The sequence below is a fragment of the Amborella trichopoda genome, chromosome 12 (assembly GCF_054954075.1).
Source record: "Amborella trichopoda isolate Santa Cruz 75 chromosome 12, AtrichopodaSantaCruz75HAP2 v2.0, whole genome shotgun sequence".
NCBI lineage: Eukaryota > Viridiplantae > Streptophyta > Magnoliopsida > Amborellales > Amborellaceae > Amborella > Amborella trichopoda.
The window spans coordinates 8,115,855-8,187,943 of record NC_142347.1 but is presented as its reverse complement, the minus strand read 5'-3'; the positions used below and the strand labels follow the sequence as shown (position 1 = coordinate 8,187,943).

General features: G+C 37.1%; 1 protein-coding gene across 7 annotated transcripts; it reads left to right on the top strand.

Annotated features, from left to right (window-relative positions):
• Positions 1 to 37,655: 37,655 nt before the first annotated feature.
• Positions 37,656 to 62,881, top strand: CYP77A5P (cytochrome P450, family 77, subfamily A, polypeptide 5). Of its 7 annotated transcripts, none has more exons than XM_088853380.1 (8): positions 37,656 to 38,269; positions 47,954 to 48,064; positions 48,159 to 48,216; positions 48,319 to 48,375; positions 53,874 to 54,207; positions 54,354 to 54,415; positions 54,848 to 54,922; positions 60,416 to 60,830. In XM_088853380.1, the coding sequence occupies exons 1-7, from the start codon at positions 37,790 to 37,792 to the stop codon at positions 54,919 to 54,921; spliced, it is 1,176 nt and encodes a 391-aa protein (XP_088709506.1). In that variant the 5' UTR covers positions 37,656 to 37,789; the 3' UTR covers position 54,922; positions 60,416 to 60,830. The 7 variants fall into 7 exon arrangements, with proteins under 7 accessions (XP_088709506.1, XP_088709507.1, XP_020530058.1 ...); XM_088853381.1 differs by lacking the exon at positions 60,416 to 60,830 and adding an exon at positions 56,436 to 56,788; XM_020674399.2 differs by lacking the exon at positions 60,416 to 60,830 and adding an exon at positions 62,229 to 62,881 and having other exon boundaries at positions 48,159 to 48,375.
• The last annotated feature ends 9,208 nt before the right edge of the window (positions 62,882 to 72,089 follow it).

The window sequence follows — 72,089 nt, the reverse complement described above, 5'->3', positions numbered from 1 at the left end:
CCATCTCAAAAATAAATTTATTAAGAGGCCTGCATTTCTACATATGCGGCCACATCTAAACTGGATCTTTATCTAAAAACAATTGAAACTAACGGTCCAAATATTTTCTTAATAAAATTATATTTTTTTATTTTTAAAATTTATTTATATTTTCATATTCATGATGTCCATGTTAGAAGATTACATATCCTTAAAAAATTAAGTCCAACATCACTTTCACAAATACATTTTTAAGAGGTGGCTCATTTCTACATGGATTTATAGAAACCGTGCCCTATGAAAAAAAAAAAAAAAAAGAGAGAAAAGTTGTCTGGGATGATTTTTCGGGATAAGAGAAGGAGTGCGTTGTGTCTTCTTTGCTTACTGAAGGGCCTCCCTTTTTTAACACTCAAAATACCATTTTAATACAACACAAGGATTTTAAAGTGTTGGGATGGACCCGCAGGGAGATTTGCATATCCATCGATCGCGTTTACTATTTCCAATTCCTAACCTTTCAACTTGCCAGCTTGCCGGCCCCTATTTGGAAAGTTTTAAGCTCCATTATTTAATTAATAAGTTCTATTCATGTTAATACCAACCTCGGCCAGTCCCACTCAAACCTAAACCAGGTTATGGACCATCCGGCTTTTGACTGGTTTTGGTAGTTCAACAAGCATTTAAAAAATATATATAAAAATCTCAAAAATAAGAAATAAAAAATTTAAGATTGAAAAATGCACAAATACTTTTTATTTTTTAAATTATCTATTTTTTTCAAAACAATTCGAAAAACACCTTAGGGCATGAAAGTTTTTTTAAAATCTAATTTTCCACTAATTTTCGACTTTATTTTAATGTGCTCTGCGTAGTCATATGCTTTCCATACGGCTCGCCTTCGAAAATTGGACGTGCTATTCTGCCTTTTCTCTCTCTATAAAGTTCTTCTTTACTGTCTCTCTCTAACCTCCAGTTTCTCTCTCTAAGCTATAACTTGGTGATTGGGTTTAATTGGTCCTGCTATTCTCCTTATCTCTCTCTAGAAAGCTCTTCCTTACTCTCTTTCTCTCTCTCTAACCTCCACTTTCTCTCTCTTAGCTATAACTTGGTGGTTGGGTTTTGAGGTGTTTGGAAAAAGAGTAAGACCCACACTTGGCAGACAAGACTTTCATGCGCCATATAAATGGGAGAAGGGCCCTTTTAAAGCCGGAAAATACGATCGCTATTTGGCCCTTTAACAACTTTACGCTTGAGCACTTTTCCAATGATAAATGTCAGGTTGGAGCTATATACAAATTTGCGCTTGTGGCATTCATCGTTTTTGTTTTGGCATTTTGCGTTGTAGGATAACGACGGGCTCAAGCCCGAATTGTAATCAGAGAAATTAAGGATCAACAAAATCTAGATCAGGGTAGGAAAAATTGAACTGGAATGGTTAATCGAATATGGGGTGGGAATTGGTTCAACCGGCCTAACTGGTCAAGTCCTAATTGGTAAAAAAAAGGGTTAATTTTTTTAAAAAATATAATAAATATATTTAAAGTATGATTAAATAAAAGTTTTTATCAGAAAACACATCCAAATAAAATTAAAAATTAATGAAAAATGGATTTTAAATAATCGATTTGTGCCCAAAGATATTTTTGAAATTTTTCAAAAAGGATGAAAAAATATAAAAATAAATATTAATGGCTCAAACAATTTCAAAATTTTTCCAAAATAATGAAAAAAATTACAAAAATGCATTACAAACAAAATCCCTTTATTTTTTAGATTTTATATAATTTTTTTTAAATTTTTTATAAAATACCTGTCCAGTTCACCAAAACCGGCTGAAACCAAAACCAACCACTAACCGGTTCTGATCTAACCAATCGGGCGGTTAGAATTTGAACAGCCCGATTTTTTCTACACTGATCTAGACATAATAATTACCCATTTAGCAAAAAATAAAAAGATATATTGAAATTAATATATTAAAGAGGTGTATATGTAGTTACCCTATCATAAAAGGAAGAAGCTTATATAAGTTGCAACTTTATGCTATATAACTATGATGCACCTCAAAAATTTAATAGAAAATAGTGTCTTGAAGTTGTAAAACCTTCCAATTACATCTCAACATCCAGAAGCATGGATATAAAAAAACTAAAGAATTTAAAGTCCTAAAAATAGTGCATCTTATAACAAGTTATTTAGACTGTTTATTTTCAAGAATTTCAAGTCCATCAAAATTTGTTGTTGCGACGTTTGAAAAACATCTAATTAATCATCTCGACATCAAGATGTATAGATATGGAAAAGAAAAGAGATTTCAAAAAATGAGTGGTTGGGGTATGATTTAAAGAGAGAATAGAATATTTAAAAGTGAGAGAATGAGGTGAATAGGTCAAGGAATAATGGACCATCCTAAGATGTTGGTCTGGGTTACGTATAAGATAGCTTGGGGTAAGAAAAGGTAAGAAGGGATGAAAGGGAGCCTATGGTACTGGTCAGAGCTACAAAATGAGGATAAGGGAGATAAGAAAAGTCGAGAGGGGGAAGATGGACCCGCCTATGGCCCGGGTCTGTCAACTAATGGGAGAGAGAGGGTGAAAGAAAATGAGATAATAGAGAAGGGAGAGATGGAACCCACCTATCGCGTGGGTCCTTCAACTAATGGAAGACAGAGAGTGAGAAACGGTGAGCAAGTGGGGAGGAAATGGACAGACCCGCCTTAGGTGCGGGTCCGAGACGTTTCGTGAGGGTGAGAGAGGATAGAGAGAACAAGAGAGAAATGGGGACAAAAAGAGTAGTCGGGCCCGTCCTAGGCATGGGTCTGTGTACTCAGGCGTGAGAGAGAGGGAGTTGGAAATAGAGAGAGAAGAAGAGAGGGACTTGGACCTATCTTGGGTACGAGCAAAGAAAGAGGGGCGAGGAGGGAGGCTCGGACCTACCTAGGTCCAAGCAGATAGGAAGAGGAAGAAGAGAGAGAAAGAAAGGGAGAAAAGAGAGAAAGAGAGAAATAAGAGAGCGAAAGGAGGAAAGATGAGAGATGAAGAATTGAGAAAGAAGAGGGAGAAGGAGAAAAAGAAAGAAAGAGAAAGAGAGAAAGAGAGAGAGAAAGAGAGAGAATGGACCTAGAACGAGCTTAAGCCTAGGTGCGCTTCCATCAGTCCCTTTGCATGCACATGAGAGAGAGGCCTTGGTCTTAGTGGGTCAAGGTTAGAATCTAAGATCTAGGTGTGTGGCTTAGGGTATGGTGTATAGGGACTAAGGTGTATAATATAGGCTAAGATATAAGCTAGCTAAAGTGTATAGGATAGCTAAGGTGTATGGTGCACTATGGTATATAGTGTAGTGTAGGGCGTAGACTAGCTAAGGTAGGGTATAGGGAGTATGGAGTAGGATTGGAAGCTATGGGTTCTAAGGTGTATGGAAGGTAGTCCTAGAGAGTATGGGATTGGGAGTTGGGAATCTTAAGGTAGTTGGAACTTTAAGGTTCTAGTGAGTGAGGGGTTCTAGGGGTATTTTCTCTCTAGGAATCTCCTCTCATTTTGAGTCTTGAACTTGAAAGCAAAGTAAAAGAACAAGCTCCAAATGCTCAAGTGTTCAAGAGTTTGATTACAAATGACCAAGAGTCTAAGAGAGACTATTAAAAGGACTTGAGTTCGTTATATAGAGTAACCACAAAACAATGTTGAAATCCTCAAAAACACCCAAAATTGTAAAAAAATAAACATTTTATGAATTAAAATATTAATCATGTTTTTGGACTAAATGACAAAAATACCCTTAGGCACTTTTCAACAACTGATAAAACTATCCCTCCACGAGGGGCCTCTTGCCATTGCAAGGTCTTGAGAACTTTTTTTTATACTTACGGTGGTAATTCGGGCGATCAATCGTTATAGAATCAATGATTAAACTATTGTACATGTTTTGATACCCTTTGATCGTCTTGAAACAAATTTTTAATGAAGAACCCAAAATCAAGCCAAGTCCATAAACTTTGTGATTCTTTGACCACCAATCTAGAACGATCTATGATGTTCCAAGCCTTCATTTTTTTATCACAAATTGAAGAGGACACTATCATGATCATTTTGTCATAAATTTTTTCCATTTTGGTATCTGTTTGAGCATGTTCCAATTTTGGGAAACCACCAGAAAATGGGATTCTAGTGACCAAAAAAGTATGACATTTTTTACCTTAAAATTTTTATCATTCGGCCTTCGATCATTCACAAAAACTATAAGAAATTGTAGCTCTTCAAAGCACGGTCGCAACGGAACCATACTTGCAACGATCCGACATCAAGATCTTGAGCTATGGCCCCTAAAAGAATTGGATGTTCTTCTTTATAAAATCTACATTTTCATGTTTCAAGCCCATCTTCTCTCTAAATTTCTCTCATTTCGAGCCACGCAATAATGCATGACATATGTCAAAACGAGCAGATCGTCGAAATCTAGCTTGTGTCCAAATTTGAACTTAATTGGATTCAAAACAAGCGAGTTATGAGCATTTGAAAATCATCTCGAAATGAGAAAATACAGTTTCTAGAAACTGATTCACCGAGGCTGCATCGTAATAATGTAAAACCCACCCTTTATGGTAAGTTAGACCCATAATGGTCCTGGAGGGTTCGAATTAGCTAAAATTATGGTAAGTTTTTCGACTTCCAAATCCAATGGCAATGGCCTGATACTATTTTGAGACCCTTAAAATTGGGCTATAGTTATAATGTCCATTTCAACATGATAGGAACTGAATTTGAAAATCAAGTTTCTTTCTGATCATATCAAAACTTGTCAGAATGTGACAAAACTTTACGAGTGTCATTAGGGTATCCAAAACTACCATCTCATGCAATTTGAGGCCATTCTGTTACTTCTTTAGAGGTTGCCCAATTTTAGTCTTATTTCCCGTGGTCTGGAGGCGTCTTGGGCACCTGCAGGACAATGTTAGTACCAACTCTCTCCATATTCACCCTGGGAATACAAGTATATCAAAAAGGATGTATCTCATGAATAAGTTTGGAGTTTAAAATTTTCATATGTTTATAAATCTACTTGATCTAAACCATTTTTGAAGTTTAAAATTTTATAATTAGAGATAAAATTGGATTCCCACACCGTCCTAAGAATTGTTGACACCAAAATTGTATCTCATGACAAAGTTTGGAGGTGCACCTTAATTTGATTATTTGAGGTTGAAACTTTATGCAAGCCACACCCATTATTAGGATGGTATAGACTTTATACTATCTTAAAAGATATATCATTATAAGAAATTATTTTAAAAGACATATCAAATCTACATTGTTAAAATAAAATAGATGGTATACAATATCATAATTTGTTCTTATAAATAAAGTTGCCTCATTATGTAGACTACACCCTATAGAACCATTGATAAAACAATCCCAAGGATGGCTCCCTGCTCACTGATCTATGGTATGGAGGCAGTACTTCCAATCGAAGTAGAAATATCATCTCTTAGGATACTTGGTCACAAAGAATTAGACTACAAGAAACAGGCTGAAGCCCGACTAGCTACTCTCGAAATCTTGGATGAAGGTGACTACAAGCAGCTGAAAAAATGATATTCTATCTTTCATAGAATCAAGCAAGCATACTTGAAGAAGATTATTCCCCCAGAATTCAGAGTAGGGGATCTATTTCTAAAGAAAATCTTCCTTTCGACAGTGAATCATTATCCATTAGGGAAATTTAAGAATAATTAAGAAGTATCATGTGTCATAACCCAAACTCATCCAGGCAAGGGCTACAAACTCAGGAACCTTGAAGGATAGGAACTTAATGATCCAATCAATACTATGTACGTCAAGAGATATTATTCTTGAGAAGAAGCAAAAAGAAAATAAAAATATGAATTCATCACAAGTCCTTGAGTGTTCCCTACGCTCACCATTACCTCTCAAAGCCACAGGAGAAGCAAGGATCTATGGTCTCTGTAAGACTATCCTTTGGCCACGAACCATCTGCACCGTATCACCACCAACCTACTCCAATGCTAAACTCACTAGTGTGAACTGACGAATCATCTCGGTGAGCTACGACTGGAAAGGCTCTAACTGTTGCCTGTACACATCCTGAAGAAAATAAAAGCAAAAACACTCATAAACGTGAAAAAAGTATAATAAAAGTGGAAAGAAGTAGAGCATGAAGTAAATACATAGTCGCTCGCCACATACTCTGTTGAGACTCTGACACAGTACGCTTGCATTACAACTTGCAGGATGGATAACTTGAGAAGACCAGCGCTTGAAGATTAGGCCCGACTCTGAGAGATCCACATCAACTCCAACTCAAGTTGTATCAGATCTCTCTCAACCCTCAATAAAGCATGCTTCTGCTCCCTCTCCGCCTCTAATCCCTAAAAAGTCGCAGTCGCAGTTGTAGTCTCAAGCTGGGCCTGCACATCTATACGTTGTGTCACAGCATAGTCCCGAGATCATGACATCTCCTCCAATCGGATCCTCAAATGTGCCACCTCAGCACTAACCTGTTCACCTGGGCCACCAACGACCAACCTCTCCATGATCTCCCGAGCATGAGAGGAGAGATATATGATATTCCTCATAGGAGCCCTAAATCTTTTCTCATACATAGCTAGGGACACTATCGCATCCTCCTCACTCAACACGAATATGAGCACGTGCGTCTACTCCCACTCTGTCCTCCAGGAAGCCATATTCGACAAATACTCATCATCTAAACCCACTCTAATCACAAGTGGCACCTATAGGGGAGTATGAAAGAAAGGACTAGCTGGGAGCCCAAACTGCTTCCATGCACACTCAGGATGATGGGCCTGGACCACATCCATGTAGATCAAGTGAGCGCATGTAAGAAAAACCGGACCACCTCCTCATAAGTGACATCTATATCCTCCATGGGAGTGATCCAAGTAATTTGAAGAAAATAAATGCGCAGTCAAAAGACCTAAAAAGAAAAAGAGAAAATCAAAAGGAGAATTTGATTAACCTCCACCTCGGATAGGGTATTGAAGAACAGGGAGAAGAAAGGATACCGATAAAGTGAGTCGGTCTCTTACAACTCCAATGACCATCTAATGAAATGGGGGAACTACTTGACTATCTCACCTGAGATGGAATACGGAAAACAATATGCTCCCAAACCTCGACCTGGTTCAAATAAAAATATTAATAAGGTAGAAACCCAATCCGAATGATTATGGGAAATACTGACCAAAAGATTGCATTGAACAAAAGAGCTTTCATGTACATGATGGAAGATCGAACATCTCCTACATAGCTCACCTCCCTTGCCTCAATCTTGTGCAGAGACCTAAAAAGCCAGTCTAACATAGCATGTGCCCAAGCAACCCTCACTGGGTACCCATCAGTGAAGAGGAAGTCACCAAATAAGAACATCAGAAAGGCCCTTAGCTCCTGAACCTCCTCTAAAGATATGGGGCTATGCATTGGCTCCATATCCACCAAGGTTATAAAAAAAGTCGGCCTCAGCAGCCAAAAACTTACGCTCGTGCCTTCTCCTGGAATGCAGTATAATCCTCCTCTCCCTCTCAACTTCATCAACCTCCTCCCCATCCTCACATCTTTGCTTAGTATGTCCTCTAAAGAAGGAGGTGCCACCCTCTGTGATCCGCCTCCTTGGCTGCCCCTAAAAGATCTTGCTCTCACCTCCACTCCTCCACGAAAATTGCTCTCTAGCCAGTTGAGGCAGATATGATGATCAACTCCCTCCTCAATACTGATACTCAAGAAGGGCTCTCCATCGCCCCTGACTCTCATAATTCTCACCATGCCCTTAATGGTGGGAATTATCTCCTCAATAGGGAAAGGAATAGAGTTTGTCTCTGATCTCCATCGAAAGTAGAACTTAGTGATTAGAGAATGATCTATGCTAAATTGCCTAATCCTGTAGGTCTCCCATAGACCTATCCTAGCAAGGGCTTGCATTTAGACTGGGGACCAAAGCTCAGCCCATATCCGTAGAGTGTATGTGGCTAGAGGTCTCTATTATATAAGTCTGAAACAAAAATAATCACATGAAGAAGAAAAGAAAAATCAAGACTACAATATTCAATGATTTACCCAAGACTTGATATCTTAGGGTAGATAATAAATGATTTCTGAAAATAAAGAGATAAAAAATAAAGAAAAATGCACTCCTAGGATCACCTATGACGACCCTAAAATTTGTGGAATTAAAATATAATATTAATAGTGTCGATAGAAATAAACAAAAAATAAATAAAATAAAACAAAATGCTTACTGGCTAACTTAGATTACAAGCTCTGGTAGTGTTGTGCTTTAACAAAATATTTCTAACCAATTAGTATTATTTTTGTTTAAATTGGTGCTAGTCTACTTTTATAGTGTAGACCTTATGGTCTATACTTCATTTGCACTATGTTTTACTTTAAAAGAGATGTTTACCACCTTAATTGGCAACCCAACAAACCACGTTCATGTAGTTAAGACACCTTTTATAAAAGGTGTTAACATTTTAAAAGCTCTCTCTCTCCCTCTCATAAAAAGGTATTTTAACTTTAAAAAGTCTCTTTCTTATACCTCTCATCACACTCTTGCTTGCATTGCTGCACCTCACGCTCTGTCTCTCTCTAGACCTCTCACAATCCGTACCCTACCCTGCCCTGCCCTGCCTTTTCTCTTTCATAGCATTAAGTTTTATAGCTTTCCCAGTTTGGAGTGAAAACCTTGTAAATAGTTGGGTCACAGAGAATAATGAAACTAGCCATTGAATACACTACTCATGGTTGCCGTTGGGTTTCAACCATGAGAACAATTTTGTTTTTCTTTTCCAGATTTCAAGAAGATTTGTTATTGGATAGTCAGAGTAGCTTTAAAAGTGAAGGTATCGTTTCTTGCGATTCCATTAATGGCAAATCTATCATCTTGTCTTCTTCCTGGTTATGCATTGTGCCTAGTCCCACTAATGCTAAGGGGCGCAAAGACTCTAAAAATGCATTTTAAGGTCAAATGTACATATTTCAAAGTTGGCCCTGCCAATAGACTCAGGATAGAATCAGATCTGTATGGATCTGCGATGTTTTTGAGCCCATAATTTGACCGATCTCACTCTCTTTACTTATTTACAAATTTAACTCCCTCTGCATAGTATTTGAGTTGATATCACTTTGAGATCGGAACAAATTAAAGCGTAAACAATTTCTTAAATGGTTGTAAGTAATCAACTGTTTTATAATTGTTAATAGTCAAGAAGCATGATTAATCAAAATGGTAGATATAAGTATCGACATTCTAAAACCAAATGACACAGTCACTCTAAATAAATAATTTGAAGCTCTCATTAAAAATAGTAATTTTTGCACCAACGTCTTTCTTCTTTTTCTTGAACATTACCAATAGCCTCTTTCTATTACTTGACTTTCTTTTCTTTTTTTTCTCTCTAGAAAAAAGATAATTCTAGTCCTCTCAGATCTCATTTGCTTTTTCTCGTGCACTTCAACAACCATGAGAAGTTTAAATCTTTTGTTTCGTTGTCTTTTTAGGACAAATTTGCTCAAAAAAATTGGAGTGATTTACAGACATACCCTAAAATTTTTCCTAAAATACGGTTGTCAACAGACATTTTTTTTTTATTTTTTCAAAATTGCCTCTCAGGACATCTTCGAACCAAAGTGTATTTTTTTTTTTTAGTTTTTTTGTTAGTAAGGCACTACCCTTAAGCTTGGGGCACTACCCTACTAACGAGAAAACTAAAAAAAAAAATTTTAAAATTCGAACTGAGGATTCCATCCTCAGGCCAAAGGGCACTTTTGAAAAAGTCAATAAAAGGCAAGTTGACCGACCATCTTTGTAATTTTTGCATATAAACGGAGCTTTCGTATTTTAGAAAGAATTTTAAGATCCGTATATAAATCACACAAAAACCTTATGTATCCTTCTTCATTTTTCATTATTAGTGTTTCAAACTCTTACATCACATATTTAGGCGAACTTGATTTCCTAAGTGCCTTGGACATTAGGAATGAGCTTAAAACTAGGTGGTCAGGATAATAGGGCACTATGACAATATGATCACAATATGACGTCTTAAATTCTATTTTTAGGTAAAAAACCCCTTCTAGATTAAACTACCCTAAAAAAAATGCCTTTGGTCTTAGGCCTCAGTTATATTCGGCAACTTCTCTCTCCCTCCCTCTCCCCACATATACATACCCATTTCTACTAGCAAGTTTCAAACATTTGCTATTTTCATCTCTCATATCCATGTGGTTCTCATGCATCTCCATATGCAAATAATTGGTGACACCTTGTTTAGGGGGTAAAAATAGGAAAAACTCTGGGATAAACATAGAAAACATGTGGACAAGCCTTCTCTTTGAAGAAACAGGTAGGAATGAGGTCCCCACCATGTTAAAACCCACTAAAACTCTTAGAAAATAGCAAAATCTATGGGTCTCCAAATAAGCCCATTTTCAAATGTTATCTTTTGTCATCAAGTAAGAGCTTGTGGCCTTGGAATTTACATCCATTAAAGTTAGGACCAAGATGTAGAATGTGCATTTTTTTCTTATATATTGTGAAACTCGTGATTGACAATGATTTCATAGCTTGTGGACGTTTCGGCTGCCACGTACCCGTGAATGAATGAGAGGTCTGCATTTTAGTGCTCTTATTTTTATTAAATGCATTGAAACTATATGTAACAATCCTAAACTTTTAAAAACAATAAAAAAAAATAAAAATAAATAAACTTTTAATACATGATGATTCGTTTGAACATGATGGTGTCTAGGGACCATCGCAACTTTTCAAAGCTTTTCGTTTAAAAGCTTTGTGTTTCCTTGCTCTTGCCACGTCCACTAAAGGACGTGGGCTTTAGGTGTTTAAAGCGTAAACTAACGCTCACACCTGTAACGTAATAAAAGCTTGAGGCGTTTAAAGCGTAAACTAACGCTCACACCTGTAACGTAATAAAAGAATAAAATAATATTTCAGTAGAATTTAAATTCAGAGAGGTAAAGACTCCTACCTTAGAAAACTTTTGAGATTTTTTCTCTGGTCGAAACACAGTGAACTCCTCTCTCGAGCCGAATTTTTATCGGAAGCTCCCTCTCAAATATTTGTGAGTAAGTGACATCATCTTCTTGAAAAATAATCTGTTTAATAAAAATTGTGATATTTTATCTATGTTAGAAATTTTGAATACTGTAAATTATGAAAAATAAATTTATTTATTTTTCTTGTCTATTGTTAGAAATAAATGTGATATTTCTGCTTTTAGTAAGCTTGTGATATTTCTTTCTACTGTTTTGAATATTTAGACATTGTAAAATTCATGTGCAAATGACTGCCTTATTATTTAAAAATTGACATTTTTGCAATTGATTATAGTATTGTTGTGAAATGTTTATTTGTGGATTGATATCCCATAAATTGTGGTAACTCCGTATTCTTGAATTTCTATAAGAGTTTTTCTATACATATTAAATTGGCAAGTATGCTAGAATGCCTTTACAAACTGCTACCTTTCTAAATTTGAGCTCAAAATATTTGATTGGTTATTTTTGAAATGTTATAGAGAGTGACTGTTATTAATGGTTTAAGTGAAATTCATATTAATGATTTCAGTGATATGTTGAGTACATGATATTGCTGTTTTCGAATGTTTAAAGAGATTTAGAAATAATTTAAGTATGCAAGTGGACTCATCCGGTTCGCCGGTGAGGTATAAGTGGACCTATCTGGGACGTTGATAGGGATTAAATGGACTCATGCGGTACGCCGGTGAGGTATAAGTGGACCTGCAGGGATTAAGTGGACCTATCTGGGACGCCGATAGGGATTAAGTGATCCCATCAAGACCCTGAAGGGGTATATAGGTGACCTATTTGGGACGCCAGTAGGGTATTTTGTGAAATCCTTTGAATTATGCACTGTCGTTAAAAGTGTTATAAGCATTTCAATTACTTGGATTATACTTAATTATGCATTTATTGAAAGTGAAACTGTTGATGCATTTCTGTTAATAGATCTCATTTTGGAAAATATTGATATCTTTCAATCATGATTATTTTTAGGATTATGATAATCACTTACTGAGTAGCCAAACTCATCAAACTATGATAAACATTTTTCAGGATAACTGCGGTTTCATTTGAGTGCTCGTCAGGATCAACTTTGGGAAGATAATGAAGTTGTGCTTAAACTTTCTTTTGTTACTTTTAATAAATTCGCCAATGTAAATTTGTCCTAAAATGAGATGTATATATATGTTTTGACTGCCACATCTCAGGAATATCAGTATTGTAAATTCTTGGGGTGTGACAATTATGGCATCAGAGCAATAGGTTTAAGATTCTTAGGAAATTTAAAAATCTTTTTCAATAATCAGGTACAAAAATTTAGAGGACTAAATTTCTTTAAGGGGGGATAAATGTAACAATCCTAAACTTTCAAAAAAAAAAGAAAAAAAGAAAAAGAAAATAAACTTTTAATACATGATGATTCGTTTGAACATGATGGTGTTTAGGAACCATCGCTAGTTTTCAAATCTTTTCATTTAAAAGCTTTGTGTTTCCTCGCTATTGCCACGTCCACTAAAGGACGTGGGCTTTAGGTGTTTAAAGCGTAAACTAACGCTCATACCTGTAACGTAATAAAAGCTTGAGGCGTTTAAAGCGTAAACTAATGCTCACACCTGTAACGTAATAAAAGAATAAAATAATATGTTAGTAGAATTTAAATTCAGAGAGGTGAAGACTCCTACCTTAGAAAACTTTTGAGATTTTTTCTTTGGTCGAAACACAGTGAACTCTTCTCTCTAGTCGAATTTTTATCGGAAGCTTCCTCTCAAATATTTGTGAGTAAGTGACATCATTTTCCTGAAAAATAATCTGTTTAATAAAAATTGTGATATTTTATCTATGTTAGAAATTTTGAATGCTGTAAATTATGAAAAATAAATTTATTTATTTTTCTTATCTATTGTTAGAAATAAATATGATATTTCTGCTTTTAGTAAAATTGTGATATTTCTTTCTACTGTTTTGAATATTTAGACATTGTAAAATTCATGTGCAAATGACTGCCTTATTATTTAAAAATTGACATTTTTGCAATTGATTATAGTATTGTTGTGAAATGTTTATTTGTGGATTGATATCCCATAAATTGTGATAATTCCGTATTCTTGAATTTCTATAAGAGTTTTTCTAGACATATTAAATTGGCAATTATGCTAGAATGCCTTTACAAACTGCTACCTTTCTAAATTTGAGCCCAAAATATTTGATTGGTTATTTTTGAAATATTATAGAGAGTGACTGTTATTAATGGTTTAAGTGAAATTCATATTAATGATTTCAGTGATATGTTGAGTACATGATATTGCTGCTTTTGAATGTTTAAAGAGATTTAGAAATAATTTAAGTATGCAAGTGGACTCATCCGGTTCACCGGTGAGGTATAAGTGGACCTATCCGGGACGCCGGTAGGGATTAAGTGGACTCATTAGGTACGCCGGTGAGGTATAAGTGGACCTACATGGATTAAGTGGACCTATCTGGGACGCCGATAGGGATTAAGTGGACCCATCAGGACGCTGATGGGGTATATAGGTGACCTACTTGGGACGCCAGTAGGGTATTTTGTGAAATCCTTTGAATTATGCACTGCCGTTAAAAGTGTTATAAGCATTTCAATTACTTGGATTATACTTAATTATGCATTTATTGAAAGTGAAACTGTTGATGCATTTCTGTTAATAGATCTCATTTTGAAAAATATTGATATCTTTCAATCATGATTATTTTTAGGATTATGATGATCACTTACTGAGTAGCCAAACTCATCAAACTATGATAAACATTTTTCAGGATAACTGTGGTTTCATTTGAGTACTCGTCAGGATCAACTTTGGGAAGATATTGAAGTTGTGCTTAAACTTTCTTTTGTTACTTTTTAAAAATTCGCCATTGTAAATTTGTCCTAAAATGAGATGTATATATATGTTTTGACTGCCACATCTCAGGAATATCAGTATTGTAAATTCTTGGGGTGTGACAATTATGGTATCAGAGCAATAGGTTTAAGATTCTTAAGAAATTTAAAAATCTATTTCAATAATCAGGTACACAAATTTAGAAGACTAAATTTCTTTAAGGGGGGACAAATGTAACAATCCTAAACTTTCAAAAAATAAATAAATAAATAAATAAATAAACTTTTAATACATGATGATTCGTTTGAACATGATGGTGTTTAGGGACCATCGCTACTTTTCAAATCTTTTCGTTTAAACGCTTTGTGTTTCCTTGCTCTTGCCACGTCCACTAAAGGACGTGGGCTTTAGGTGTTTAAAGCGTACACTAACGCTCACACCTGTAACGTAATAAAAGCTTGAGGCGTTTAAAGCGTAAGCTAACGCTCACACCTGTAACGTAATAAAAGAATAAAATAATATGTTAGTAGAATTTAAATTCAAAGAGGTGAAGACTCCTACCTTAGAAAACTTTTGAGATTTTTTCTCTGGTTGAAACACAGTGACTCCTCTCTCGAGCCGAATTTTTATCGAAAGCTCCCTCTCAAATATTTGTGAGTAACTGAGATCATCTTCCTGAAAAATAATCTGTTTAATAAAAATTGTGATATTTTATCTATGTTAGAAATTTTGAATGCTGTAAATTATGAAAAATAAATTTATTTATTTTTCTTGTCTATTGTTAGAAATAAATGTGATATTTCTGCTTTTAGTAAAATTGTGATTTTTCTTTCTACTGTTTTGAATATTTAGACATTGTAAAATTCATGTGCAAACGACTGCCTTATTATTTAAAAATTGACATTTTTGCAATTGATTATAGTATTGTTGTGAAATGTTTATTTGTGGATTGATATCCCATAAATTGTGGTAATTCCGTATTCTTGAATTTCTATAAGAGTTTTTCTATACATATTAAATTGGCAATTATGCTAGAATGCCTTTACAAACTGCTACCTTTCTAAATTTGAGCCCAAAATATTTGATTGGTTATTTTTGAAATGTTATAGAGAGTGACTGCTATTAATGGTTTAAGTGAAATTCATATTAATGATTTCAGTGATATGTTGAGTACATGATATTGCTGCTTTCGGATGTTTAAAGAGATTTAGAAATAATTTAAGTATACAAGTGGACTCATCCGGTTCGCCGGTGAGGTATAAGTGGACCTATCTGGGACGCCGGTAGGGATTAAGTGGACTCATGCGGTACGCCGGTGAGGTATAAGTGGACCTGCAGGGATTAAGTGGACCTATCTGGGACGCCGATAGGGATTAAGTGGACCCATCAGGACGCTGATGGGGTATATAGGTGACCTACTTGGGACGTCAGTAGGGTATTTTGTGAAATCCTTTGAATTATGCACTGCCGTTAAAAGTGTTATAAGCATTTCAATTACTTGGATTATACTTAATTATGCATTTATTGAAAGTGAAACTGTTGATGCATTTCTGTTAATAGATCTCATTTTGGAAAATATTGATATCTTGCAATCTTGATTATTTTTAGGATTATGATGATCACTTACTGAGTAGCCAAACTCATCAAACTATGATAAACATTTTTCAGGATAACTGCGGTTTCATTTGAGTGCTCGTCAGGATCAACTTTGGGAAAATATTGAAGTTGTGTTTAAACTTTCTTTTGTTACTTTTTAAAAATTCGCCATTGTAAATTTGTCCTCAAATGAGATGTATATATATGTTTTGACTGCCACATCTCAAGAATATCAGTATTGTAAATTCTTGGGGTGTGACACTATACCATTTAGTAAAGAAAATGTTTGCACAAGTTGTACCTAGTAATGCAAAGTAAGACACCTCAAAACACTGAGGAAAAACTTGTCTTTGAAATGTATGGATGTAAAAGAAAACAATTTAAATTATAATAGTAGTAATATATTATTTGGATAATAAATTTTTAATATTTTCAAATATTTATAAATCTACTCCTTCTGTATCATTATTGAAAGAGTAATGATCCTATGAGACTCTTCCATACCCATGTGTGTAAGACCCCAAATGATCACCCTTAAATTTAGCACAGATATCTAGAAAAATTATCACATGAATGTGGGACTTGACTTTTCTAGAGATCTATGTCAAATTTAATGATGATCTTTTAGGATCCTATACATATTGTTGTGTGAGAGTCTCATACGATCATTACTCTTATTGGAATATAAACACATATAATTCAGGTGAAATTAGAATTTCAGGCCATCAAAGGGATTTTCAATACTAGAATTGCATCTTACAAAAGAGCCTCAAGATACAACTCACTCGATAGTTTTCAGTTAACACTTCATATACGCCACAACCATTTGCTACTACATTTCTGTAAACCAAGAATTTCCATTCTATGTACCATATTTGTTTTTGCTTGATAATTTTAGAGATCTTTTTTAGCTTTTTAAATATGGGATTGTATACAATGAGACCATTTACTTTTGATGTAAGGCAATCACAATTACTTACGATTATCCGATGTGAAATTTGATAGCTTGGGTGTGTCACAACATTCGAAAAACTTTATTTTGAAGTTTGAGCTTGGTCAATAGAATTAATGTAGCCACCCAATTTCACATCTAATGGTCAAGATTAATTGTGACCATCTTGTTTCAAAAGCAAATGTTTTCATTCTATACGTTTCCTTTAAATAGTTTCTCATGGGAAAATTCAGGAAGGATCACGATACCCCTCTTTAGAGCATCACTATATGTCATCCATGTTTTCTTTTGGGAACATTACTTGAGTTTCCCTCTAACGAGTCCTTTCACCACTTTAGAATATAAAAAAAAAAAAAACACAAAACGAAAACGAGGTCCCCCCGCTCCGCCCCCCCGCCCGCCCGCCCGCCCGCCCGCCTGCCTTTTTTTTTATGTGGTTTTTATAAGGTTGAGGCTAGAAGATGTTGTTTTAGTATAAATTTTTTTTTTATAATGGCCTTTTTATCTTGAATTATAAAATTTAAAGATTAAAAAATATGTAGATCAAGCAGATCTATGAATATTTTAAAATTGATAGTCTCGATAATACAATACAAGATGCACTATAACTAAAATTTGAAATCTATTTATTCTCATGTTCATAAGTCTAGAGGTCGAGATGATCAAATTAAAGGTTTTTCAGCATCGAAATAACTTTTTCTAGTGAATTTTTTATGTGCACTTTAATTTCATTATTTCGGGCCTCACCTTATATAAACTTGTTTTTTTTTAAAAAAAAATGTAATCCTTTCACCACTAACCCTATCATTGTTTTTCATTCATATCGACTGCCCACCCGCCCTAGAAAGGTGTATAGTATGAAAGTACGCCCTACCCAGATGCGTAAAAGCCATAGTAAAGTACTTTTTTTATCTCTCTCTTGTTTTGTCTCTCTATACTCTCAACCAAAGAAAATTTTGTATTGATAGCTGCAGCCAAGGTTTAAAAAATTGTTGATTCGTATCGGAGATTTAGAGGAACTTAAGAAAAATATTAGATAATCTTAAAAATTATCATCATCATCACAGTCTTTTCTCAGTTGATTGGGGTCAGCTATTAGATAAATTCTAAAAATAAAGAAAAAAATATATAAAGGGGGCTTTTAAGATGGAATTGAGTCCCATTACTAGTTCGGAGTCCCAAACTTTTCCATCGGAATCGGCAATCAAGATTAGAAATGGGTTTTAAAACACCGAATAAAACAAATATGGCTAGGTAAGTTTTAGATAACATTAAATAAAATGAATATTAAGTTAATTTTTGCTAAAATACTTATATTGTGAATGTTGCAAATTTATTCATAAGAGAAAAAAGAAAAATTTAGTCGATTGTGCCGAAGATCTTCCATGGAACTGCCATACCGTTTCGAGCACTGTCAATAGCATTAGAAGGCCTTTAAGCTGTTCCTAAACTTTAAAAATAAAAAATAACAAAAGTAAATAAATAAATAATAAATCTTTGAATTTTAGCATTGAAGTGCAACGTGATAGCATGTAATGCCTCATGGAGCTGCAAAGATCAGATGACACCTAAGCTATAAAGATGCCACAACCCTCACATCATCTGCTGTGAGGTCTTCACAAGGATGCGTTATTGTTCAATTTTCATGTGTACACCTCTTTTAGGGGGCTTTGACAACTGGAATTGCATCTTTCTCATCAGACCAGCCTCTGACTCCAAATTATTTCTCATCCAAGAAATAACAACACTAATATTGTCTATTGTCTAGATTATCAAAAAGAAAATACAACAGATAGCACAGCTGAAAATGGTAATCACATAAAACTAACCTAGCTAGAAAATGATGGTTTTATACAATGCCAACAGGTATGGTACTTGATATGCCATGTTATGGCACCCTCCAATCCGATCACCACAAGAACACTTAGTGACTAAATATATAATAGATTGGTCGGCCGGCCCTGTCATTGCACCCCTCGCGTGTGCGTGTGTGCATATGTGGGTGACCCTATGTACCTATGTAGTGTGTGTGGATAAATGTGGGTGGTATTACCTACCTTAAAAAGTTGGGATCCAATATGTCCGGGCATCTCACCCTCTTAGATCTCGGGATTGCATTGTAGTAGAAGGCCCTCTAGTGCTGCTCTTGAACTCGGTTTGGTTTCACTCCCTTACGCTCTCTGCCGCCTCAGTTTCCTTTTGAATCGCGCGTCCACTCTCACTAGGTGTGTCCTATGTATCCCTCGGTTTGGCTTGACTTGGTTAAGGTTGGTTCGGGGTTTGGTTTTTCGAATTTGGTTAGGGTTTGATCGAGTGAGGTTCAGGTAGGTGCGAGTTTGGTTCGAGTAGGCTCCAGTATGGTTCGTGTAGGTTCGGGTTTGGTTCAAGTGGGTACGGGTTTGGTTTGGGTAGTTGCGAGCTTGGTTCAAGTTTGATTCGAATGGGTTCAAGCTTGGTTCGAGGAGTGGGGTGCATGTGGGTCTTACATGAGCTAGCATGCCTAGAGTTGGGTGGTGGGTTGGCTAAGTTCAAGGGTAAGCTAGAATAGTGGCTAGAGAGGATTGACCAGAATCCGACAGAATGCCGGTAGCACCTCCCCTAGGGGGGGAATAGACAACGAGTAAATGGTACTTGGCAAGCAGCCAAAGCACCCCAGAGGAATCCTCATGGGGTCCGACGGGTCAAGCCCGCCCATACACCGGTGTTGGAAGAGCCTCCTTAAGATGGCTAACCTAGACTAGATGGATTAGATGGGTGTAGGGAGTAGACTTGGTTAAGGCTCGTTCAGGGTTTGGTTTGGGTTGATTCAGGTAGGTGCGAGTTGGATTTGAGTATGTTTTGTGCAGGTTCAGGTTTGGTTCAAGTGGGTTCAAATTTGGTTTGGGTAGGTGCGAGCTTGGTTCAAGTTTGGTTCGAGTGGGTTCGAGCTTGGTTAAAGGAGTGGGGTGCATGTGCGTCTTAAATAGGTTAACACGGTTAGAGTTGGTTGGTGGGTTGGCTAGATTCAAGGGTAGGCTAGACTAGTGGCTAGAGTGCTGCAATTTGACAGAATTCTGACAGAACTTTCCCTAAGGGGTTGATAGACAATTGGCAAATGGTACTTAGCGAGGAGCCAACGCACTATGGAGGAATCCGCACGGGGTCCAAGGGGTCAAGCTCGCCTAGGTGTCGGTGTTGGAAGAGCCTCCTTAATAGACTGGATGGGTACAAGGAGTATGATGGGAGTGGTGTAAATACGGTGTATGATAAAGGATTGGAGAGACTATAGTCTAAAGAGTACAGTATGGTTAGGGAGTATGGTATGGTGTGGAGTACGGTAAGGTGTAGGATTATATGTGGGGTATGGTGTAGGTATGGAGTAAGATAGGATGTAGGTATGGATGCTTGGGTTAGGGAGGGGTGGTCGGCTTAAGGCTTACGCAACCCTTGAGTGTAGAGGCTTTACCAAAGCGGGTTAAGGCTTGGGTTAGGCTAACTAGATATAGTTAACCCAAGGTTAGGGACATAGGGTAGAACTCTTTTTACAAAATGTATATCTTTCCTCTTTTCAAATCAGTAGAGTCCTAATAACACTCAAGGCGAAAGAGATCTTTACTCCTTTCTCTATTTTCTAAACTATTTCAAAAGCCTTTTTCAAAGTTACGCGAGGCGGGGTTTATATAGAGCTCCCCTTATGAACTAGATTGGATGCTCAAAACCCATAGAAAATGAATAAAAATAAAAATTACAAAAATAAAATGAAAATTCGTATAAAGAAAAAATGTCCAAAAAGGCCATGCATAAATTTCAAAATTACCAAATAGATCCCTCAAAAGGGGTATCTTCCCACTCACATGGTATGGTTTGGTTTCTCCGGCTATGGATCGCTTGATTTAATGCCCGAAAAACATAGATCATGTCGAGGCGATTGTTTTGATATGTGGTTTGCTAAAAAACATGAAGGTTTGATGACGCTCTTGATATTTTTGTACTTCATAATTTTTATGCAAAACTTGCTCTTCTTATTTAATTGATCACTCAAAAAATGCCTAGTTTATTGTCGAAGGGAATGTCGATATGATCATTTTGCACCAAGAATCATGTAAAACAACCTCCGATTGACCAAGCTATGATTCTAAACAGTCATTGAAAAACCACTTTTTTGTCATCTAAAAAATCATGCCCACTTTCAAGCCTTGGATGAGAACCTTCCTGAACCCGATTGTAATTTATTTCATGAAATTGAAGATAATCGAGTCACAATCAAAATGCACCATGTTCGAGCTTAATCTTACTATCGAACGTCGAGTTATGGTCATTGAAGCACGAAGAGGTCATGCAAACTATTTTTTTGCATAAGCTTGAACTTTTGCATACTTCTCTCTAAAATACCTCTTGATCTGGTTGTCAATCATATCCATGGCTTATACCAAAAGATCATGCTTTTTGAGGAGCACAACATGTCCAAAGTTCAGCTCGATCCGACTTGCGGAACATGAGATCAACAGCTCAAAGTTCACCACTTTTTGAAGAAGTGTACCAGGATTTTGCCATTTATAGAAATTGGTTCGAGTGTAAAATTATAAATAGTATAGAAACCGCTAATTTTTTAAAAGTGGGACATATGAAAGTCGGTTTAGATTGAAATTTCAGGATTGGGGGCTTTTCAACCTTATGAAATCATATACGATGGTCCGACGACCATCTGAGGTCGATTTCTATATGGTGTTTCTTCGTACACGTATGGTGCAAAATACTACTTTTATCGTACTTTCCTCATTTTTCCTTATAGCTTTGCCCAATTGTGCTGATACTTGGGGGATATGTTTGATATTAGGGGTCATTCTTGTGCTCTTTCTGGGGCTGAGATGATATCTCACGGGGGGTTCTTCAAGATTTTATATTTATTGCACACATGCTTCCGCAATCTTTCGCATGTACCTGATGCAGTTGCAACCGCCTCCTCTGTTATTCTCTTAGAGGGTCCGTGTGTCAAAAATACGCTCAAACACACTTGGTATTTTGTATGAGATAGGTATTTTTTTCAGGAGCTCACTGGGTACAATATGACGACTAAAAAAACCCACCCAAATAGATACCACCTTGAATGTCACACATGAACTAAAATCGAGTGTGGAGCATTTAGCAACGTTTTGGGATATTTGGTATGGCGCAAAGATGTGGAAGCCATTAGGTTGTATTGATAATGATACCCTTCAAGTTGACCGTATGATGTATGAATACGAGCGAATATTTTGCTTTCCAAGTATTCTCTTAATTCTCCTTAATTGTTGAGATGACAATTGAGTCATAATTTCAAGGAAAAAGCTTATATAAAAGTTTATATAAGGTTATAACCTTAAAATGTAAAATAAAGATGCACCTAAAATATCCATTAGAAAAGGCTGTTTTAATGTTGAAAAACCACCCTCTTATTGATCATCTCAACATCGAGATGTATGAATATGTAAACAAAAAGATTTCAAGTCTGCAAAATAGTGTATCTTGCAATATATTATTTGGACAGCCTTTTCAGGGTTTTCATATGTTTATAGATTTACTTGACTTGAACTATTTTCAAAGTATAAAATTTTATAATTAGAGATAGAAAATAGATTCTCAAGCCATACTAAAAAAAATTTATATCAAAATTACATTTATGATAAAATTTAGAAGTGCACCTGGATTGGATTGTTCAATGTTGCAGCCTTATGCAAACCACACCCCTTTGGGAAATCGTGTTATCAAGGGTTAACTAGCCCTTTTCCCTTTAACAGCTAGTTGTCATTACTCTTCCTTTGATAGTAAGTCTATAGAACGGGTTGTACGTCCCTAGGGATAATCAGGGTATTGCCACAAGGTTTTTGACATCTTTAGTAATGGGTTTAACTGGTGAGATGGTATTAGTCCATTCCATCAACACCTCAGAGCGAAAGGTATCATCTCTAACTCTTCTTCATTCATCAATGGTGTTGAACTGTTGATTGTAGTACTGATATAGCAGTAACAATAAGACTTCCACTTTGTTCTCTAATTCGAAGGGCTACTTCTGAAAATGTAGCCCTCTCTAGATTTTGTTGGAAACTCTATCTAAGAAGTGGAAGTTCTTCGTGCGAGCTCGAGGTGTCTGATCAGGATTTTTTTGGTCCCATGTATTTCATTTTCTTGCTCTTGAGGTTCCCCTCAAGCCTTTCCCCACTCCACATGGGTGATTGGCATTGGTACTAGTCTTCTTCTTTCTTCATCTCAACGTGATAGAACAACTCTATTGAAAGCCTTATACTACTGCATTATTGGTGATCCAAAGCTCAGACTCAAGTTATAGATGATCTAGTCCTCAAACTTTCAATAATTGAATAAGAACATTTTTATTTTTATTGATTCCTTTTGTTTATCCTTGCTGTAAATTCTCATTTACAACAACATTTCTTCATACTTTGATTATTGGATCTTTGATCCTTTGAATGATCATCGATCTCTCTTGACCTATATGTTGGAATTATGTTCTTTCAAGACCTTAAATTTTGATATTTTCAATAGCTCTTAACTGGAGTAGGAGTATAAGAGGAACGTGACTCTAGGATATTTACGTATTGGGATCAAGAATAATGGAACCCCGATTGAATCATGAGGAGGATCTATATACATGGGAGGTACCTTGAGCGTTGAGGGCTACATTTTAGTCAGGATTGATTATTATGTTTGTCTCATTACTGAGTGATGGGCCAATATGAGCTTCATGAAAAAAAGCCATCTACGGGAAGGTTAGGGCCAATAGAGGACATTGGTTTAAATACCTGACTCCTCAAACATTCTCGTAGTATGTCCGTATATAGTCACAATGTATAGAAAGCCACTCGTTCAAGGATCCATTGTTTAGAGCTATGCACATGCGCCAAGGCAGGAGCCCCCGCACCTTGTGTGTGCATGTCCTCTAGGGACGCACCTGAAATCCACTTACACTTGAGGATTCAGAGCAGTGTTCGTAAAATCGAACCAGAATGGTTAACCAGACATAGGGTCGGAAGTGGTTTAAACGACCTAATCGGTAAACCGACCGATTTAACCGTTCCAACCAAGTAAGTCCCGGGTGGTCAAAAAATTATTGAAAAAAAATAAAAAAGATAAAAAATCTACTAAAATATGAAAAAGAATATAAAAATGATTAAAACAAAACACATTTAAATAAATTTGAAAATTAATAAAAAAATTGGATTTTAAAGAATCGATTTGTGCCTAGGGGTATTTTTTATTTTTTTTCAAAAATATGGGAAAATATAAAAGTCAATATTAATGACCAAAACAATTTCTAATATTTATCATAATGTAAAGAATATTAAAAAAATTATTACAAATCAAATTCCTTATTTTTTGGATTTTATAAATATATTTTTTGAATTTTTTTTTTTAAATATCGGCCGATCACCAAAACTGCCCAAAAATCGAAACCGTCCAGTGGCTGGTTCCGATCTAATCGGGAGGTTACCAATTAGATCATATGGTTTTTCTAACATGGATTCAGAGTCGCACATCGGTTTGACTTGATAGATTGAGATCAATAGCCCCTGATTACATATTGTGGGTCATGAGTCTGTTAGGTCATACCGAGAAAGTGACTTTGGATTCCGGGTCTAGCCGAGTGGAGTGCTCCGTTTCGTAATTTGACTCCAACGATCATAATTTCTCTTATAAATGTTTTTAATCAATTCCAAAATAATTTAACTTGATGGTAAATCATTAAAATGGTTTTTATGGATTTATGGAGGTTTTTCTGGATTTTTCTGAGCAAGAAAATCACTTTTTCAAAATTATTTGAAAGAAATGACAAACAAAGACAATCCTCAGGAGCCACACGGGACACCTAAATATGCAATGGGTGTCCACGTGTTGGCTTGGGGGTCCCACCTCCCCCACATGTGGAGATGACATGGGGGTGATATCAACCCCCACTTAGGGACCCCCATGTCTTTTTATTGTTGTTCATTTAAGTGTATTGAATTATAGAATTTTATGAAATATTGTGCGTTTGGAAAATTTATTTTTTGCACATGTGCGGAGGATTTTAGAAGGGGTATAGGGTTTGTAATTACAAGCCTAACCTTAAGGGTACATGATAAATGTGCAATTAACTACATACGTTTATGTGATATGATTTTATTAGACCCACATGCTCTTTTGAAATGGAGGAAACTTTTAAGATTTTCTTTTTGCAAGAGTTTTTTACAAATGACCATAAGGGTATACCCTCCATCTTCATTTTAGTTTTATTAAATAAAAAGAGCATGAATATTTTAATAACAAGGGAAATTATAGTGAATTAAAGGCGGATAAAGGAGTTTAAATCCATACCATACAACTTAATGGCATGATGATGGATGGTGGGCTAGGATCATGTCGTGTTGTTGCCACTGGTCAGGCTTAGATTTACTGTCACTCGGGCTCCCTCAGGGACCCAGGCTCGATGAACCCCCTCTCGAATAACCGCTCCACTCGCGCGCGCATGTGCGCTTGGGTGCCATGTACGGATAGGTGTCTAACAGTGAGAGGATTTTAAAGGGGTAAAGAGGTGGACTCGAATACCTACCTCACCGGATGAGTTCGTGGGATGCGTCCGAGCCTTAGCCCTCTTAGATGATTTTGAAAGCCCTCCGGTTGTTCAGCAGCACAGTTTAAATTCGGCCCCCTAAAAAATCAATATCTCACTCAGACTCTTACTAAAAATAGCTTTTTAGAATTCACTTATGGTAACCTCCTCCTAGTAGATGTACGGGATAGGGATTCTAGTGTAAGGGTTAGAGTGATAGAGAAAGTAGGAAGAGATAGAGAAGAAATAGAAGAATAATGGTGGATGGATAGAGGTTTAGTTTAGGGATTAGAAAAGAGAAGAAAAAGATAAGATTAAAGAAGCAAGGGAATGAGCTAAGAATTGGGCAGCCTCTTAACGTAACCTCTCCCAAGAGGTATTATTGGAGACAAAGGAAAGTATTAGGCTCGAAGTCTTTGTACCTGGAGGGTACTGGAAGTGGAGTCGCATGACTTAGCCCGTGATTATGTCACTAACCGAAAGAGCCTCCTTAAAGTAACCTAGAGAGAGAAAAGAGGAGAGAAAATGAAAGAGATAGAAACCTCTCACAACCCAAACACTATGTAACTTGATGGTAAAAGCAATCCAAGAGTTTAAAAACTCTATAGGGAAGTTGTCTCAGGAAGACCCCAGCTCGTGTGATTGAGTGCGAGAGAGGAGTGGAATAAGAGAGTGAATAGGCAAAGCGAAAGAGTTAATAGGATAAAAGAGAGAGATGGAATGAAAGAGAGAGGGAAAGAAAAATAAGGGAGAGAGAGAGAGTGACACGGACCAGCCACGGGTCCATGTACACAAGAAGGAGAGAGGGAATAAGGGAGAAAGAGAGAGGAGGAGGCGGACCCGCCCTAGGTGAGGGTCCGTGACAGAGAGAGACGGACTTGCCCTATGCATGGGTCCATAAAGCAGGGAAAGAGAGATAAAAGAGAGAGGAGAGAGAGTGGACCTAAGTAGGCTTGAGCATAGGTGTGCCTTCGAGGATCCCTTTGAGTGCAACTTAGAGAGAGATCTTGGTCTTTAGAGGCTAAGGCTAGGGTCTAGGTTCTAAGTGAATGCAACTAGGTGGGTTAGGGTAGTGCAGGGTGTATGGTAGGCTAAGGTGTATGGTAGGCTTGGGTGTAAGGCAGGCTAGGGAGTACAAAGTCTAGGGTGTATGGTATGGGGTAGGGAGTAGGGAGTTTAGGATTCTAAGGAGTATGGGAGTTTGAAGTTCTAAAAAGTAAGAAAAAGCCCAAAGTCTCTTTGAATTCAAAGAGACTTTGGGCTTTTTGAGTTAGAAAAAGCTCAAAGTCTCTTTGAATTCTTAAGCTTTTCTAATGCATTCCAAATATTATCAAGAAGACTCTTTACAAATGACTTAACTTGTTTATATAGAGCATCTCTTAAACATGGGTGGATGCTCAAAAACCACTAAAATTGCTAGAAATTATGCATTTAATGGAATAAAATTATAATCCCGCTTTTGGAAATAATGACCAAATTGCTCCTAAGCGCTTTTCATGAAATAGCAAAACCATTCCTCCTTGAGGGGCCTTTTGCCATTGCTAGTCATTGGGAGCTTTTTCAGACACTTCTGGTGGCAATTCAGGCGATAAGACGTTGTAAAATCGTTGCTTGCATTATTACGCACGTTTTGATACTCATTGATCGACTTGAAAATCAGTTTTAAGGAAGAGCCCAAAATCCGGCGAAGTCCATAAACTTTTTATTCTTCAACCACAAATATTGCATAATCTGTGATGTTTCAAGTCTTTTTTTTTATGGCAAATTGTAAAGGATTCCATCACGATCATTTTGTGATAAAATTTGTCTGATTTGGTCTTCGTTTGAGCGTATTCCAAATGGGAGAGGTCATCGAAAAATGAGATTCCAGCGATCGAAAAATGAGATTCCAACGACCGAAAAATGTACCTTCTTTAATCTCAAAATTAAGTGTCGTTTGTCCTGTGATCACGCATAAAAAACTATATCAAACTGATGCCCTTCGAAGCACGATCGCAATGGACTCATACTTGCGACGATTCAATTTTGGGATCTCAAGATATTTCCTCTTGAATATGTCGATGCTTCACTTTTTTAAATCTGGAAATTCATGTTTTGAGCCCATTTTCTCTCTAAAAAAATCTCTCGTTTTGAATTACGCAATGATACATGCCATATGTCAACACGAGCATATTGTTGAGATCTTGCTCGTGTTCGAATTTGAGAGTAATTGGACTCAAAATGAATAAGTTATGAGTATTTGAAAATTCGTCCTAAAGTGAGAAAACATAGTTTCTATAAATAGAAACTGCTTTCACTAAGGCTGCACTGCAATAGTGTAAAACTATCCCTTTTTTGGTAAGTTAGGCCCAGAATGGTCCCAGAGCGTCTGATTGAGCCAAAGTTCTATTTGTGAGTTTTTTGATGTTCCGGGTCTGATGGTAGTAGTCTGATGTTCATCCAAGACCCTAAAAATATATATGGTCCCTTTTCAGCATGAGAGGAATTAGATTTACAAACTAAGTTTCGTTTTGATTGGCTTGAAACTTGTTGAAACGCAACGAAACTTTACGGGTGTCCTTAGGATATCAAAAAATGCCCTCTCATACAATTTGAGGCCGATCCGACACTTTTTTCAAGATTACCCAAAACAGGTTTATTCCTATAGTGCTCCCGTGGTGTAGCGGTGTTTTTTGCACCGGTAGAATCAGTTGTGACTACCTCTCTCCTTATGCTTCCCAAGGATATAAGTACGTCAAAAATGTCATATAACAACCACATGTCAGCCTCTAGTTGGTATAGGATCGCCACCTTCATGTTTTGGATATTTTCTCCATAAGTAGAACCTTGTCCAGCCAATTTCCACCGCAAGAGGGGCAGGGGGGCTACAGACGAAGACCTTAATCCTAAGTCATAGAACCCTGCAACATTCAAACCCTAGACCTTGACCCCATAGAACCCAGTTTTAGGACCCCTATTCCAGCTGATTCTAGAGATAAAAATGAATCACTTTAAGTCATCGAAATCCCTAGATGTAAATTCTTAGGCATCCATCTCTTCTTCATGGTGCAATCAATCATTCAATTAAATAATCAATTTTGAAGATCAAGAAGTAAGGTCTGCAGGTTCACCATTTGATCAAAGCCCAATTCCTAGTGCAGGGCCTAAGGGCCCGACAGCCTGGTTCTTTATTCATGTTTTTGCTTTATTTTCTTCACCTGCATTGTTATGGTCCTCTCTTTAGCGCATGTTCATAACTCTAATAAGCGGATCATATCTTATCAGAGTGATTTCCCATTTGCGACTATACACGCACATGTTGTAAGAATGCTTGAGGTTAGGGATTTTTGCCCATGCCCTCTCTAAGCCTAGTCTTCTTACACATGGCTCATTCTCAGACGTTTCTCTATGACTATCAGATTCTCAGATTTCTCACTCCTATGTCCGGACTAACCCAGTCATAAGGTGTTCTCGTACTAACCGTGACTCGAGGTGACCCTTAAATATCTTTATTTTAATTAATTCCCTCCATACAAGCCTCATGACTCCGGGTTTTGGGATGTTCCCAATCCCAGTTCACCCAAAACCGGTAAGTCCAATGGAGTTGTTCACTCCCACTATGACCAATAACTATATTGGAATGATAAAGTCAAGACCTTGAAAGGCTACAATTCCAACACATTCCATGTAGCTTGATTGGCATTACTAGGAAGATCTGGAAGGGGTTTTAAAGGACCATAGTGCTCAACCCCTCTTCCTAATTTTGACTTCCATGAGGCATAATGGCACTATCAAACTTCTCATCAATGAATAGCTCAGCCATTAAAGTTTTAGTAGCCGTAGTCTCAACACTAATTGATTCAAAAGAAAAGAAAGGAAAATTATAGTAAACTTAAAGAAAAAATTACGGCAGCACATGGTTTGCATTTTATTGATGATGGGTAGGGTTTGTAGGTCTTGCCATGTATAAAGATTAAAAATTTACCCATATGCTACACGGGTAAGTCTATGTCACTTGCCTTTATAATAAAACTCAGCAATATATTCATAAATTACAAGATAATGACCATGTAACAATTCCAATGAACTAACTACAAAGTGTTACCACCAATACAATGACTCAATTGCAATCCCAACGATACAAGAAGAAGGCATAAATAAAGAATTATAGAAAACGAAGATCAGAAATTTGCTCTCTCTTTTTTTTAACGTACTTTTCATTGAGATAATGAAGGGAACTAGTACAAAGATTAAAAGAGAAAACAAACAAAAATGAATAACAGTAAAAGAAAAAAAGACAAAATAAAAAAAGAAAGTAAGAGTAAGTAGAAAGTTTAGCAAGAATCCTAGCAAGAATCCGAGTTGAAATCAAGACAGACGTGAGCAAAACTGACTTCTGAACCAATCAAGGATAATCTCATCCATAATGGAACTCAGTCTCTAGGACGTAAGGTTCGGTTGCATACACTACTTGATGACATTAGCATAATCTCCTTCTATAACCACTTTATGATGTGTGGAAGATAATCTCAAAACCCCCATCTTCAAGACCCACAACTCAGCCTCATTGATTTCGCACTCATGCATTTGTCTTGGTAGGACCACAGGGTTTCACTCCACTATGATCTAGCAACAAACCCCATAATCTGAAATTAGCAAATCCTTTCGAACACTGCCATCGAAATTGAACTTGAACCACTCAACTGATGGTTTGCCCACACACAAATATTTTGAGGATGACGCTCGTTAAAACTCAACAATTCTCGAAAGTGATAAAAGATAAGTTCTTTCAACAAGGAGTTAAGGGTGAGAGCAGCGAGGGCCCAAGATACAATTGACCGTTTAATAGCCACGCACAAGGTAGGAACATCTCGAGCTTTACCTTCAAAAGTTATGAGGTTGCACTTCTTCCAAAGGTTCCAGAGAGATGTAGCTAAAAGAATTCTCCACAAAGAGATACCAAATGAAGAGAACTTCAGTGACCACATCTGCTACAAAAGCTAAGAAATATCCTTAGGACGAGGCCCAAACCAATTAGAGACAACCAATCCAATGCCACAGACTATCGGCATACGAGCAGTGAATGAAAATGTGGTCAATGGATTCCTCGTCATACTTGCAAAACAAACATACTTTCGTGCATGCATTGGAAGTGAAGCTGGTCAATTGTTAGAAGTCTTCGTATGCTAAGATCCATAGGAAAGCCTTGACATGATGGGAAATCTTGCAATTACAAAGCTTAGAAACATGTTAACTATCCTTTATATATTTGTCCCTACTAACAGCATCAATTGAAAAGATATCAATAGGTTCCAAACTCCAAATGAGCATATCAGGCTTACAAGAATGAAAACAAATTATATAAGGCAGACAATATGGTGGTATATTGCTCTTATACACGGTGATCTTCCCTCCTAGTCTCAAGGAGAACATTCCAAATAGGCTGTCCTCCTTCTAAAGAGATGATATTACCCACCAACTCTTGTTTTCAAGTTGATCTCCTGTATACATCCAGATACACTAACCACAAGGGGTAATCACCCAATCACTTGTTGTGCCAAAACCTTGTTTTAAGCCCCTCACCAAGCAACATCATAGAATATGCCAAAAATAGGGGTCTGACCACTTGAATACCTTGACAAACAACTGACAAGTTGGTCGGCCGTGAGCACCACCAGGCTATAAAACCATTAGGATCATATCCATACTTTCCCAAAAATGGCTTGAGCCCCAGAGATGTCCATTTTGCCTTGAGAGCCTTTACTACCACTTGGTGAGTAGCGCCTCATTAACAACTCTCAACCTACATATCCCCAAGCCTCTCTCTATCTTAGCAAGGCACACTGAGGCCCACTTAATGAGGTGAAACTTCTTTTGTGTTGAGCCCCACTATAAAGAACATTCTGCATTAACATCTCAACTTTCTTAATAATGACCCTAGAACGTGAAAAAGAGAGATAATAAATAGGGAGGTTAGAGAAACTAACTTTGATGAGGGTCACCCTGCCCCCAAAAGGCATGAACCTTGATATCCATCCATCCAATTTAAACTGAGCTCTCAGAATGAGAGTATCCCAAAGAGATCTAGGGGCTCTCCCATCATTAACGGTAGACCCAAATACTTGGTCGAGAAAAACTCCACCACACATCTCAACTAAATAGCCCAGGCCGAGGCATCCGAGGCCAAGCAATTAATCTCAAGGTTTTTAGATTTGTCCATGTTAATACGTGCTCCAGAGATAAGTTCAAACAATTTCAAGAAAAGCCAGATATTATGGATATTTTCCTCTGAATCCTCAAGGAGAACTAGAGTATCATCAATGTATTGCAAGTGGGTCAGCCTCATACATTGGGTCAGGCTTGAAGCCCACTCATCATCCCAGAATTCACCACACCTTGCAAGATCTTACTGAAAGCTTCAACCCCTGGAGTGAATGAAAATGTGGATAAAAGGTTCCCTTGCTGAAGGCCTCTAATAGCTCTAAAATAACTAGAAGTTTTACCTTGAATCAGAACTGAAAAATGAGTTGAAGAGAGAAAACCCCTTATCCACCTTCTCCATCTTTGGCCAAAACCCATAAACTCCATGACCTTATCTAAGTAATCCCACTTCACTCTATGATAGCCTTTCCAAAGTCCAACTTAAACATGATACATTTGTCACCTAAGGAAAAAGTGGTGTAGATTGTCTCTTGAGCTAAGAGAATACCATGCATTATAAAATGATCTTTAACAAGGCTGTCTGGGGACCCTCTAACACCTCATGGATGACTTTCGCAGCCTACTCGCAAGCACTTCTGTGAGAAATTTGTAAGTGGCAGTAAGTAAATTGATCGGTCTAGTATCATGTAAGGATTTGATAGATTTCTTCTTAGGAATATGGGAGATAATGGTGGAAATGGTGCCATTGCAAACTATCCCATCCTGGTAAAACTAATTGACCTAACACATCAAATCATCTTTAATAACCTCCCAGAACTCTTGAAAAAGGCCAACGGGAACCCCATCCGAGCCAGGGATTTTGTCCCTGGGAAGGTCAAAAACAATTTCATTAACCCCCTTGATGGAAAATTCTATTTCCAACCCCGAAGCTGACTCCTGAGACAGGGACACATCAAGTTCAAAAAATAGGGCTCTGAGGAAAAAGCAGCATGGAAATGCCTAACAATGGTTGCACGTAAAACCTCACAATTTTCAACATCTACTCATGGAATTTGAATACAACTCATGCTATTAGTTCTCTACCTTGAATTTGCAATCGCGTGAAAGTATTTAATGTTATTATCTCCTTCCTTAACCCAATTGGTTCGGGATCTCTGAAACAAAAAATTTTCCTTCGATCTGAGAAGATTTTCTAAGTCACAGTTTCTGATCCACCGAAATACCATGATTGACCTGCTCTAGATTGTTGATGATGTTAATATTGTGTTCCAATAAGTTAATCTTATGAGCCAAGAATCTAAATTTGCATCTCCCCCAATCCCTCCATTTGATTTTTTAGAAATTTTAACTTTTGAGACAAAATAAATCTCGACTATCCATTAAATGAGCAGTTAGCCCATGTCTCTCGAACCAAATCTAACAAAGACTTATCCTCAATCCACAATAGTTCAAAGCGAAAGGGAGTATAACCAAAAGACTCTCCATTTGTATCCATAAGGAGGGGGATATGATCTGAGGCCAGATGTGGTAAAGCCTTCACCATTGTTTTAGGGAATAAAGAATCCGAAACACTAGAAGAGAGGAAGCGATCCAGCTTTGACATCTTGCGGTGAGTAGCCGAACTATTAGACCAAGTGTAATTTGCCCCCACAATATTGAAATCAAGAAAGCCATTGGACGAAATAAAATTATTCTGAGAAGAGAAAACAGTCAAAGATCAGACTTCATGCAAACCCTTGATCAAATTATAATTCCCTGCCCCACACTACGATAAATTAACGTTGACAATAATATCACATAAGGACCTTAAAAAGCCCTCTTTTTTAGTGGGCACATTAGAACTATACACATCCAATAAATACCAAGATAAAGAACTAGGTCCATTAAAGATTACATAGATGGATTGAAAAGACAAATAAAAAACATGCCCCAAAAGCACAAAGGAGTCCCAAATAGTTAAAAGGCCCTTAGAGAGGCCAAAAGTTGGGAAAAATAACAAAGTCTACCGGGCCAAAGCCCCAAAAAGATATAAAAAGAAATAGGTCAAGGGAATAAAGATTCGTTTCCTGCAAAACAAGAGTGTTGGGCCTGCAATTCTGCATCAATCTACACAAAACCCTCTTCCTTCTGGCATCTCCTAGGCCCCAAACATTTCAGGTTATCACTTTCATTTTGGACGGAAGTCACGACCCCCTCTAGTGGCTCCAGTAGAGCCCGTAGCAAGCGGGTCAAACTACAAGCCAAAGCCAAAGCCAAATATTTTGTCTCTTTCAATAATCAATTGGGGTGCCTCCTCAGACGCGGGTTCTCAATCACCGGAATCTCCTCCATGGTCAGAGCTTCCTCCATTAGTTATCACTTTCATTTTGGACAGAAGTCACAACCCCCCATAGTGGCTCCAGTAGAGCCAGTAGCAAGCGGGTCAAACGGCAAAGTCGAAGCGAAATCTTCAGCATCTTTCAACAATCAATTGTGACGCCTCCTCAGATGCAGGTTCTCAAAAACCAGAATCTCCTCCTCGAGCAAAGCTTCCTCCACCAGCCTGATCTCCCCTTTGAATTTTTTGCACAATACTGGAAGCAGTTTGGTAGCCTTTTCACAAACAGCTGCCCTTTTGAAGGCCTTGATGGACCAATTGGAAAACTCATGCGGAAGGTCCTCCTCTGAGGACTCAGTAACTAAAATAAGGGGTGCTTCAGGGACCTAAGGGATGGTGGAAATAAGGAGACCCATAGATTGGTGGGCGGCTGAGGCCACCATGGAATGTTTCGAGAGTAAGACATCCCCATGCTCTACCATAGTCCCATTCGAACATGGACATTCTCATGACATTCTCCGGGGCCTTTATCAGCTCAGCCAAAGCTATGTCATTTTTCCCCGAAACCTCTATTATAGTCACTCTTTGGGCCATCTCTAAAAAGGCAAAGTTTGCACGAAAGTAGCGGCGGAGAAACAATAAAAAGGTGAAAGAAAAAAGTAGAGCCCAAAGAAAGAAAACTGGTCCCAAAACAAGGCTAAATTAGGAATGAAGGGGAGTGGGGAGGGGGAAGGCGCACAAGATCATGCATTGCATCTCTAAGGAAAGACAAAGAAGATTTAAGAGGTACTTTTTCAAAGCAATCCATCCCATCGGGATGATAGCCCTCTGCCTCCATACCTTCCATAGAGGGGGAACGTATCGTCTCAATACCCATCACTGTCTGTTGCTCCACATGGACAGATACCGTGGTATCAGAGGAAGGCGGTGACTTTTCAGAGAATGACATCTATGGCACAAGAGCTGTAGAAATCAAGGAAGCCACAACTTCCCTTTTTGATAATTCACACTTCTCAAAGGAGGAGCATTGAAACTAAACAAGGCCATGCATAAGCCTCTTCGGACCACCAGAATATGAAATCTCTTTAACAGGTCTTGTGCATTTCATATTGAATTTGACCTCAAGGGAGTAAGCGTCTTCATGCCAGCTGAAATTGTAGACAACGAACCAACCACCTTTCTCATCCAATTTTGTCGGAAAGTTTTCTTTGGCAAGGGGTCAGGTCTTGGGGAATGACCTCTCATCTTTTTAGAAACTTGAATCCATGGCCACTTCGAATCACCTTCTCTCATATTCTAGGATCCCCCTGAAGCCGAAGTTGATGAAGATGCATTTGAGATGGGAGGGGTTGGCAAAGTATTCTCCACCTGGATGGGCACGTCATAAATCTTCCAAAAAAACTTTTTCGACACCTTACTTCTAGGGAAAACTTAAATCTTCATTCTAAGGAGGCTCAGAGAAGGCCCAGTTGAGGTGAACCAATCAATCTCCAAAAGTCTACTGCCATGCAAAGTAATGATGCATAAAACTTCTTTGGTCCATGCTTGAATGGGTATACCTGACACCCTAACCCAAACAACCGACACATAAACTAGGGAAGTATTTGCACAAGAAGACCATTTCTCCACCGTCATAAGCACACCTTTAAATCTCCAGAAACACTGCTTAAGAACTCTTAATACATCTTCACTAGCCTCAAACAAAATTAAAGCCATGTGGTTTGGAATAGCTTTGGAAGTTAGATGACAACCCCATGCTCTAACAACCCTCTCCTCAGGCATACTGAGATCCTCAACTTGTGGACTGAAAGAGCAAATTGATGCTTTGATCAAAAGTTCACTCCATGTCTATGTAACTTTAGCATCAAGCTCAATAATCTTAGCCCCCACCATGGCCAGATGAGCACCACCTGCCACCTCTTGCCTAGGGACAAGACTTAGACCCCAAGCTAGAACCTCTGTTAGGGTCATTTCCAAAACAAATCTCCTTCTAGCTACCAGAACCAGAGGAGCTCTAGGATCTATTAAGACCAGCAACCCTTTGTCTTCCACTATCTCTGCCTTTACCTAGGATGCAACCTATCCCCCCACCTTAGGTAGTGCTAGAGTACCCTTTCACCGAGAGAGAGAGAGAGAGAGAGAGAGAGAGAGAGAGAGAGAGAGAGAGAGAGAGAGAGAGAGAGAGCATAATATCAAGGGCTTTGCCCACTCATCAGGGAAGCACCAAATTGACACCGTAGCCACGACAATATAAAAGATACTCAAGTACACAGTGAAGAAAGAAAAAAGAAAAAACAAAAAATGGAACAATATAATATAATGGGTTTTGTTAGCTTCTTTCCAATAGAGTATTCACTTGACTTAGTCGCAGTAATTGGACATTCATTACTCTTATTTTGTAATACAAGACTTCTCTAGTATTGATATTTTTCAACATCAATGATGTAAAGAATAAATACTTTTATAAGAAGATGATAGTTTATTGCGTGGTAAAATACTCTATATAAATATTGTCACAACCTATATAGATGATGTTATATCACATGTATAGTTAGAAAATACTATTGTTTCTACCGGAAATTCGTTTTTGCTTTATTGGATACCTAAAAGACCTCTCGACAACAAAAACCAAATATAATAAGGAGATTGTCTACAAAAAAACTATATATCTTTTATACATGAAAGTTCACAAATCATTCTTGTTAAATTTCAACATGGATGGTTGTAAGAGTGTCATTGAATAGGCACAAATTTCCAAAGAAAATAATTCTTGAATTTCATGACTTACCCCAAGCTATTCGATTTAATATTTAATGTATTCAATTTAATATTTAATGAGTGAAAATGATTATGACTTCTATGTATAAAAAATAAATGGCCTCCTTATAAATAATAAATATGTAATATGTTCCTAACCACCTATCTTTATTTTTTCAAATAAAAAGATCGCTTTCATTCTTTGTGAAACCCATGTTGGCATCACCGAATAAAACATATTTTAGGTGAGTTGCAGAACCATTTCATGTTACTTTTCCTAGGAAACAATCTTGTTCGTACAAAAGGACCCCCCATCGAACTAAAGAAGTTTGTCCGTACGAGAGGGGCTCCATCTTCCTAGAGGCCTTCCCTGCAACAGGCTAAATGCAAGCAACAAAAGAAAGGACCTCTTTTTTGAGGTTGAGAGACTTAGGAGTGGCAATAGGGTAAGGCGGAGCCCGGTCCAGACCAGCCCGGTGGCCTCCTCCTAATGGTATTGGTTTTTCTTACCTTTTATTTATTTTTTTAAATTTATTTTTGACCCGGCCCTAACAAGCCAAGGCTGAACAAGCCCGAGCCTAGGCAAGGGTTAGCTAGGGGTGGCAATGGGTTAGGTTGACCCGGATCAGACCTGAAATATAATGTATTGTCCGCATTTGAACCTGAACTTGATTGGACTCAACCCAAAAATTAAAATATCAATTTATTTTATATATTTTTATAAATTGAGAAATGTGGGACTTAGACCTAATCGGACAAGAATGGATCCAAACACACACCCAAGTAGTATTCTAGTGCAAGATTTAGACTCGAACCCAACACGCCAAATCTAATTTTTGAACCCATACCAGACCTAGATCAGGTCTAGCTGTCGACCCCAAGTCGGGTCCACTGCCACCCTTAGCGCTAGCCCAACCCGTTGTCACCCTTGAGAGAGGAACCTCTGTATTGAAGAGGGAGAGAGCAACTTCTTTTTCAGAAGAGTGATAAGTCCCCTTCCGTATCTTTTTATGTAGGATTTCAAATGAGTACCATTAAATTTGGTATACATCCGTGGAAAAGTCAAGTTTCATAAATTTAATAGTGATTTTTTAAAATCCTAGACATGGATACGGAGGGTCTCATTTGATCATTACTCGTTTTGAAGAATGAGAGAAGGAGAGACGTCACTTATATTGATTCCCATGGCAGGGCCGGGCCACTGAAGGCTAGTCCAACCCGTTGCCACCTTGACAAAGGAGCCCATGTTTTCGAGAGAGAGAGAGAGTGGGGAACCTCTTTTTAAAAATTAGAGACAGAGAGAGACGTCTCTCATATTGTTTTCAAAATTCAGGCCATCGCACCTTGCTTACGCTGTATTTCTTTAAAAACAATGGAAAGAGAGAGAAGGAGAGAGGAATCAAAGGAGGAAACCCCCAATCATTTCAGATTTGGGGGCTTCTACCATCTCCTTGGCGAGTTTTTTAATGTCAAGAGACAAAAACACGAATACCTTGCTCTCTCCATAAAAAATGCCCGCTTTCTCTCCACTGATAACTTAAAGGACCAATCGGAGTCATGTCCCTGGTAGGGTTTCTCCATCCATTGACGACTCCCTCGTTTTTGTCATCTGGGTCCTCTTTACTGAGGCCCAAAAGGCCCTTTCTTAGCCAAGCACCATGTCTCAAATTCAGTTGCAGAGGCTCCATGACTGCAACAGTCGGGAGCTTTGGGTTTCAGAGCCTCACTGAAACCTTCACAGTCGATGTTTCTCGAGCAGAAGGGAGGCCATTAAACGTTCCACTCGTCGCCCCTTTCACCATAGCTTCGTCGAGGCTTGATGTTGTCAAGAACGTTGCAATTCGTGTCGAATTGAGCAATGGAAGTGTCGGTTGGGGTGAGTCCCCAATTCTTCCGTTTGTCACTGCAGAAGACCAGGCTTCTGCTTTGGAGAAAGCGATGGATGTTTGCTCTTTTATAAAGAGGAGCAAACCCAAGGCACTTAAATTGCTTCTCGAAGAGATTGTGGAGATAGTTCCCGGTCATGCCTTTGCCTCTGTAAGTAAATAGCACTTCTTGACTGTTTTTACTGATGTGGAAATATAGAACTGTTGTGTATTAGTTTGAATTTGTGGGCATTTGGCTTCTAGGTTGGGATGTTTTCCTCAGTTCAATGCTGCGGTAGTGTCTAAGTTCTACCTATGCTTGCTTATTTCATAGATGTGAAAAGATAGAATGGGTATGGGGAACCTTGAATTCTAACTATTTAGTTCCTGGCTTGGGCTTTTTTAGCAACTTCTATTTGCCATATGGTAATCAGGAAAGAAGAGTGCTTTTCTTTATCCTTGTGCTTGATTGTGTTCAGCGATGTAAAAAGATAGCATGGGTGAATAAAAGCTTTAGTTCTAACAAGTTGGTTTGTAAAGCTTGAATTTCAACCATTTGGCTTCTGGGTTGGGCCGTTTTTCATGGCAACCTGGTTTTTCTAATGTTATTTAGGGAATGAAGAGTGGATTTCTTTCGGACTGTGCTTGATGCTTTTCAGTAATATGAAGGATAAAATGGGTGTATGAAAGCTTGATTCCAACTAATGGGTAAGGGATCTAAACTCACCTGTTTACATAGGAGGATGTGTGCAAAGCGAAGGAATATGGCAGAATTGGAATCCCGGGGCTGATGGTGAATAGCAAGTCTAGGAAGGTCGTCCTAGACCTTTGCAGGAGCAATTTCTTCATAGGACAATTTTTGGGGTAAATTTATGTTTTTTCTTTGTTTTGGGTTGGGTGGGAGGGGAAGGGGGTGGGGGTGGGGGGTGGAGTGGTTCAGGAGTTGGTGGAAATGTTTTGTTTTTGTTTCTGGTAAGCAGAGGTATTTGCTGGGTTTAAAATAGGATTAAGAGGAGGATTAAGTTTAGAGAGGGATTGGGGAATAGTTCTGGGTGTTTTGACAGGATAGGCATATTTTGATATTGGTGGATATGTAGGCTTGGGCTGTTGATTGGTTTGAAAGGGAAGTTGGTAGAGTGGTGCAGCATTTTGGTTTTAGGTGGGATTCGTAGCTGGGATTTGTGGGAGGAGGCAATTTTAAAGTTTTGTTGAACCTTGTTGCTAGCATCCCTAGAAATGGCGTGGGTAGATGTGTGGAGACGGGTGGTTCATGTTTGTCTAACTAGATTGGTGCATTGGTTAAATTTTTTTTTTTTTGAATGTTTGGGTAATTAAGTAGTTACAAGATTCTCATGTCTAACATCTTTGACATCAGGGAGTTCTGGTTCCCTTATTATTGTTTGATGACAAGGTGGATTAGGAGATGGCTGATCATCTTGTTACTCACTATAATTTATGTTTATATGTTATTGGTTTAATTTAATTATTTTGTGTGTGGCTGATGCCCTCTCACATGTGTTTTTGCAGTTTTTTTTTTTGGCTGGCAGGGGGCTGGTGGTGTGGGTGAGAGGGGTGAGGATTGGTTTGTGTTGTTATGAAGGATTGAATTTATTGGATTTCTTTGTTAGACATTAAGGGGTATCTTTTTCTTTGAGGAAACTCAACTAGTATACTGTTAAATATAGAAACAATGAACATTATTTTCGTCCCCCTCACAAGATGTGGTCGCTACCACAATGGCTGACGGCCTTGCTTACATTGTTATGATTCAAACTAGGGCAGGAGGAGAGGGGTTTGAGAATGATGTTGAGTCGAGGCATTTTCTAGAGTGATGGCTGGGAGAGAGATGACCATGGGAGCACAGCCCCTTCCTTAGCAAGCAGTCAGGTAAAGCATTTGCCTCTCTCCATGTATGTCAAAAAAACAATATGCAATGGCCTACACAGTAGGGCCATTTCTTCAAAAACATGGTTAAGGGCCCATGGACAAGGGTAAGCCACTTTAGCTCAATCAATGACATTCTTAGAATCACCCCCCACTTCCAAAGAGAAACCCAAGAGAAGTCAAACAACATGAGCCTCTCTAGGAGAGACCTAGCCTCCACAACTGTAGCTGTAGTGTTGCCGACTGGGCCTAAGAAGGATAACAGGATAGAAGATGTACTGTCCCTGAAAGCACCCCCATCTCAGGTCTTCCTGGGTTAGCGAAGGAGCACCCATCAAAGTTGAGTTTGATTGTACCTGGCTGTGGTGGCAAGACCTAGGGTTCCTGTGGCGGTTGGCCTGGAAAATGTCAGCCAATTTTGCAAGAAATCCAAGGTGGAGAATGAACTAAAATCCTTTCGAAGTGTACCCACCCAATCACTATTGCAATGAGTCTTTCTTTCACCACTTGAAGCTTTGACTTCCAACCGTCGAAAATTTACTTATTTCATTCTGTCTTGGTGGTCCATTTCAAGGCCACAATTGAAGCTTTCCGTTATAGAGTACCTGAGGCTGTGAGGAGGTTGAGAAGTATAGATTGCATAGTTGCTTGATGCTCTCGGGGAAGACCCATTTGATGTCAAATAGCCTTCAGAAGGAATCACCATAACTAGGAGGCCCAATCGCACTATAAAAGAAGGTGGTCAGTCGACTCGTCCCGCTTTTTGCACACGATTCATTGATTGACTAGATGAAATCTTTTTCTTTGAAGCAAGTCCAAAGTTAGGGTCCTATTATCGATGATTAGCCAGCATAGGTGTTTTTTTTTTTTTTTTTGGGGGGGGGGGGGGGGGGGGGGTGCTGGGAAGAACCACGCTTTGCTGGCTAGGGCAAGGATTGGTAAGCTTGGTTTGATATGGTTATACAAGGATGACCAAGAATTGCCAAGTTTCACGAGCTCCAAAACCAAAACGATCTCGGCCTGTCTAGATATGAAATGGAAGTTGAGGATGGCTAGTAATTCTTTGAGTTTGATTATTTCTTTGTCAGTTGGCTCCTTGTAAAGTCTTGGAGCCCAAATAGTGCGCACCCCAATATTTTGTTAGATTTCAAAATGCGACACTCTTCATCGAGGCCACAACATACATGTTGGGCTGCAACGTTTCCTGCTTTCTATCTCCAATCCATTGATCTTACCAAAGCAGACTCGATTCCCTGATTTAGTTGAAAAGCTAATATGAACTAAAATAGTGGTAAGACCCAAAAAATATATTTCCATGCCCTTGAGGATCTTGAATTGTTTCCACCTTTGGCGATCCCTCTTCGTAATTCGCTTTTGAGCTTTAGGAAAGGGATCTTGTATTTTTTAATTTTGGGATCTCGATCCCCATTGTTGGGGATCTTGATCCCATTGTTAGGAATCTCAATCCCCATCTTAAAGACCAAATTGAATGATTTTTTAATCTATAGCCAGCTAGTAACGCACATATACTTTTATTGTAGTTGTATTATTTACTAGCTATAAATAAATAGATCTCTACTTTAAAGAGTATATATAGTCCTGGACTATATATACTCTTTAAGGTTGGAGCAAAATCCCCAAAGGATGGAATCGAATTCCCTAACATATGCATTCGATGGGCGACGCTCCTGACCATAGGGATCTTCTAGCCTTTCATTATCCCCCCGTCCCAATCCTGATCTCGATCCTGCTCCCAACAACTATGGCTTCAGATCGCTACTAAGTCTTCTTCAAGTTCAGCAATTTCTTGGTCACAATGTTTAAGAAGACAAGGTTAACATTCTCAAAAAAAAAGAAGAAAAAGTTCAAGAAGATGGGGGTGCTGCTAATGCGGTCAAGGGTCCCAACCGCTGAGGCAGCTAGCTTGGGCGGCCACTGTGTAAAAGGTTTTGAGGGGGGGGGGGGATATACTGTAAATTTTCATTTTTGCATTAAAAATTAGAGACAGTCAAATATAGAGTAATATTTTTAAATTTGCATTACAAATTAGAAACAAAGCCAAACATACCCAAAAATATAATATAAATTTTCAAATTTGCATTATAAATTAGAAACATTGCCAAACATAGCCTAAAATATTTATAATCACAAAAAAAGCAAACCCTTAAAAGAAAAAAAAAAGCAATCATGAAGTTTCATCAATGTAAGGCCAAACTTCAAAATTAAACACAAGATAATGTTAAAAAGCATAATATGAAGCCTAAAATATAAACAATTACATCTACTAACCTTTCAAAAATCAATGGAAGTAGCCTTGAATCGATCACTTCCAGTTGCCAAAAGCTCTCATTTGCAACCACTTTAATCTTTAGAAAGTTCAAGGTTGAATGCTTTCGAAATCGAAAACTTTGACTTTAAATTCAAATTCGATTAGGTTAACATTCTCAAAAAAAAAAAAAGAAATTCGATTTTGAGCTAAAAAAGTAGTTTTTAGGGAACAAATAGAATCTCTAAGTTTTGGGGGCTCCAAAATGCCCCCCAAATACTATTCCCCAGTTTTAAAAGGGAAATTACATTTTTTGCCCTTTTGGCATGGGCAATTTTCACCTTTGCCAAAAGGGCTCTGAGCGGGCGCCCAATCGTTGTGTGTTGAGTGCCAGCCCAGGTGGTGCCCTGGCCCCCGAAATACTATTTCCCCACTTTTAAAGGGGGGATTTTTGACCTTTTGGCACTTGCAATTTTAGCCTTTGCCGAAAGGGCTCTGGGCAGGTGCCCAGACATGGGGTGTTGAGTGCCAGCCCTTGTGGTGCCCTAGGCGACTAGTCGGCCGCCCAGGGTCATTGCCCCACCTTGGTTCCCAAAGGCCTAGTTTTGGGTCGTGAGGCCCACTGGACGGCCGACTTTTTGAACTATGCTTGGTTAGTCAGGTCCCTGCGAAATCTTCGAGCCCTAATAGTGAGTGTTCCAATATTTTGTAAGATTGCGAAATGCAGCGAACTTGATCGGAGGCCACAAGTAGAGGTTGGGCAGCAAGGTTTCCTTCTCTCTATCTCCAATTCTTCGATCATTCCAAAAGCGGACTCGATGCCCTAATTTTGTTGAAAAGCAATATGAACCAAAACAGTGGAAGGACCAAAGAAATACATTTCCATGCTCTTGAGGATCTTGAATTGGTTCCATCTTCTGGAAATCAGCTCGAAGATCCTACCCGAAAGCTATGACCAATGAACATCCTTTAAAGAGAGTTCTTGAGCAGCAAATCTGCACCACCATTTTCTAAGCGGGGCATTGTTCATGTCCTTTAGATATCTGATACCAAGACCCCCATCTCTTTTCGATTTACACATTTTTCCCCTCTTAATAAGATGGAACCTTTTGTCCCTTCTAGTCCTTGATCAAAGGAAATCCCTCATTATATGTTTTAGCCCATTGGCAGTTGACAACGACATCTTAAAGGCAAATTTGAAAGAATGGTATGTCGGAGTGTGTTGCTTTAAGGGATTTCTCTATGGTTTTAGAATTGTTTTTAAATTTTATTCATTAGATTATATGTTTTTTAAATGACTAAAGCTAAATAGGGGTGCAATAGGGTTGGGTCGGCAGCTAACTAGGCGGGTCAATCCGACCTGTTGAGAATAAGGTTCTGGGTGAAACGGGTGCTATAAAATTAGATGGTGGAGGCTTCTAAAATAATAAAGGATGGGCCCTCCTATTTTAAGGCATGTGGAGGCGGTCTCAATACTATATTTGCCCCCTAATGATTTAATAAGTGTGCAAAAGGTCGTATCACACAACTTGGGATATGTGAAAATTGAAGGTCTCTATGTAATCTCGTCTATTCATTGCAATAGAATAAAGCACCTGGATTTCTAGGAAGAGAAAGTAGTAAGAGAGAGAAATATGGGTATAAAAACTGTGTCCTAAATGGGGAAATCAGACCCCTATTTATAGAATAGGAAAGTGGCGTTTCAAGTTCAGAGTTGTGACTGATCACTAGGCAGTGTGACTGTCAATTAATGGTTTAAAAAAAACAAAAAACAAAAAATTACTTATCCAATAGCTGTAAACTGTCTCAACCAGTGCGCACCATCCAACAGACAAAAAATAATTATTGCGCTGCCACATACACAGTCTGATGTGACTTGGAAAGAATGATAAGTGTCACGACTTGTAAAATGATAGGAGCCGCGAGCCCAAACCTGCACCCATGCATGGGGTACATGCGCCTTTGTCTTGATGCGAGCATGTGAAATGCAAAGTGTGCCTCAAGCACCCTGACACTTTTTGGGGATATTGCTACCAACCTTAAGTACATGATAATTTAGGATTATATTTACTCTTTATAGTAGGGATCTCCTTATTTATAGCAAGCAGCAATGCAACTATATTAGAAGTATAGTTGTATTGCTAGCTGGATATAAATGAAGAAAATCATTAGTTTGGTTATTGTCTTGGTCTTTAAGGTTGGGATCGAGATCCCTAACAGCAGGAATCGAGATCCCCAATAATGGGGGTTGAGATCCTAAAATTGAAGAGTTGAGATCCTTGAGAAATTCGTTCTGGGAGCAACAAAATAGAGATCCTAGAAGGGATCGCCCACCAAAGTAGGAGATCCCTGTAACTATGACTTTATCATATATAGGCTTACCAATTATGTCAACAAGTGGTGCTTGAATCTTGCAATCTAGAAGAACACCTACAAACAGGTCCTCCTCTTAAGCTTCTAGAAAATATGCGTGACGTGTCAGGTAGTTGGTGCAATCTCATTCAGATCATACTCGACCAACATGCCTTCAGGGTTTGCAGCTCAATGAATCACAAGATCCATCAGTTGATCTGACCTTTGAGTCAAACCTACCATCGATTGCACAACTTGGTTCTCAAGGAACTCGTGCAACTATCGGATCTCTAAGCCGGCACTATCTAGCCTGCTTTGATACCACTTGATGCACTTTGCGCATCATTAACTGCACTCTTTTTCTCTCTCAAGTAAGCAACTGACTCACTATTTTTTGAGGTGGTTTGCTACAATGGTTGTACCCTAGATGTTGCAAGAGCAACCTGATGCAAGCACGGAAGTACCCATCTTTGCCACATGATTTATTGTCATTTTCTCTCTCTAGCCTATTGCGTAGAACAAGTGTTTGATACAGTTTAAGAGGAGCCTGCTAAAACCCTTACGGCGAGCTCATCAACCATTGCTTGTGCACGCCACCTTGGCATCCTTTTGGGTGCTTGGTGTGGTTCTTTAGTGAACTCGTTCCCTTTTATTTTCATGCTATTTGTGTTGTGTGGCTTGGGGGGGAAAAATGGTGTAAGTTGAGCTGGCCTATTTGAAAATGTAGTTTGGGGAAAGGCCATAGTAGAGTATGTATGGTAATTGATAATATTCGTGTACATGATTATTTGGTTGCTTTATGCTTGAAATTGGGGTTTATGCTCAATCTGCGTGTGCACCTCCTTCCATTGTCTTGCTCATATTCAACAATTGGTGCCCAAGCGTTTCTAACTGTGTTCATATGACATGACAAAGAGTGGGCCTGCAGATTTAGTTAAAATCTATAAGCTTGATGGGTTTAACTTCTACTCTTAAAAGAATAAGCTATTTTTCTTGTTGCATACCATGCAATTGCTTTATGTGATTCAAGGAGATACCCCGACTGAACCTAATGATAACTGTACATGTAGGGAGAGAAGTACACAAAGTAGAACAGTGATACTTTTTACTTGTAAAGGTGCATTGCTTAATTGCTTGAGTGATAGGTATCATAAAGTATTTGAACCCTATGTAAATGCTTTGGTTTTAAAGGAATGCAATAGGAAAAAGAGAAATTGATGGAATTATGTGATGCAATGTGGGTTATATACGAGATACAACATGAAGAAAATGAGAGAGAATTAATCAGTGCTTGAGTACCTTGATAACATGGGTGTAATAGCTTATCTATTCTCTGGTTACGGTGGATCCATAAGTGGAACCAACAAATCATGAAATTATTGAAAACCTCCCAAATTCTTGGAATGATCTAAATAAAAACCTATGGTTAAATGGGAATAGGCATCCAGGATGGATTGTTTGTATATATCGTACGTGAGATTTAGTAGGATGGATCCCAATAATTATATATGCATCTGCAGCCTCTGTATTTCACATAGATGTCTACAGAGGGTTATTGCCCTGGGCTCATATGATGGGTGAGTTGCTCCCGAAAGGAATAACGTATGCTAAGGATAAAGATAAACAAATCTTTGCATTTTTCATTCTCATTTCTTCAAAGTTTCTCAATGGCAGCAGAGGATTGGGCCTTCAGTGGGCTTAGATGTTTATGATTTCTTACACCTCCAATAATGGAAAGGGCTTCATCGAATGTTATTTGAGGGGCAAGAGAGAAGGTTCCCATTGCAGTGGCTAGCATATGTATTTAGGAGAATTGTCCATTTCACTGGAGATCTGATGCTGTTGTGTTTCTTATAGGTTGGTTTGGATGCGGATGTAGCTTGTTTGGAGGATTAGATTGGATCCATACATAAGATATTATCTTCCCTCTCTGCCGTGGTTAAGAAAATAGTAGCAATTAACAAAAATAAGAATGTAGCAGAATGTTTTCATAAGTATATTTGGCCACCCTTAGGGGAGTTATGAGTGCTGCATTGTGACTTTGGTAGCTAAAAGATGTACGGGGGCCTGGATCAAAAAAATATAAATGGAGTTGGGGACCTTACTTAGGATTCAAAGATCAGACACATCTGGCATTTGTTGCTTGTGAGAAATCTTTGCTTTTGTAAGAGTGCCTTAACTTCATTAGGAAAATATTTGCTTCTATTTTTTTCTTATTAGTATGTTATCAACCATTAGTGAAAAGACATGAAGTGGCTAGTGGTTTAACCAAGGTATGTTTAATTTCTTTATATTTTCCGTCAAAATCAAAATCATGAATATGACGTTGAGTAATCTAATTCGACAGTCACTCTAACCATGCAATGTGCTTTATGTTATAATTCTTGGTCAATATATGTTATTTATCTAATGGATAAAGGCTTTATAGCATATCCTTGCTGTTTGCGAAGCTTGTGCTTAAGCAAAATCAAAATATCTAAAATTTCTTACTGTTTCTAGTAATGATTGATCTTGATACTGAGATCAAAATGAAAATTTCACCCAGTGCCTATGTGATTTTTCTTAAGATAGTCCTAGAGATGAGATCAATAAGATTGCTAGAGAATCTTTGATTTCACTAACCCTACTTTAGGATTGTTTAACACCATGATATATTTACAAAAAAATCAGATTACAGACTATAAATATATACTGAACTACAAATATATAAATGAGTAGGGGAATAAGGAAGCATGGTTGGGGACTTGGGGCTGACAGTAGCATGTCCTAGAGAAGCATGAGAAAACTAAGTTTGTATGTGAAACACTTTGAGATTTGATTGTAAAGGAGGTTGCTAATCTACAATATCTTGCCTTAATTCACAACTTAGATATTACAAGATGGGAATTAGCGTGAATGCTCCCAGTCTTCTAGATCTGTCGAAGACTATAGTGATATTGGGGACTAGACTCCATGAAAGGAGAACTTAAAAATCAAAATTTCGCATTGATTACCAAAAGTAGTATAAGAACTTAACACCTTACTGGTGTTATGTACAAACAAATTCAATATGCCTAATGTTATGGGAAAAATTTATTCTTCTTTTGAGATTTGAAAAGAAAGTGTCAAACTTATTTTCTTCGCTGTATCTAGACATGGGAAATCCAAATCACTGCTATTCTCTATATATGTTTGCATAGTGATGCCTGCCATCTTTCTTACCATTTTCTGTAGTTCCCAATTGCATTTGTCACAACTAAAAAGATAAATTGCATGTCATACTTATATGAAGGAATAGGGCATGCGAGACGTGCTTGTTTTTGTAGCATTTTGACTTTAAAACTTATACTGGGATCAAAATACTTGTTTTCTAAGGTGAGGGCTGGAGTGGAGATGGCTTTGATCGATGCAGTTGCCAACAGCATTCGCGTACCTCTCTGGAGGTTGTTTGGTGGGGTGTCTAAATCCATAACTACTGACATTACAGTTCGGTATCTATCTTTAAAACTCCATTGGTGTTTCAGTCAGTTAGTTTTTTCCGTTTCATTTTGGGATTCTGACGACTACCTCATATGTGCAGATTCCAATTTTACCGCCACTAGAAGCTGCAAAGCTTGCAGAAAAGTATTTCCATCAAGGTTTCAAGACTCTAAAACTTAAAGTAGGGAAAAATTTGAATGCCGATATAGAAGTTCTTGGAGCCATTAAGGCTGCTCATCCAAAATGTTCATTTATATTAGATGCAAATGAAGGATACACTGCTGCCGAAGCTATTGAAGTTCTGAAGGTACTACATGGTATGTGTAACTATTGACGCGAATTAGTTTAGGGTCTGCTTGCATGCACGATCAGGATAGCCACAATCTAGAATTCTTGCATTCTGGGTTTCTGTAGAACTTTCATTGTGATAAGATTGCTCAGTGTCCATTTGGCTGGGCATAGATGACATTGATAACTGAGAGGTACTGCAGAAGCCTGCCAAACAAGCTATATTATGGTGAAAGTAGACGGTATTTCATGGTCGAAACGAGATCGCCATATTGTGAAAAAAATAGTATATTTCTCAATAAATTGTAATTTTTAGTGCTTTTCAAACTTTTACTTGTGCAAATGTTACACTATGAAGAAGAAGAGGAAAGAGAATGAGTGATTGGATGAAGAAGGTTGTCCAGCAACACTGGCCTTTGTGGACCCTAGCTATATCTATACATATAGTTGTCCAGCCACATTATTCTCTATGGACCCTATATATATATATATATATATATATATATATATATATATATATATATATATATATATATATATATATATATAGGGAAAATATGGGATTAGCCCACTAGCTCATATGAACATATGAGCCCAAACGCCCAGATTGAATCTGGGTCGATCTGACGATCACGGATGTCCGGTAGTGCTTAAATTTTATTTTATTTTCTACAGATCCAAATAACTTGAAATTTTAGGTGTGTATTCTTCTCATCAAGGCACACCTAATAAAAATAGAAAAAAAAATTATTCGCTCAAAACAAAATGACTAAAATACCCCTCAAAACTTTTTAGCGGTATTTTGGTCAATTTATTTCATGTAAAATATTTTTTTAATATTTTTCAAAGATTCACCTATTTTTGATGAACACATGCTTAAATTTTCAAGTGATTTGGATTTGTAGAAAACAAACTAAAATTCAAACACTACCGGACATCCGTGATCATCAGATCAGCCCAGATTCAATTTGGGACGTTGGGCTCATATGTTCATATGAGCTAGTGGGCTAATCCCATCTTTTCTCATATATATATATATATATATATATGAGCTATAAACGAATTGCTACAGTGTTTCGGCCTCGTCACGGTGATGGTTTTGCCTAAAAACTGCCGCGGATCTACGGGGGCCGTGACGGTCACCGTATATTTTTTGCGTCAAATTTGCGTGAAAAAAATCCCGCCACAGATATGCTACATCTTTGACAGACCACCACAGACATGCTACGTCCATGACGGTCTTTAATCCATATCATTCGAAAAAATTGGACGGCGTCGAGCCTATGGGCAAAAATATTGTTCATTATATATATATATATTATAGAATTACGTTATCTTCTTGTGCTAGGGCGTTCCCCATAAGTGACACACTGCAGTGCTCCCCGATTGTGGTGAAAAATAAGCAAGGGTTTGCGTGACATTTTGGACAAGCGTGGGTTAAGAAGCTAATCCAAGATATTAGGCTTTGTCTAGTAAAGTAAGAACATTTACAGTTAAGAATAAAGAGTTAGTGGATACATTGAGACGAATGAGAGTAAACTTAGCTTGTCTATAGGAAACTAAGTGGAAAGGGGAAAAAACTAAGGAAATAGATGAGTATGAACTTTGTATATAGGAAAGGATAATAAAATGAAATGGTGTAGGCTTAATAGTCGACAATGATTTAAAAAAAAAAATAGTTAATATCAAGAGAGTAGATGATAGACCCCTATTAATTAAACGTATATTAAGGGAGGAGATAATTAACATAATTAGTGCTTATGCACAACAAGCAAGATTAGAGGGTAGAATTAAGAGACAATTCTGGGAAGACATGGATGGACTAGTCCAAGACATACCAAATGGAGAGAGGACTTTTTTAGGAGGGGATTTAGATGGTTATGTAGGGAAAGATAGTAGAGGATATGAAGAGGTACATGGGGATATGGATTTGGTGAAAAAAATGAGGTGGGTGAGGCCATTCTAGATTTTGCGACTTAGCAATAGCAAACACTTTAAAAAGTGAGATGAACATTTAATAGCCTATAAACTTGGATCATATAAAAGCCATATAGACTTCTTCTTAGTTAAGAAAGGTGGATTGGCCTCATGTAAGAACTGTAAGATTATCCTTGGAGAGAGTTTGACAACGCAACATAGGCTCGTAGTTATGGACATTTTGCATAAAGAGATGGAAGAAAAGGGGTGAAATTAATAGGTGTCCAAGAACTAGGTGGTAGAATCTAAAGAATGGGAAGATAAACTTATTTAGGGATAAATTTGTTAAAACAAGAAATGAAACTCTGAACATGAGGTCGATGTTATGTGGAATGAGATGACTGATTGTATTAAAGTGTGGCAAAAGAAGTTTAGGAGAAACTAGAGGGAAAAGAAATTCCGATAAGAAAACTTGGTGGTGGAGTGATAAGGTTCAGAAGGCTTCTCAATGTAATAGAAATGATTAAAACTTAAAAAAATGTAAAAATGTCGAGAAAAATGCTAAACAAATAGTGAGGCTAAACTTAAGGCATATGATAATTTATACGGTAAATTGGGAACAAGAAAAGGCGTAAAAGATGTATTCAAATTAGCAAAAATGAAAGAGAAAAGTGTAGTGACGTAGAGGATATTAAATGCATTAAGAGTGAGAATTAAAGGGTATTGGTGAAGGATGAAATGGTTGACTGTTTATTTTTCATAAATTTTTAAATGACAAACACAATGGGAACATAGCGGTAGAAGGATGATTGCGGAGGTAAAATATATTTGTATGATTAGGACATCAGAAGTGAAAGAAGCTTTAAAGAGGAGGGGCCAGATGGTATCCCGATAGACGTTTGGAAGTGCATGGGGGAGATCGGCATTGACTGGACCAAGCTGTTCGACAAAGTGTTAAGAACAAAGAAAATAGCAGACGAATGGAGGAAAAGTACTGTGGTGCCTATTTACAAGAACAAAAGAGACGTACTGAATTATGCGAACTATTGAGAGTTCAAACTTATGAGCCACACTATGAAGTTTTGAAAGAGAGTGATTGAGCAATGACTAAGGCATGAAACTAGTGTATCGGAAAACTAATTCAATTTTATGCTAGGGAGGTCAACAATTGAGGCTATTTTCCTACTTAGAAAATTGATTGAGAAGTTTAGGGCGAAGGGAAAAGATCTCCACGTGGTCTTTATTGATATAGAGAAAGCTTATGATAGAGTACCTCAAGACTTAATTTAGTGGTGTTGGAAAAGAAAGGAGTTTCTAGATACTATATCGACTTAGTGAGAGATATATGCGAGGAAGTGCTAGCTAGTGTGCGAACCAATGTAGAAAAAATCAAACCGGAACGGTTAAACGGACATGGGCCCGGAAGCGGTTCAACTAGCTTAACCTGTAAACCAGCCGGTTTAATCGTTCTAATTGGGCACGTCCCAGGCAGTCAAAATAGTGTTAAAAAAATAAAAAATACCAAAAAATCTAATAAAATATGGAAAGTATATTTAAAGAATGATTAAACAAACCACATCCAAATGAAGTTGAAAATTAATGAAAAAATGGATTTTAAAGAATCGATTTGTGCCCAAGGGTATTTTGGAAAATTTTCCAAAAAGATGAAAAAATATAAAAATAATTATTGATAGCCAAAATAATTTCCAATCTTTGCCATAATGATGAAAAACATTAAAAAATGCATTACAAATAAAATCCTTATTGTTTGGGATTTTATATAATTTTTTTAAAAATACCTGTCTAGTCACCAAAACCGGTCGAAACCAGAACCGGCAAGTGGCCAGTTCCAATCTAACCGGGTGATTTTCCCTGCAATGGTGCGAACAATTAGTGGAGAGACGAGTGAGTTTTTATTGATAATCGTTTTATCTCTTCAAGTTAATTATGGACAACTTAACTAGGCACTTACATGATGAGGTACCGTGGTTTATGTTGTTCGTGGATGACATAGTTTTGATCGATGAGACTCGAAATGATATCAACACAAAGTTAAAACTTTGGAGGAATCTTCTAGAATCTAAAGGTTTTAAAATTAGCTAGACTAAGATAGAGTGTATGGAATGAAAATTTAGAAATAATAGGAGTAGAAGCGAGGAAGTAGTTGAGATTGACCGTCAAGAAATATCAAAAAGACGTACTTTCGATATCTTGGGTCAGTAATCCAGGAAAATGGAGAGATTAAGAAGATGTCGCGCGCACAATTAGAGCTGGGTGGTGAATGGAGATGTGCAATTGGAACTTTATGTGATCGTTGTATACTAATGAAGCTGAAGGGGAAGTTCTATAGAACAACTGTGAGACCAGGTTCTCTTTATGGAAGGAATGTTGGGCAGTCAAGAAACAACTTACGCATATGTTGACTATAGGTAAGATGAAGATGTTGCGATGGATGAGTGGCAAGACCAGAAGGAATAGAATTCAAAATGAATTCATTCAAAAGAACTTATGTGTAGCTCCAATAGGCTATACGATGAGAGAAAAGTAGACTTTGGTGGTCTGACTATGTGCAATAGAGACCCAATAGAGCACCTGTTAGGATGTGCAAGTTGGTTCAAGTGGAAGGCTAAAAAAGGGTAAGGGATAGGCCCAAAAAGACATGGTTGGAAGTAGTGAGAAAAGATACGGGGACTTATGACCTCATTGAGGGTATGGCAGCGCGGCTATGGCCCTTGATAAAGTAGAATGACTGACCAGGATTCATGTAGTGACCCGAAATAGCTGGGAAAAGGCTCTGATGTAGTTTTTAAGGAAAAGGTAACTCTAGCACCTGAATTTTCCTTGGTGGTGTTTTTCTTTTCAAGGGTGGTGGAGGTGGACGTAGAAAATTTTCTATCACTCCCCTGCTGTACCCCTCTCCTTAATCGACTTTCTTTAGAAATAGAGATGGTTTTAGAATATAAAGGATTAGATAATTTCGGTTTGGGATAATTATATTTGTGGTCTGATCACTGATACTTTCAGTGGTCATTTAAATGATAAATTGTTTGGCATATATTGGTCTTTGAAAATGTGTTATTTATTTTATCTCTATTTTATTATCTGTTATACGATAATGAGCTATCTGAATTTTCCATTTTGTGAAGTATATGTGTTTGAAGGACCAATAGTATTTTTCCTTTTTAAAAAAATTACTATGAAATATCTTGTTTTTGGAAAAACATTATCTTTGAAACATCATCTTTTATCTGATAAAGCATTTCAGTTTGGGGAAGGGTAGATAAAATGGTAAATTTTCTACTGTCCTCTCCCAAGTAAGATGTATTGATATCCAAGGCAGGCTGATGGGTCATGTCCATTTTCATTACAAATACATGCTTTGGGCCTTTTTCGAGTAACTATTATTTTAGCATTTTACAAAGATGATCTTAACATCATTTTTGATAAACCTGATGTTACGATTACATGTTTATTATATACTCTTCATTTTAATCTATTAGAAGGCCATATTATGTTTAAATGCAACAAAGATTGATTCTTTGACATTTTGGTAGGGAATCTCCTGGTCATGTTTGAAATGATAAATTATTTTCTCATGTTCATTTTTCAGAAATGGGGTTGAGTCCTATTCTCTTTGAACAACCAGTTCATAGAGACAACTGGGATGGTCTTCGTGAAGTTAGTCAGGTGGCTAGGGATATATATGGGGTATCTGTTGCGGCTGATGAAAGTTGTCGGGGACTATTTGATGTTCAAAGAATTATACATGGCAAGCTTGCTGATGTTATCAACATTAAACTGGCCAAAGTTGGAGTCTTGGGGGCTCTTGAGATTATTGAAATTGCAAGAAAAGCCGGTCTTGATTTGATGATTGGTGGCATGGTGGAGACAAGATTGGCAATGGGCTTTGCTGGTCATCTGGCTGCTGGTCTTGGCTGTTTCAAGTAATTTCAAACACCTTTTCTAATTACCTCGAGCATCTTGTTGATGGCATAGGTTTCATGTGTCGCTTTCTTTATTTGGTTCTGATTAAGAAATCATGTGTCTTAAATTGGATTGTATGCTGATCTATTTGGTGGATTTGCTGCAGATTCATTGATCTGGACACACCCCTTCTCCTTTCAGAGGACCCAGTTATAGGTGGTTATGAGGGTATGATCCCTTGTGATTTGATTCTCAAGGCATTTTTCGTTGCATATGTTATCAAATTATGTAGCTTTATACATAGTGGAGTGCAATTAATGGGCATCATTGCATGTGACGTCTGAACTCCAAAGTCAAATCTTTATGCAAGAACAGTAATATGATGGATGACAACTTGCAAAGTCCAGCCCTGCAAAGAAACATAACACGTATGCATGCATAAAAACATAGGTGCACGCAAAAATATGTATCTGCAAACATTTGGAGAAACTGTTAACATAAACAATAATGAGTATTGGCTTGCTTGCATGTACATATATGTTTTTGTGTTGTGTGTGTGTGAGAGTCTGAGAGAGAGTGTGTGGGTTTGCTATTCTGTGTGCTGTTTAGTGATATTGATTAACTATCACTAATTTAATGTACTTGCATTTTCTTGAACAGTTTCTGGAGCTGTTTATGTGTTCAACAATGCTAGAGGCCAGGGTGGATTTCTTAATTGGAACTGCAATGAGTGATGTGCGTCTATTGTCCTTCTCTCCATTTGTTTTTTTCTTCCATTGATGTCATGCATTTGAAATTGTACGAAATTCAACGTGTGTGTGATAATAATGAAGAGAAAATGCTTTTATATTTATCACTGAAAAGGCAAGAAGCCATACTTTCAATGCCCAATTGAATCGTCTGTGTTTTTAACATGGATTATTCTTCTATTTGGAAATATTGTGTTATTTTATCCATTTGGAGACAGAAGTTGAAAATGACAGCTCTGACACAGCTCGAATACATTGATTTTGAATAAGAGTAAGGGACTGTTTTCTTTTTTAATCAACAGAGAACATACTTTTTTTTGTGGGAAGTGTTGACAGTGTATCTGTATTACTGTATGAATAAATGACGACCCAAACAACTTCAACATGTGATTTTCTGGCCCAGAAAATGTGGCCTGCTTTGAGATCATATAGAAAAAATGTTGCTCAGGAAGAGCACACTGTACATCATGTATGAAACTAAAAGGCAGAAAAAATCCAAAAGGCTAAAACTAGGTAACCGAGCGCAAAAGGTTGCTGGATGGGTTCCACTGATAAGTTGTATAGCCCCTCCTTTTGCGAGAGCATCCGCACTAGGGTTGGCCTCACGCCACGTGTTTTGAAAGGAGATGCAAATAAGCCTTCAGAGGAAAGAAATGAGCTCAAGTGGATAAGCTAAAATCCAGACTTTCAATTGGCTAGCCTTCTCTCACAAAGCACTCACAGTGGATAAGCTTCAGAAAAGAGGGATCCCCATTCCTAATAGGTGTGCTTTATGTGAATGTGCGGAGGAAACTAACTTCCACCTCTTCATTCTCTGTGACTTCTCCTATGACATTTGGGGTCGAGTCCAGAAATTTTTTGGCATAGACTGGGTCACTCCTCCCTCGGTCAAGGCCGTCATCTCTTATGAACTTGACTCATGTTGGCCTAAGGCCGGGAGAATCATGTGGAAGGCAACTGTAGCTGCAACCATTTGGACTGTTTGGCTGGAAAGAAACTCTAGAATCTTTCTTGGCTCTAAACTCCAATCTTCAGCTATTTTCCAAAAGACCATCTCTTTGGTAACTTTCTGGGCCTCGCACCACAAGGTTTTTGTGGGCATTCTAGGAAGTTTCTTCCTTCCCCAATGGCACAATCTCCTTCACCTTTGACCGCACTTTACTACAAGGCCAAATAATTGGCAACCTCCTCCTGAGGGGTTCATCAAGTTGAACTTTGATGGATGCTCCTTAGGTAATCCGGGCCCAGCAGGTGTAGGAGGGGTTTTTAGAGACCACAAAGGCATTATCCTTCTCTCACTTTGGAACACATTGGCCATAAGGACTCACACATCAAGCTGAAGCCTTGGCTCTCTTATTAGCCTTTAAACAATACAGTCTTGGGGGCCTTCACCTCATAGTGGAAGGTGACTCAAAGAATGTCATCTCCTGGGCAAGCAGAACTAGCCCTCCACCTTGGCACCTCATTGCAATTTTTGACGAGATACACCACATATGCAGGGCTATGGACGTTTCATGGAGGCATACATGGAGGACGTCCAACGATTACGTAGATCAGTTGGCGAAAGAGGGAGCTAGAAGTCAAAGTCAAGATACTCACGCCGGGTCCACCTTCTTTTTTTCACGGGACCATTGGCACACATCTTAAATCTCCCTACTCATGCTTGTGTTTTTATTTTCTTGATAGCTCTTTGTAAATCTTTGTATGTGGGCACCTGTATAAGCCCCTTTTGAATATGATAGCCTGAATTTTTTTTTTGGCCGAGTCCCCAGTTGTGGGTGACTTCGGAACACCCTTACTATGTAAATTTTAAACTTTATAATACAAGTTAACTTCATAAAAAAAAAAGAAATGAGCTCAAGGTGCCATGGGCAAGTGGAGGAACCTCAGCCCATGCTATAACATTTTCTGAGTCACCCCAATGACGGTTGTATCTCTTGATACCCTCTCATAGTGCAATTTCTTCTGCTGTGGTGGACTCAGATGTGACCAAAGTATGAGTGGAGAGAGTTGTGATTGTGGTCTTTGAATAAGCCTCCATAACCTACTGGGCCTGGGTTGCCTAGGGAGCATCTTCAAAGTTAAGCTTTATGCCTCTAGGGGTCTCCAAAGAGAGGATCAGGAAACACGGGCAGGTCTAGCTACCAAAAAGTTTTTCCAACTAAGTTGGTAATCGAGATACCCTTGAAGTTTTTGTTATTTTGGGTCCAAGTGATCACCATGGCTTTGATGCGGTCGATTGGGGTGTTTGGATTGACCTCCCTACCCTCAAATATTCTTACATCTGTTTCAGTCCAATGGGTCCAAATGGTTGCAGCCATTGATACGCGCCACAAAAAAGTGCCTGCTGTTGGGAAGGGAGGTGAATAGAAGGCTTGGAAAAAGGTGAAGAATTGACTGGGGCGTAACCTATTGCTACCGAAAACTTTGTAGCAACTCAGTCCATAGTAGCATGGCCACCTTGCAGTGCAAAAACAAGTGGGCATTGTTGTCTTTGGCCATTTTGCATATGGGGTGGGGGTGGGGGTGGGGGATGTTAGGGTTTAGGCTTTAGGGACCTATTAGGAATGGGGAGCACTCTATGTTGCAGCATTTCCACTGTGAGAGCCTTCATGAGGATGGCAATCCAGCAGAAGGTTTCGATTTTAGGTGGCGTTAAACTTAGCCACTTTTTGATCGGTGAGACCCAAAATGACGTCAACACAAAGTTTGAATTTTTGAGGAATGCTCTAGAATTTATAGGTTTTAAAATTTGTCGGACTAAGACAGTATATGGAATGTAAGTTTAATAATAATAGGAGTAGAGACGAGGAAGTAGTTAAGATTGGTGGCCAAGAAATACCAAAAAGAGCGGATTTTCAATATCTTGGGTCGATAATCCAGGAAAATAGAGAGACTGAGGAAGATGTCACGCATAGAATAAAAGTTGGGTGGACGAAGTGAATATTTACAACCAGGGTTTAATGTGATAGCCGCATTCCAATGAAGCTAAAGGGCAAATTCTATAGGATAGCTGTGAGACCAACTTTGCTTTATGGGACAGAATGTAAGGCGGTCAAGAAACAACATACTCATAGAATGAGTATAGTTGAGATGAGGATGTTGAGAAGGATGAGTGGCAAGACAATAAATGATAGAATTCAAAATGAATACATTTGGGATAATTTAGGTGTGGCACCAATAGACGATAAAATGAGAGAAAGTAAACTTAGGTGGGTTAACCATGTGCAACGTAGATCCTATATATCACCTGTTAGGAGGTGCAAGTTAGTTCAAGCGGGAGGCTCAAAAAGGGCAAGGGGTTGATCCAAAAGCATGTGGTGGGAAGTAGTGAGAAAAAATATGGGGATTTGTAGCTTCACTGAGTATGACCCTTAATAGAGCAGAATAGTGGACCGGGATTTGTGTAGCCAACCCCAATTAGTTGGAAAAACGCTTTAATGATGATGATGATGAGCTCAATCATGCTCTTCTAGCAACCATGTAGTGGGGAGAAAGAGAGTTGGTTGGTTGGTTGTTGCAGAATATTGTGAAAAGAGGAAGCTGAGAATAAGCCGAAGCCCTTGGAGTCCATATTATGCGGTCTAGACCTGAAGGGGAAGATAAGAGTTGCTAGAAGCCTTCACTAGGTTCATGGTCTTGTAGTTTCTCATTGCATATTTCAAATGAATGGTCTATGGTGGCCTCCAGTTTCACTGCTATGGTGGGGTGTCAAGTTTGCAGGGGTCATGTCTCCAATCCAGGTGCCAAGCCAGAATGTATCCCTCCTCCCCTCCCTGGCACAAAAAAAATGTTTTGCTTAGAGTGGCTCAGGCTAGTCATAATACAATGCCAAATCCCGACTGTCTAGTGGTTGTTTGGGAAGAGGGGAGCCAAGCAAAGGTCAGTATGGTATTTCTGCCTCAATGCTGCCTGTCATAGATGGTTAGGTAGAGTTGCAAAGTGCCACCGATTGCACGATTTGAGGTATCGAATACCAAGAACCCTTTTATGTTTGGGTTGGGTGATAGTATTCTAGGATAACAGGTGAATATGGTGGCAGTCCTCCTCACCCAACCATAAGTAGTCCCTCATAAGTTTTTGTAAGCGCCGAGCAATGGATGCGGGAATGCTGAATTAGTACATCCAACACTGGGAGGTCAGAGTGGCATTGATAAGAGTGATGTGGCCGGCTCCAGATAGAAATCTGACCTTCCATGCCATGAGTTTACGGTCAAATTTTCCAACAATGGGAGCCCACTATTGCTTACTAGGTTTAGCAGTGCATAAGGGGAGACCAAGGTATTTGAAAGGGAGATTGTCTATGTCGCACCAATCAGGGTTGAGGAGGATTGATGATCAAAGGCAATCTTTGGATTTAGCAAGGTTTACTTTGAGACCAGTGGAAAGCTCAAGGCAATTTAGGTACTTCCTCAAGGTGTCCATCTGTTGCTCGATGGCACCACAGAAAATGAGGGCTTTGTTAGCATATCGCAGATGTGAGATTTGTGGTCCTTGGCTACTTTAAAGCCTTCGTGTAGGCCTTGTTGGTATAGTTTATCTATGGACCTAATGAAGACTTCGGCCACCAAGGCGAAGAGGAAAGGAGATGAGGGTTCTCCTTGGCAGACGCCCCTGGATGAGGGCAAGAAGCCGTTAGGGGCTCCATTGATTAGAACAAAAAACTAGGGTCCAAGATACACCTTTTAATCCAATCCCTCCACTTTGGGCCAAAGTCTATTTTTGACATGACCTCATCTAGTATATAGCCTGGTCGACATGATCATAGGCTTTCTCAAAGTTGTGCTTGACCACCACCGTAGGGATTTGAGTCAATGCACTTGTGCATGACTAAAGCACAGTCAAGGATTTACTTCTCTTTGACAAGGACTCCTTCGTTTGGTGAGATGACCCAATTCAAGAGCTCGTTTAGACAGGTTCCAAGACCCCTGGTTGGGATTTTTAAGGAGCTATTCAAGAGGCTTATGGGTCTCAAATCCTTGAGATCCTCCATCCTTTCAACTTTAGCTAGGCTTATCTACCCGACTTATTGCAGATACAAATGCCTTGTAGGTAGACTGGTCTATGACAATAACTCAGCCTGATATAGCTTTTGACATGAGTATAGTGAGGTCACTGTATGCATTCTCTCAAAACACCACATTGGGAAGCGGTGAGGAGTTTGAGATATCTTAAGGGGGTCTCCAGGTCGAGGACTCATCTACAGGAGGAATAGCTATTTTAGCATTGATAGCTATTCTGATGCTGATTGGGAAAGGACTCGATCATACAAAAGATCTACTACGTGCTACTGTACATTTGTTGGAGGAAATTTGGTAACATGGAAATGTAAGAAAGGGAGTGTGATAGCAAGGTCGTGCAAAGGCTTAAGTATAAAGCAATGGATCACACTACATGTGAACTATTGTGGCTGAAAATCTTGATGCAGGAAATAGGATTTTCAGTTATTGAGCTAATAAAGATGTTTTGTGACACTCAGGTAGCCATCCATATTGCTAGCAATCCAAATTTTCATTGGAGAACAAAACATATTGAGGCAGATTGCCATTTTATTGGGGGGAAAGTGGCAAAGAAAGCGGATAACAGCTGCATGCTTGAAGTCAAAGGATCAGTTGGCTAATATATTCACCGAGGCTCGTGGTCCTAAACAAACTCAGTAAATTTGTTCCAAGCTGGGCATGGGTGACATCTATGCTCCAGCTTGAGGGGGAGTGTTCAAGATTAAATTATTTGGTGGGTATGAGTGTTTACTGCAGATTGTGGGGTATCTTGTTTTTTTTTTATAAACTTTAGGACATTGGGTTTCATTAAATTGCTTCAAGAGCATTATTGTAATTTGTATCAGCATCAATTGTTATCAATAAACATTAAGATGTGCATGGAGTTTGATCTAACCCTAAAGCATGTTTGGTTGGAGCGCAAATATTTCCCTAGGAAAAGTATTTACATATGTAAAAACTTTGCAGGAAAAACTTTTGCAAACTTTCTTTTCTCCATGTTTGTTAACACATTTAAAAAGCATTGTGTAATGAATTTCAAATGTTTGGTAACTTGATTTTGAATATATTTCATAAATATATATTTAAATATTATATATATTTAAATAAATTCAAATATATTTTATAAATATGTTAATTTTATACATGCATTATTTAATATACCTGCAATATATAGTTGTATTTATTTAAGTACTATTTAAATATTACATATTAATATAAAATATTATATAATACATATTATATTGTAAATATCTATTATATAAATAAAATATACTATATATATATATATATATATATATATATATATATATATATATATATATATATATATATATATATATGTGTGTGTGTGTGTGTGTGTGTGTGTGTATGTGTGTGTGTGGATTTTTTAGAGTTAACAACTCTCTAAATAACATAGGTTAACGTTAGAATCCCTTGTGAACATCATTTTTACCCCTGATGCCCTTATATTTTCTTGTGACAAACCTTAAATGAAGGGCACTTTTGACTATTGTTTTCACAATAACCAAAAAAACAAGAGAAGTTTTAAATTTTAACCTCAGCCACTTGCCGAAAGCTCCCTCCTGTTTTTCTCTATCTAACGAAAAAAACTAGGGCCCAAAACTCCCTCCCTTCTCTCTCACTGCCGTCTCTCTCTCCGACGAAAAACTTATGCATGTTCCCCATCCTGTCAAGGCTTCTAGGTATGTCTTTTTTTTTTTTTTAACATTTTTCCAGTACATCTTTATGCTTTGTAGAATGAAATCCCTAGTTTTTTCATTTCAAAATTATGATCTCTTTGAAGCCATTTTTTTTCCATGCTTGATCGCCATTCTATCTCTCTCTCTCTTTCTAAATTTGTTTTTTATAAGCAAAATGATGGGGAGTCAATCTGAAAAGTTCAAGTTCTCAGATTGACAACCCCCCAAATTTTATAGGGTTCACCCTTGTTTGAGAACTTGAATTTTATAGATTTAATCCCTATCTCTCTTGTTTGAGAACTTGAAAATTTGTGGGTTTTAGTGGGAGGAAGTAGGTCAACTTTGAAAAATTTGTTGGTCTCCCATTACTCTTTTTCTTCCTCTCTCTGATATATGATTTACTGATATATGGATTACATATAAACCGCTGATGTATTAGTAGCTCTATTGATAGTTTGGTTGGCTATATATGACTTGATTTGCTTGTTATGGTTCTGCAAAAAAATAATATGATTCTACAATTCTCATTTTTTATTAACTTGGAAACACATTAATGCGTTGTTACATTTTATTGATATATTATAATGTTGAGGCGGTGGATGGTTCTAGTTCTTGAATGCCTCACATTCAATGCTTGAAGGGCATTGAAATAATTGTTAATGACCTTTGAGCGCATTCCCCTACATTAATGGTATCAGCAGAGTGAAGGCTACCTACATGGAATGAATTACTGGTAATATGCAAAGCTATTCGGCGTTAGTTTTCAGCCATTGCTTTGGCATAGCTCAGGCATTGCTCTAAGAGAAGTGGGCATCTGGTTTTTCATTGTTAATATGGGAAGCCAGGGCAATGGTTGAAATTGGACGAGAGGTGGCTTCATCAGCTCTTTATCAAACCGTTTAATTCATCAGCTCAAGGAGGTTAGGAACAGTGGATTCCCTTATGGAGATTACTATGTCAGCAATTTTAAAATCTACTTTATAGATGGGTTTTCAAGAATTTGTGGTGGTCGTAATACTTCATTTCATTCTTACAGTAGTAAACAAGCTTAAAATGGCTTGTTGAGGGGGTGGATCAAATTAGTAATTTTAGACCATACGTGAAGCACTATGTTGATTAACTGTGAGTTAAATGGGGTTTGAACTTTGGTCAAGTGCTAATTCTTATGGTTGCAAGACCCATGACCCATCATGTGCATCAAATCTGAGTTTAATATGATATTTGCATATGGGTTAGTTTAGGAAATTTTGCATTTCCATTATCACTAGTGGAAATTATGCTACTTGGGTTTTTGACTAATTCTTATTTTTTTCTCTTTATGGTAAGAGCAAAAAAATACTAAAACATCAACAAAAAATACAAAATGGATATTTGGGTTTATTTGGAATAACAATCAATCCATGCGATTTTACAGATTTGGGGTTCTTTTGGTTGTCTAATTAGAATTATATTTGCTTGAATTCAACCAGTTTTGGCCCAAATGGATGTCTTTGTGGCTTTGATTTACATAGCTATTATACTTTTTAATGAACAAGGCCCAAAAATATCTACTGTATCAACATTATCTATTTGAGTCAATTTTTTACGTACTCACAAGCAAACTTGAGGCTTTTTTACGGGTACACAAGTAGATATGGAAACTCCAAACGAAACGATGCTTGTAGAGGGCATAGCTTCAATTGAAGGAAACCCATTAGAAGCAGTTCCTAGCGATTTAGTTTCATACCATGGGAAAATACTTTTTACTCATGATGATGCTTATGAATTTTATAAGAGTTTTGCGAAGGCATGGGGGTTTTCAGTATGTCGTCAATGAACAATTAGAAAGTTTGAAAATAAAGGAGAAAGGGATCGATCATCAAGGAGATGCAATTATGGAGCGCATCCGACTATCGCAAAAGTCATTGATTTGGATATTTCATATTGACGGGTTGTAACTTTTGATAATTTACACAATCATGATGTTCCCAAGCCACAAGAAGTTAGAGTTTTGCTTGCTTATCATAGTATTTCAGAAAGCTACAAGCATCATATTATACAATTTGCAAAAGGTGTTATTTGTGTTAGAGATATGAAGCGGTTGTTTGAAATAGAGAAGGGTCTTACATCAAGGGAATTATCTTTTATAGATGAGGATATCTATAATTTTGTATCTGCTATAAATAATGCAATCTGCGACAATGATGCTCATATTCTCTTAACAAAATGTAAGCAAATAAAAGATAAAGATTTTAAGTAGGATTTTACAGTTGGTGAAGATAATAGGTTGGAGCATATTGTTTGGTCCTATGGTTTTTGTTCTCGTGCATATGAGATATTCGGTGATGTGGTATTTCCTATACAACCTATCAGTCTAATGGTTACTCTATGCCATTCGGCATGTGGTGGGTATCAATAACGATGGTGACACTTGTTTATTTAGGTGTGTTCTACTACGAGATGAAAGATTTCAATCTTTTTCATGGACAATGAAGGTATGTGATATTGTACTAGTTTTTAGCTTTGAGTTCCTTGATATTCTTATCAATGATGTATGTTTGAGCATGCTTACATGTTTTTAGTTTGTTGAAAGCATTATATGGGTGTAGGCATTTGTAGGTCTAATAAATAATATATGTCACAAACATTCCTAACTGATCAAGACTTGGTTATCAAATAAGCAATATGTTAGGAACGTCCCAACACTAAGCATGTTTTGTATATGACAATTTTTATCAAAATTTTCTAGTTAGTTTTCCCTCCTTTGTAAAAGATACAATGAGCCTGACATGGATTTTTACAAGTTCTATAATCTTGAGTCCATTGAAGATTTTGAAGAAGGCTGGCATGCATTAGTCAACAAGTTTGTATTGCATTCAAATAGGCATATTAACAACTTGTGGAATTTAAAAGAGTTTTGGGTATTACTATACTTGAGAAGCCACTTTTTTCCTGGAATGAGGACAACATGACGTTCAGATTCCATCAATGCATTTATGAAACAATTCTTGGGTTTAGAAACTCCGCTTAATTAAATTGATAGTTCAAGTAAAAGAAATAATAATCTCATTGTCTTCCTTTATGTTTTAATATATTGGCATGTTATTTTTTATTATGTTTTAAATATATACATGCCTTATTTAATGGAAAATTGTTTCATGTGGACTTGACCACATTTTTACAATATGCAGTCTAGAGGTATAAAGCATCCATCTTAAATATGGATGCAAATAAGTGGTCCATCTAAAAACAATTGTAACTAATGATCCAAATATTTTCTTAATATAATTATTATTTCTAATTTTCAGTTTTTGTTTTGTTTTCATACTCATGATCTCCATGTTAAAAATTACATATTCTCTAAATATTAGGACTAAATTATATTTAAAAAATATATTTATTGCCAATCCCACATTTGTACAATATGCGGGCTGGCCACATAGAAACTGTGCCCTTATTTCAATATTATTAAAATATTATATGTTAAATATAAAAAATTATATAATATATATTGCATCATAAATATCTGTTATATAAATAAAATATACTATATAATATTCAATAAAATATATATTACGTAAATATACTTTATTATATATAGGGAAGCTACTACTCAACACCTATGGGCGACAATGAACCGTGTTTTCACCCATAGGCTCGATGCCATCCGATTTTTTCAGATGGCTTGGATAAATCGATCGCAATGGCTCTACTATACCTGTTGCAGTAGAGCCATTGCGGTCGATATTTCACGTGGAAAATACGAGAAACCGCAACGGCTCTACGAGAGCCGTTATGACTTTTCAGGAAAAACCACAACGGGCAAAAACACTATAGTATTTCGCCTATAAGCGTTTTTACCTTTATTGCCCCTATATTATTAGAAGACCAAAGCCTATTATACAAATGCATTTTGGACTTTTAGTTCCAAACTTGAAAAAATGAATATTAAAACATTAAGGAAGACAATGGGATCATTAGTTCTTATACCTAATTTATCAAATCACTAAGGGGAGTTTGTGAACCTAAGAATCGTTCCACAAATGCATTTGTTCCACATATGCATTGATGGACTCTGGATGACCTGTTGTTTTTAGTCCAATAAAAAAATGGCTTCTCAAGTATGGTAATGCCCAAAAGTCATTTAAATTTCATAAGTTGTTCATATGTTTATTTCAATGCAATGCAAATTTATTGACTAATGCATGCCAGCCTTCTTCAAAATCTTCAATGGACTCAAGATTCAGTGTCCAACTCATTATATCTTTTGCTAAGGAGAAGGGAAAACCAACAAGATAATTTTGATATTAAGTGCAATATACAAAATTCATATTTAGTGTTGAGGAGTTCCTTACATATTGTTTCTTTGAGAGCCAAGTCTTGATCAAGTAGGATTGTTTGTGACATCTTTCCATTCATTAGACCTACAAATGCCTACGCCCATATAATGCTTTAGAAACACTAAAAACATGTAAGCATGATCAAACACACATCATTGGTAAGAATATCAAAGAACTCAAAGCTAAAACTTTGTTGAATGTCACATACCTTCATTGCCCATGAAAAGATTGAAGTCTTTCATTTCGTAGTAGAACACACCCAAATAAACAAGTGTCACCATGGTTATTGACACCCACCCAAATGACAAAGAGTAACCATTTGCTTGGTAATTGACACCCACCCAAATGACAAAGAGTAACCATTTGCTTGGTAAGTTGTGTCAGAAACTACCACACCACCGAAGATCTCGTATGCATGAGAACAAGAACCATGATATCAAACAATATAGTCCAACCTATTATTTTCACCAACTGTAAATCGTACTTAAAATATTTATCTTTCATTTACTTATATTTTGTTAGGAGAATATGAGCATCATTGTCACAGTTCACATTGTTCATAGCACATACAAAGTTATAGATATCCTTATCTATAAATGGTAATTCCCCTGGTTTAAAACCTCTCTCTATTTCAATCAACCGCATTATATCTCTAGCACATATACCAACTTTTGTAAATTGTAGGATGCTTGTAGCTTTCTGAAATACTATGAAAAGCAAGCAAACATCTAACTTCTTGTGGCTCGAGAACATCATGATTGTGTAAATTATCAAAGGTTGCAACACGCCAATATGAAATATCCAAATCCATAACTTTTGCTATACTCATATGCGCTCCACAATTGCATCTCCTTGATTATCGATCTCTTTTTCATTTATTTTCAGAGAATTCACTGTTTGTTAAATGGCCCGCCTTATGGCAAACATAATATCTTCTAATAGTTCTATTGCCATCACCTCCATTTCCAATTGTTCATTGACGATGCATTGAAAACCCCCATGCTTTGGTAAAATTTTTGTAAAATTCATAAGCATCATCACGAGTCAAAAATATTTTCATATGGTATAGAACTAAATCATTAGGAATTGTTTCTAATGGTTTTTCTTCAATTGAAGCTATGCCCTCTGCAAGCATTGTTTCATTTGAAAGAGTTTCCATATGGTATCTACTTGTGTACCTGTAAGAAAGGACTCAAGTTTGATTGTGAGTACATATCAAAAATATTTTCATATGGTATAGAGATATTTCGGGCTTGATCATTAAAAATTATTATGGCTTTGTAAATCAACATCTATTTGGGCCAAAACTAGCCGAATTCAAGCAAATATAATTCTAATTATACATAACAAAAAGAAACCCAATTCTGTAAAAGTGCTTGGATTGGCTGTTATTCCAAAGAAACCCAAATATCCATTTTGCATTTTTTCTTACCATAAAGAGCACAAAAAATAAAAAGTCAACAACCCCAGTAGCATGATTTCCACCAAATATAATGGAGATGCAAAATTTCATAAGCTAGCCCATATGCCAATACCGACCCATATTGAACTCAGATTTGATGCACATGATGGGTCATGGGTCTTGCAACCATAAGAGTTAGTGGTTGACTAAAGTTCAAACCCCATGTAACTAACAGGTAATCAACATAGTCCTTCATTTAACGGGCTATTTTAAGCTTGTTTACTCGGATACATATGACTGAGAAAAAAACCAACTTTAAAAGTAAGAATGAAATGAAGTATTATAACTGCCACAAATTCTTGAAAACCCATCTATAAAGCAGATTTTAAAATTGCTGACATAGTAATCTTCATAAAGGAATCCACTCATCCGAGCCTCCTTGAGCTGATGAATCACATAGTTTGATAAAGAGTCAACCATTGCCCTGCCTTCCCATACCAACAATGAAAAACCAAATGCCCACTTTTCCTATAGCGATGCTTGAGCTATACCAAAGCAATTGCTGAGAACTAACGCTGAATAGCTTTGCATAATACCAGTAATTCATTCCATATAGGTAGCCTTCACCATGCTAACACCATGAATGAAGGTAATGCCCTCAAGCATTGAACTTGAGGCATTTAAGAACTAGAATCATCAATCACCTCAACATTGAAGAATATGAATAAAATGTAACATCACATTAATGTGTTTCCATGCTAATAAAAGAATTGTAGAATTTTTTTTTGTTTTTGGTTTTTTTTTTTGCAGAATCATAACAAGCAGATCAAGTCATATATAGCCAACCAAACTATAAATAGAATTACTAATACATCAGCAGCTTATATATAATCCATATATCAAATACTAATATACCAGAGAGAGAGAAGAAGAGTGATGTGGATTAAACCTGCAATGAAGAAAAGCCCACAAATTTTTTAAAGTTGAACCATGCTTCCTCTCCCGAAAACCCACAAATTTTCAAGTTCTCATAAAAGGTTAGAGTGATGGGGTAAAATTCAAGTTCTCAAACAAAGGTGGACCCCATCATTTTGCTTACGAAAAACGAATTGAGAGAGGGAGAACAGGAATGGCGATGAAGCATGGAAAACAAATGGTTTCAAAGAGATCACAATTTTCAAATGCAAAAAGTGGGGATTTCATTTTACAAAGCAAAAGATGCATTTGAAAAATGTAAAAAAAATAAAATAGACATACTTAGAAGCCTTGAGAAGATGGGGAAGATGCATGCGTTTTTTTTTAACATAGAGAGAGACGGGAGGGAGAGAGAAAGGAGGGAGTTTTGGGGCCGTAGAGTTTTTTCCTTAAATAGAGAGACCCGGGAGAGAAGGGAGGGAGTTTTGGGCTAGTGGTTGAGGTTAAAAATTTTAAATTTCTCTCTTTTTTTTTTGTTATTGTTAAAGCAATTGTCGAAAGTGCCTTTTTAGTTAAGGTTTGTCACAAGGCAATATAAGGGCATTAGAGGTAAAATGTTGTTCATATGGGATTCTAATTTTAACATATGTTATTTGAGGGTTGTTAACTTTAAAAAATCCCATAAAATATATATATATATATATATATATATATATATATATATATATATATATATATATATATATATATATATATATATATATATATATATATATATATATATATAAAAGGTGACAACATGAAAATGTAGAATTAAAGATGCAGCTCAAAAATCCACCAGAAAATCTTGTTTTAATGTTGAAAAACTCTCTAATTGATCATCTCAACATCGAGATGTATGAATATGAAAAAAAAAGATTTTAAGTCTTAGAAATAGTGCATCTTGCAATGCATTATCTAGATCGTTTATTTTCACGATTTTCGTATATTTATAGATCTAGTTAACCATTTTTGGAGTTTAAAATTTTATAAATAGAGATGACAACAAATTTTAAGATAATCCTAAGAATTCTATACACCAAAATTACCTGTTATAATAAAATTTTGAGATGCACCTTAATTGGATTGTTTAAGGTTGCAACCTTATAGAAACCACACCCATCTATATGGAAAATGATGAGGATAGCCCACGAGCTCATGTCAACATATGAGCCCAACGGCTCAAATTGAATATGGGCCAATCTGACGATCACGATCTCATTATTTTTTTTAATTTTAATATTTTTTATACAAATCTAAATCACTTGAAATTTTAGACATCCATTATTCTCATCAAGGCGCACCTAATAAAAATATTTTTAAAACAATTCGTAAAAAATAAATTGACCAAAATAACCCCGAAATATTTGAAAGGTAATTTGATTAATTTATTTTTTGTAAATTATTTTTTGATATTTTTATTAGATTCTCCTATTTTTAAAGAATACATGCTTAAAATTTCAAGTGATTTGGATTTGTATTAAAAATAATAATTCAAATACGAAATGTAGTCGTGATTGTCAATCGGCCCAGATTCAATCTGGGGCCGTTGGGCTCATAGATTGATATGAGCTACTTCTCAGCATTATATATATATATATATATATATATATATATATGAGCAATGATCCAATGCAACGGTTGTACTATAGTAGAATGCAACGACACTTTTAAAAAACCATGTTTGTGGTATTTGTATGACCTCAAATTTTGTACACACGCTCTCTTCATCGCAATAATCAATCCCCCCCAAAAAAAATGGTTCAATTTGAACCCTAGATATGATCAAAATGAGTCCCCTCCAAAAGCTTTTCATTTTATGAATTTCAAGATCTTAGCTTTTATAAGCTTAAAATCATTTTTTTTCTTTTTTAATATTGTTCATCTAATGATAATAAAGCCATCCAAAAAAATTAGAAAATTAAAAAATCCTTCTAAAGCCTAGATCTAAGTATCTCACTAAAATGAATGGCCTATGTTAATTGGGCTAAACAAATACTTTCTAAGTTGTGTTTTCAATTTTTCTTTCTTTGTGATTGTTCATTAGAACGAAAAGATTCTATATTTCAAAATTTGGATCAAACAAATGGTCAAAAGATAGTTTTTTAAGGTTGTTGCACCATATTACTATGCAACGGTTACATGAAATCATTGCCCTATATATATATATATATATATTATGCATTATTAAAGGAAAATAATTTATATAAGTGTGAGGCTCTAAACAATCAAATTAGGGTGCATATCAAAAATTTCACTAGAAGAGGTTGTTTTGATTCCAAAATATTCTCAAATTGATCATCTCGATGTCAAGATGGATGGACATAAGGAAAAAATGGATTTCTAGTTTTGGAAATAGTGCATCTTGTAATGTATTTTTGGATTGTCAATTTTCAAGAATTTCAAGTTTTCATAGATATGTTTGATCTATATTATTTTTGAAGCTTTAAATTTTATAATTAGATATGAAAATATATTTTAGGGCTACCACAAATATTTTCAGTATTGAAACCACATTTCTAGACACTCTTTGAAGGTGCGCTTTACTTTGATTGTTTAGAGCCTCTGCTTTATACAAACCACACCTATATTTAAATATTTTAACTAAAAAGTATATAGTTATATTTATTTAAGTACCATTTAAATTTTATTAAAATATTATATATTAAATATTTTTTTATGATGTTAGCAGTCTCTTGCTTTAACCAAAAATGGGGGAGCTATTTGTGGAACTTGGCTACGTGGAAAGACATGGGCTGCAAATCATGTCTATGGGGAGGTGAATGGGGGCATATATAATATAATATTATATAATATATTATAATATAAACTAATATATTGTTTTATATAAAAACATTTTTTATGTAGTATATATGGGTGGAGTTTGTATAGAGCCGATGCTCTAACTGATCAAATTAGAGCCTACCTTTAAATAGTATCGAGAAATATGGTTTCAATAATGAAAAGTTTTGTGATAGCCTTAAATTATATTTTCATCTTTAGTTATAAAATTTAAAGCTTAAACAATGGTGCAGATCTATGAAAACTTGAAAATCTTGCAAATTGCCAGTCCACAAATGTGTTACAAGATGCACTATTTCTAAAACTTAAAATCCTTTTTTTTCTCATGTTTATGCATCTTGATGTTGAGATGATTAATTTGATGAAATTTTGGCATCAAAACAACCCCTTCTAATGAAAGTTATGAGGTAGGGGCGCTATATAAACTTTTCCCATTCTATATTAGTTAAATATAGTTTATATATCAAATATATTACTTAATATATAAATAAAATATTATATAATGTATATTACATTGTAAATATTGATTAGCGTATAGTGATTAGTGGATCCGAAAATAAAACCCGGGAAATCCTTTCTTATGAGTTGAAGTGTCATTTTGTTTTCTTATAAAGTGGACCACATAAGTTTTATTTTCCTATGTTATTCTTCACTTACCAAACATGAGTAAGACAATTTCACCGTGAAAAATGGTTCCCGAGAAATGCTAGTTGTTAAAGGATACTTCTCCGTAGAGGCCTTTATAGGCCACGTTGATAAGGAAATATATCTTCAATGCATGGGTCGATGTGATTGCTGATTGTTGACCACGGCAACCAAATTTTCCCTACAAATCCAAGGAATGAATTCATGGAGTTTCCTTATAGTAAGCTTAAACAATCATTTTTTTTTTTTTTTTTAAATTCCTAATAATTATGAAATTAGAATTATCATATATCAATAAGTTACGTAGTATTTATTATCAAATTATGTATGA

What these genes read in the sequence shown, in the direction of transcription:
- CYP77A5P (XM_020674399.2), top strand. Translation starts at nt 37,790, where the DNA reads ATGTCCCTGGTAGGGTTTCTCCATCCATTGACGACTCCCTCGTTTTTG. An exon ending in AGTTCTGAAGGTACTACATG is followed by an intron (nt 48,376 to 53,873) that starts GTATGTGTAACT and finishes TTCATTTTTCAG; the next exon opens with AAATGGGGTTGAGTCCTATT. An exon ending in GCTGGTCTTGGCTGTTTCAA is followed by an intron (nt 54,208 to 54,353) that starts GTAATTTCAAAC and finishes GATTTGCTGCAG; the next exon opens with ATTCATTGATCTGGACACAC.